General features: G+C 43.0%; 2 long non-coding RNA genes across 2 annotated transcripts; both read left to right on the top strand.

The window, feature by feature from the left end:
* Positions 1–29964: 29964 nt before the first annotated feature.
* LOC119290772 lies at positions 29965–32412 on the top strand. Its single transcript, XR_005142049.1, has 2 exons — positions 29965–30562; positions 30671–32412. It is a non-coding gene; the product is annotated as an uncharacterized LOC119290772 (long non-coding RNA).
* Positions 32413–51010: 18598 nt separating this feature from the next.
* Positions 51011–53178, top strand: LOC119293727. Its single transcript, XR_005143197.1, has 4 exons — positions 51011–51284; positions 51364–51501; positions 52202–52266; positions 52778–53178. It is a non-coding gene; the product is annotated as an uncharacterized LOC119293727 (long non-coding RNA).
* The last annotated feature ends 7341 nt before the right edge of the window (positions 53179–60519 follow it).

Below are 60519 nucleotides of genomic sequence, written 5' to 3'. Positions count from 1 at the left end.
CCCCCCCCCCAAGCCCAATCCGAATTGGGAGGGGGGCCGGCCCCCCCTTTCCTTCTCTCCTCCCCCCTCTTCCTTCCTTCTCCTACTCCGAATAGGAAAGGGGGGCCAAACCTACTTGGAGTAGGTTTGCCCCCCCTAGGGCGCGCCACCCCCTTGGGCCGGCCTCCTCCTCCCTCCCTCCTTTATATACGGGGGCGGGGGGGCACCCTAGACACACAAGTTGATCATTGAGATCGTTCCTTAGCCGTGTGCGGTGCCCCCCTCCACAAGATTACACCTCGATCATATTGTAGCGGTGCTTAGGCGAAGCCCTGCGACAGTAGAACATCAAGATCGTCACCACGCCGTCGTGCTGAGGGAACTCCTCCCCGCGCCTCTGCTGGATCGGAGATCAGGGTGCGTCATCGAGCTGTACGTGTGTCAAGAACTCGGAGGTGCCGGAGTAACGGTGCTTGGATCGGTTGGACCGGGAGGACGTACGACTACTTCCTCTACGTTGCATCAACGCTTCCGCTTCGGTCTACGAGGGTACGTAGACAACACTCTCCCCTCTCGTTGCTATGCATCACCATGATCTTGCGTGTGCGTAGGAAATTTTTTGAAATTACTGCGTTCCCCAACAGTGGCATCCGAGCCTAGGTTTTATGGTTTGATGTTATATGTACGAGTAGAACACAAGTGAGTTGTGGGCGATATAAGTCATACTGCTTACCAGCATCGGCGGTATTGTTGGATGAAGCGGCCCGGACCGACATTACGCGTACGCTTACACGAGACTGGTTTTACCGCCGTGCTTTGCACACAGGTGACTAGCGGGTGTCAGTTTCTCCAACTTTAGTTGAACCAAGTGTGGCTACGCCCAGTCCTTGCGAAGGTTAAAACAGCACCAACTTGACGAACTATCGTTGTGGTTTTGATGCGTTGGTGAGATTGGTTCTTGCTTAAGCCCGTAGCAGCCACGTAAAACTTGCAACAACAAAGTAGAGGACGTCTAACTTGTTTTTGCAGGGCATGTTGTGATGTGATATGGTCAACATGTGATAAGATATAAGTTGTTGTATGAGATGATCATGTTTTGTTGAAGTTATCGGCAACTGGCAGAAGCCCTATGGATGTCTCTTTGCTGCATAAGATGCAAGTGCCAAATAATTGCTTTACTTTATCGCTATACAATAGCAATAGTTGCAAGAGCAATAGTTGGTGAGACAACCATGTGATGACACATTGATGTAGATCAAGATGATGAAGATCATGGTGTTGTGCCGGTGACGATAGAGATCATGACAGTACTTTGGAGATGGAGATCAAAGGCGCAAGATGATCATGGCCATATCATGTCACATATTTTGATTGCATATGATGTCTATCTATTATACATCTTATTCTTGCTTTGATTAACGGTAGCATTTTAAGATGATCTCTCACTAATTATCAAGAAGTGTTCTCCCTGAGTATGCACCGATGCCAAAGTTCGTCGTGCCCAGACACCACGTGATGATCGGGTGTGATAAGCTCTACGTCCATCTACAACGGGTGCAAGCCAGTTTTGCACACGCGGAATACTCAGGTTAAACTTGACGAGCCTAGCATATGCAGATATGTCCTCGGAACACGGAGACCGAAAGGTCGAGCGTGAATCATATAGTAGATATGATCAACATAAGATGTTCACCATTGAAAACTACTCCATCTCACGTGATGATCGGTTATGGTTTAGTTGATTTGGGTCACGTGATCACTTAGATGACTAGAGAGATGTCTGTCTAAGTGGGAGTTCTTAAGTAATATGATTAATTGAACTTAAATTTATCATGAACTTAGTCCTGGTAGTATTTGGCAAATTATGTTGTAAGATCAATAGCTTGCGTTGTTGCTTTCATATGTTTATTTTGATATGTTCCTAGAGAAAATTGTGTTGAAAAATGTTAGTAGCAATGATGCGGATTGGATCCGTGATCTGAGGTTTATCCTCAATGTTGCACAGAAGAATTATGTCCTTAATGCACCGCTAGGTGACAGACCTATTGCAGGAGCAGATGCAGACATTATGAACGTTTGGCTAGCTCAATATGATGACTACTTGATAGTTTAAGTGCACCATGCTTAACGGCTTAGAATCGGGACTTCAAAGACGTTTTGAACGTCATGGACCATATGAGATGTTCTAGGAGTTGAAGCTAATATTTCAAGCAAATACCCGAGTTGAGAGATATGAAGTCTCCAACAAGTTCTATAGCTAAAAGATGGAGGAGAATCGCTCAACTAGTGAGCATGTGCTCAGATTGTCTGGGTACTGCAATCGCTTGAATCAAGTGGGAGTTAATCTTCCAGATAAGATAGTGATTGACAGAATTCTCTAATCACCATCACCAAGTTAGTAGAACTTCGTGATGAACTATAGTATGCAAGGGATGATGAAAATGATTCCCGATTTTTTCATGATGATGAAATCGATGAAGGTAGAAATCAAGAAAGAACATCAAGTGTTGATGGTTAACAAGACCACTAGTTTCAAGAAAAGGGCAAAGGGATAGAAGGGAACTTCAAGAAGAACGGCAAGCAAGTTGCTGCTCAAGTGAAGAAGCCCAAGTCTGGACCTAAGCCTGAGACTAAGTGCTTCTACTGCAAAGGGACTGGTCACTGGAAGCAGAACTACCCCAAGTATTCCGCGAATAAGAAGGATGGCAAAGTGAACAAAGGTATATTTGATATACATGTTATTGATGTGTACTTTACTAGTGTTTATAGCAACCCCTCGGTATTTGTACTGGTTCAGTTGCTAAGAGTAGTAACTCGAAACGGGAGTTGTAGAATAAACAGATGCTAGTTGAGGGTGAAGTGAAATGTGTGTTGAAAGTAGTTCCAAGATTGATATGATCATCATCGCACACTCCCTATACTTTCGGGATTAGTGTTAAACCTAAATAAATGTTATTTGGCATTTGCGTTGAGCATAAATATGATTTGATCATGTTTATTGCAATACGGTTATTCATTTAAAATCAGAGAATAATTGTTGTTCTATTTAAATGAATAAAACCTTCAATGGTCATACACCCAACGAAAATAGTTTGTTGGCTCTCGATCGTAGTGATGCACATATTCATAATATTGATGCCAAAAGATGCAAAGTTAATAATGATAGTGCAACTTATTTGTGGCACTGCCGTTTAGGTCATATCGGTGTAAAGCGCATGAAGAAGCTCCATACTGATGGACTTTTGGAATCACTTGATTATGAATCACTTGGTACTTGCGAACCGTGCCTCATGGGCAAGATGACTAAAACGCCGTTCTCCGCTATAGTGGAGCGAGCAACTGACTTATTGGAAATAATACATACTGATGTATGCGATCTGATGAGTGTTAAGGCTCGCGGCGGGTATCGTTATTTTCTGACCTTCACAGATGATTTGAGCAGATATGGGTATATCTACTTGATGAAAACTAAGTCTGAAACATTTGAAAAGTTCAAAGAATTTCAGAGTGAAGTGGAACATCATCGTGACAAGAAAATAAGGTTTCTACGATCTGATCGCGGAGACAAATATTTGAGTTACGAGTTTGGTCTTCAATTAAAACAATGTGGAATAGTTTCACAAATTCATGCCACCTGGAACACCACATCATAATGGTGTGTCCGAATGTCATAACCGTACTTTATTGGATATAGTACAATCTATGATGTTTCTTACCGATTTACCAATATTGTTTTGGGGTTATGCATTAGAGACAGCTGCATTCACGTTAAAAGGGCACCATCTAAATCCGTTGAGACAACACTATATGAACTGTGGTTTAGCAAGAAACCCAAGTTGTCGTTTCTTAAAGATTTGGGGCTACGATGCTTATGTGAAAAAGTTTTTCATCCTGATAAGCTCAAACCCAAATCGGAGATGTGCGTCTTCATAGAATACCCAAAGCAAACTGTTGGGTACACCTTCTATCACAGATCCAAAGGCAAGATATTCATTGCTAAAAATGGATCCTTTCTAGAGAAGGAGTTTCTCTCGAAAGAAGTGAGTGGGAGGAAAGTAGAACTTGATAAGGTAATTGTACCTTCTCCCTTATTGGAAAGTAGTTCATCACGGAAATCTGTTCCTGTGACTACTACACCAATTAGTGAGGAAGCTAATGATGATGATCATGAAACTTCAGATCAAGTTACTACAGAACCTCGTAGGTCTTCCAGAGTACGGTCCGCACCAGAGTGGTACGGTAATCCTGTTCTGGAAGTCATGTTACTAGACCATGATGAACCTACGAACTATGAGGAAGCGATGATGAGCCCAGATTCCGCAAAATGGTTTGAGGCCATGAAATCTGAGATATGATCCATGTATGAGAACAAAGTATGGACTTTGATGGATTTGCCCGATGATCGGCAAACCATAGAAAATAAATGGATCTTCAAGAGGAAGACGGACGTTGATAGTAGTGTTACTATCTACAAAGCTAGACTTGTCGAAAAAGGTTTTTGACAAAGTTCAAGGTGTTGACTACGATGAAATCTTCTCACTCGTAGTGATGCTTAAGTCTGTTCAAATCATGTTAGCGATTGCCGCATTTTTATGAAATCTGGCAAATGGATAAACAAAACTACATTCCTTAATGGATTTAAAGAAGAGTTGCATATGATGCAACCAGAAGGTTTTGTCAATCCTAAAGGTGCTGACAAAATACGCAAGCTCCAGCGATTCATCTATGGACTGGTGCAAGCATCTCGGAGTTGGAATATACGCTTTGATAAGTTGATCAAAGCATATAGTTTATACAGACTTGCAATGAAGCATGTATTTACTAGAAAGTGAGTGGGAGCACTACAGCATTTCTGATAAGTATATGTGAATGACATATTGTAGATCGGAAATAATGTAGAATTATTCTGCAAAGCGTAAAGGAGTGTTTGAAAGGAGTTTTTCAAAGAAAGACCTCGATGAAGCTACTTACATATTGAGCATCAAGATCTATAGAGATAGATCAAGACGCTTGATAAGTTTTTTCAATGAGTACATACCTTGACAAGATTTTGAAGTAGTTCAAAATGGAACAGTCAAAGAAAGAGTTCTTGCCTGTGTTTAAAGGTGTGAAATTGAGTAAGACTCAAAACCCGACCACGGCAGAAGATAGAAAGAGAATGAAAGTCATTCCCTATGCCTTGGCCATAGGTTCTATAAAGTATGCCATGCTGTGTACCAGATCTATTGTATACCCTGCACTGAGTTTGGCAAGGGAGTACAATAGTGATCTAGGAGTAGATCACTGGACAGCGGTCAAAATTATCCTTAGTGGAATAAGGATATGTTTCTCGATTATGGAAGTGACAAAAGGTTCATCGTAAAGGGTTACGTCGATGCAAGTTTTGACACCGATCTGGATGACTCTAAGTCTCGATCTAGATACATATTGAAAGTGGGAGCAATTAGCTAGAGTAGCTCCGTGCAGAGCATTGTAGACATAGAAAATTGCAAAATACATAACGGATCTGAATGTGAAAGACCCGTTGACTAAGATTCTCTCACAAGCAAAACATGATCACACCTTAGTACTCTTTGGGTGTTAATCACATAGCGATGTGAACTAGATTACTGAATCTAGTAAACCCTTTGGGTGTTGGTCACATGGCGATGTGAACTATGGGTGTTAATCACATGATGATGTGAATTATCGATGTTAATCACATGGTGATGTGATCTAGATTATTGACTCTAGTGCAAGTGGGAGACTGAAGGAAATATGCCCTAGAGGCAATAATAAAGTTATTATTTATTTCCTCATATCATGATAAATGTTTATTATTCATGCTAGAATTGTATTAACCGGAAACATAATACATGTGTGAATACATAGACAAACAGAGTGTCACTAGTATGCCTCTACTTGACTAGCTTGTTAATCAAAGATGGTTATGTTTCCTAACCATGAACAAGGAGTTGTTATTTGATTAACAAGGTCACATCATTAGTTGAATGATCTGATTGACATGACCCATTCCGTTAGCATAGCACCCGATCGCTTTAGTATGTTGCTATTGCTTCCTTCATGACTTATACATGTTCCCGTGACTATAAGATTATGCAACTCCCATTTACCGGAGGAACACTTTGTGTGCTACCAAACGTCACAACATAACTGGGTAATTATAAAGGTGCTCTACAGGTGTCTCCAAAGGTACTTGTTGAGTTGGCGTATTTCGAGATTAGGATTTGTCACTCCGAATGTCGGAGAGGTATCTCTGGGCCCTCTCGGTAATACACATCACTTAAGCCTTGCAAGCATTTCAACTAATGAGTTAGTTGCGAGATGATGTATTACGGAACGAGTAAAGAGACTTGCCGGTAACGAGATTGAACTAGGTATTGGATACCGACGATCGAATCTCGGGCAAGTAACATGCCGATGACAAAGGGAACAACATATGTTGTTGTGCGGTTTGACCGATAAAGATCTTCGTAGAATCTGTAGGAACCAATATGGGCATCCAGGTCCCGCTATTGGTTATTGACCGGAGACATGTCTCGGTCATGTCTACATTGTTCTCGAACCGTAGGGTCCGCACGCTTAAGGTTTCGATGACAGTTTCATTATGAGTTTATGTATTTTGATGTACCGAAGGTTGTTCGGAGTCCCGGATGTGATCACGGACATGACGAGGAGTCTCGAAATGGTCGAGACATAAAGATTGATATATTGGACGGATATATTTGGACACCGGAAACGTTCCGCGTGAGATTGGGAATATACCGGAGTTCCGGGAGGTTACCGGAACCCCCCGGTAAGTATATGGGCCTTATTGGGCCTTAGTGGAAGGGAGGGAGAAGGAGCAAGGGAGGGGACGCCCCCCCCCCAAGCCCAATCCGAATTGGGAGGGGGGCCGGCCCCCCCTTTCCTTCTCTCCTCCCCCCTCTTCCTTCCTTCTCCTACTCCGAATAGGAAAGGGGGGCCAAACCTACTTGGAGTAGGTTTGCCCCCCCTAGGGCGCGCCACCCCCTTGGGCCGGCCTCCTCCTCCCTCCCTCCTTTATATACGGGGGCGGGGGGGCACCCTAGACACACAAGTTGATCATTGAGATCGTTCCTTAGCCGTGTGCGGTGCCCCCCTCCACAAGATTACACCTCGGTCATATTGTAGCGGTGCTTAGGCGAAGCCCTGCGACAGTAGAACATCAAGATCATCAGCACGCCGTCGTGCTGACGGAACTCCTCCCCGCGCCTCTGCTGGATCGGAGATCGGGGTGCGTCATCGAGCTGTACGTGTGTCAAGAACTCGGAGGTGCCGGAGTAACGGTGCTTGGATCGGTTGGACTGGGAGGACATACGACTACTTCCTCTACGTTGCGTCAACGCTTCCGCTTCGGTCTACGAGGGTACATAGACAACACTCTCCCCTCTCGTTGCTATGCATCACCATGATCTTGCGTGTGCGTAGGAAATTTTTTGAAATTACTGCGTTCCCCAACAGGCCGACCTCCCCGAGCTCGCCTCGCCTCGCCGCCCCTGCCATCTCCGGTCCCGCCTCGGCTTCCGTGCCCGACCCCAGATCCAGATCCGGTTCGAAGGTTGACCCCGAGATTTCTTCCAAGTCCCCAGTTCCTTACATTCTGATGCCATGTTTGACCGGTCATAACTCTCTGCATACTGCTCCGTTTCATGCGCATGATATATCAAAATGTTCATCATGATATGCTCTTCATTTCATTCCATTGTGCCATGCTTGTTTGAGTACACTTGATGCCCTTATCATCGTTGCAAGTGCTATATGATGTTAACCTGCTAAAACTGTTATAAGTTGATGATTTGTCTTTTTCGTTGCATATTGTGTGTGGATCCTATGGGATAGATGTCTACATGAGTTTCGAGCTATGTCATGCCATCTTCACAGTGGTGCAATCCATGTATTTTTTTGAGTCTTGTAGTGAGCGCATCGAGCTCGTGAAGTAGGGTACTTGTTGTTACTGTTTTGCTAGGCTGAATCTGCTATACCATGTGCTATGTAAACCTGCTGCTACAAGTCATTCTATGCATAATCTGGAGATGTTCACTAAGGATGTTTTGTTATACATGTCATGCTCTATGCATTCAAGCCCCTGGTTGCATTTATAGCCTTCTATAACTTGTTTCTATCTTGCTCCAAACTTGCTAAATAATGTTGCTGTCAGCCTGTTAACATTAAGTTCAGTTTTTCCATGAGCTTTGCTAGTGATCCATGCATGCTATGAACTTGTTCTTGCCATTTTAGCTTCATAAATATTCCATCTTATTGTTGGTCACCTTTTCATGCCATTTATTTCTCTGTGGTGAGTGGTACAAGCTCACCAACATGCCTACTTATTGGTGTTCCTGCCATGTCTGAATCTGTCATATCTTTTGCCATGTTTGCATAGATGCTACCATCTTTTCTGTTGATCTTTGGAATTAGTTCAGTAAGGTAGTTTTGTTCTTTGTCTTTATTATTAGCATGCCATGCCTTTGTTTTCCATGTTAAGTTCCTATAGCATGTTGTTTGATAGCTCTAAATATTGCAACCTGATGTTATTTCTGCTAAGCCTGAAATTTTTATTATTTGCAATCTTGCCATGTCCTTTTGAGCATGTTATAATGTTTTCTGGAGATAGCTCAGTCTTCATGTTTTGTCATGCTTTACCTATACTTCATGCCCATGCCTTTTGTTCTTATGTTGAGATGTTGTAGCATGTTGTTTTGATGATTGCAAAAAGCCTAGTTGCTATTTTGGACAGCTTGTCCTTTAAACTTGTATAGTGTGTATGTGTTGAACCGTTGCTCCGTTTTGAGTGTGCTCTATATGAAACTTGCTTGATTTTGCATGAAGTTTCATATTATCATGTTGCATCCTTGTTTTGAGAGTGTTTGCTTGATGTTTCAAAGCCTTTTGCATCAATGACATGTTTAACTTGTTTTGCTCATATCTTCTAGGTCGTAGCTTCGAACTAGATGAACTTTATATGTCACTCGACTATGAACTTTCATATTATCCTCTTGATGCTCTTTAACTTTTTGTTTAACAACTTGAACATAAGGTTTATTCAGATCTGGCCCAATTTCGAAATTTGCATATGAGAACTTACAGGAATTGTTATATGTTGTTTCCGGCCTCATTTAAACTTGATTTGATGTGTTGTTCTTGTATGCATCATCTCTCGCCATGAGTAGCTTCATGTAGCATTGTCATGCATCATACTTGGTTGAGCATCATGTCTTGTTCATGTCTGGTGTGTTTACCATGTTGTGTGCTTCTTCTCGATAGTTCCCGTTTCGTTGCGATCGTGAGGATTCGTTCGACTACGCTTGATTCGTCTTCGTGGCTTCATCTCCTTCATGGACTCGTTCTTCTTCTTTGCGAGATTTCAGGCAAGATGACCGTCACCTTGGATCTCATTACTATCATTGCTATGCTAGTTGCTTCATTCTATCCCTATGCTGTGCTACCTATCTCTTGTTCCTCAAGCCTCCCAAATTGCCATGTCAGTCTCTAACCTTTTTCACCCTTCCTAGCAAACCGTTGCTTGGCTATGTTACCGCTTTGCTCAGCCCCTCTTATAGTGTTGTTAGTTGTAGGTGAAGTTGAAGATTGCTCCATGGTGGACATGATTATGTTGGGATATCACAATATCTCTTATATTATTAATGCATCTATATATTTGGTAAAGGGTGGAAGGCTCGGCCTTATGCCTGGTGTTTTGTTCCACTGTTGTCGCCCTAGTTTCCGTCATATCGGTATTATGTTCCCGGATTTTGTGTCCCTAACGCGGTTGGGTGATTTATGGGACCCCCTTGACTGTTCGCGTTGAATAAAACTCCTCCACCAAGGCCCAACGTTGGTTTTACCATTTGCCTACCACCTATACCTTTCCCTTGGGAGTAATTAACACAAGGGTCATCTTTATTTTAGCCCCCCCCCCCCGGGCCAGTGCTTCTCTAAGTGCTGGTCCGAACTAGAGCCCTTTGCAGCGCCCCCTCAGGGAAACTTGAGGTCTGGTTTTAGTTGTACGGATTGCTCATCCGGTGTTTCCCTGAGAACGAGATATGTGCAGCTCCTATCGGGATGTCGGCGCATCGGGTGGTCTTGCTGGTCTTGTTTTACCATTGTCGAAATGTCTTGTAACCGGGATTCCGAGACTGATCGGGTCTTCCTGGGAGAAGGAATATCCTTCGTTGATCGCGAGAGCTTATCATGGGCTAAGTTGGGACACCCCTGCAGGGTATAAACTTTCGAGAGTCATGCCCGCGGTTATGTGGCAGATGGGAATTTGTTAATGTCCAGTTGTAGATAACTTGACACCAAATCCGAATTAAAACGCATCAACCGCGTGTGTAGCCGTGATGGTCTCTTCTCGGCGGAGTCCGGGAAGTGAACACGGTTTTGGGTTATGGTTGACGTAAGAAGGAGTTCAGGATCACTTCTTGATCATTGCTAGCTTCACGACCGTTCCATTTGCTTCTCTTCTCGCTCTTATTTGCATATGTTAGCCACCATATCATGCTTAGTCGCTGCTGCAACCTCACCACTTTACCCCTTCCTTACCCATTAAGCTTTGCTAGGCTTGATACCCATGGTAATGGGATTGCTGAGTCCTCGTGGCTCACAGATTACTACAACCACAGTTGCAGGTACAGGTTATGCGATGATCATGACGCGAGAGCGATGTTTGCTTGTTTTGGAGTTCTTCTTCTGCTTCTTCTTCGATCAGGGGATAGGTTCCATGTCGGCAGCCTAGGCTAGCAGGGTGGATGTCCTTTGAGTTTCTGTTTGTGTTTCATCCGTAGTCAGATGGTGCTCTTAGGTAAGATGATGTTGTATTCGTGTGGCATTGTATGCCTCTTATATGTATCCCCATCTATTATGTAATGTTGATGTAATGATATCCACCTTGCAAAAGCGTATCAATATGCAGTTCTATCCTTGGTGGGACCTTCGGGTCTCTTTGGGATAGTATTGCATATTGGGCGTGACATCAACTCTTGTAATACTCATATCATCAAGATCAATCAAGCAGGAAGTAGGGTATTACCTCCGTCGAGAGGGCCCGAACCTGGGTAAAACATTGTGTCCCCTGCTTCCTGTTACCATTAGCCTTAGACGCACAGTTTGGGCCCCCTACCCGAGATCCGCCGGTTTTGACACCGACAGTTGTCCCAACTACGGAATGGGCCAAGAAAAGGCCGAAAGACATACCGGCGGCATATTTGTCCATATCTATAATGGGCTACTAACAGGCCGAAAGAAGGTCGGGCCGTAATTGAGCCCAAAGACGTAGTGGCCGTTAATGGGCTGGAACTAACGATGGGCTGGAAATTATCAAATCTAAAATGGCCCTTTGATGGGCTGATTATGTGTAACTCGTATGGGACGTGGTTGTGAATGGGCGTGACGCAAGTAGGCCGCTAATGGGCCGGCCCGCTTATTTTGACAGGCCCGGCCTTTTAACCTAAATGGGCCACTGTTGGGCCGAGCCACATGTCAACTTATCATAGGCGCGTCCCATCCATTGGCTGGATGACATCTGTCCCAAGGCTGAGCTGACACGTGGATCCTCCCGCGAATCAGAATTTTACACGTGGAAAATCCCCATTGATCCGGGTTGTTGACGGGTTATCGGATCAAAACCGGAACCCGATAGCTTAACGGTGACCCGTTACGGTGGATGGCACGTGTTGGTTACCCTTGACGAAAACACTTCCATGACGCGCCATTTATCGTCATGGAAGTGGACACTTTAATACGTCCATTTGGCATCATGCTTTTATATCGATATTTATTGCAATACGGGGTGTTACTACACATTATGTCACAATACTTATGCCTTTTCTCTCTTATTTTACAAGGTTTACATGAAGAGGGAGAATGCCGGCAGTTGGATTCTGGGCTGGAAAAGGAGCAAAATATTAGAGACCTATTCTGCACAACTCCAAAAGTCCTGAAACTCTATGAAAGTCAGTTTTGGAATATATTAAAAATATTGGGCAAAGAAAGCACCAGAGGGGGGCCATCCAGTGTCCACGAGGGTGGGGGCGCGCCCTACCCCCCTGGGGGCGCCCCCCTGCCTCGTGGGCCACCTGGAAGCCCCCCGATGCCCATCTTCTGGTATAAGGTGTCTTTTGCCTTGGAAAAAATCATAAGGAAGCTTGCGGGATGAAGCACCGCCGTCTCGAGGCGGAACCTTGGCGGAACCAATCTAGGGCTCCAGCAGAGCTGTTCCGCCGGGGAAACATCCCTCCGGGAGGGGGAAATCGTCACCATCGTCATCACCATCGATCCTCTCATGAGGAGGGGGTCAATCTCCATCAACATCTTCACCAACACCATCTCCTCTCAAACCCTAGTTCATCTCTTGTATCCGATCTTTGTCTCAAAACCTCAGATTGGTACATGTGGGTTGCTAGTAGTGTTGATTACTCCTTATAGTTGATGCTAGTTGGTTTATTCGATGGAAGATCATATGTTCATATCCTTTATGCATATTAATACCCCTCCGATTATTAACATGAACAATTTGTGAGTAGTTACGTGATGGGTAACGTAGTAATTTCAAAAAATTTCCTACGCACACGCAAGATCATGGTGATGATATAGCAACGAGAGGGGAGAGTGTTCATCCACGTACCCTCGTAGACCGTAAGCGGAAGCGTTAGCACAACGCGGTTGATGTATTCGTACGTCTTCATGATCTGACTGATCCAAGCACCGAACGTACGGGGCCTCCGAGTTCAGCACACGTTCAGCTCGATGACGAGCTCCGACCCTCCGATCCAGCAAAGGCTCCGGAGATGAGTTCCATCAGCACGACGGTGTGGTGATGATGATGATGTTCTACCGGCGCAGGGCTTCGCCTAAACTCTGCGACGATATGACCGAGGTGGAATATGGTGGAAGGGGGCACCGCACACGGCTAAGGAACGATCCGTAGATCAACTTGTGTGTCTTTGGGGTGCCCACCCGCCCCCGTATATAAAGGAGCCAGGGGGGAGGAGGCGGCCGGCCTAGAGGGCGCGCCAAGGGGGGGAGTCCTACTCCCACCGGGAGTAGGACTCCCTCTTTCCAAGTAGGAGTAGGAGAAGGGGGGGAAGAGGAGGAAGAGGGGAAGGAAAGGGGGGGCGCCGCCCCCCTTCCCTTGTCCTATTCGGACTAGGAGGGGGAGGGGCGCGCGGCCCCCTCCTGGCTCCTTCCCTCTTCTCCCTCGTGGCCCATGTAGGCCCATTAACCCCCCGGGGGTTCCGGTAACCTCCCGGTACTCCGGTAAAATGTCGATTTCACCCGGAACTATTCCGATGTCCAAACATAGGCTTCCAATATATCAATCTTTATGTCTCGACCATTCCGAGACTCCTCGTCATGTCCGTGATCACATTCGGGACTCCGAACAAACTTCGGTACATCAAAACTTATAAACTCATAATAAAACTGTCATCGAAACGTTAAGCGTGCGGACCCTACGGGTTCGAGAACTATGTAGACATGACCTAAAACCATTCTCGGTCAATAAACAATAGCGGGACCTAGATGCCCATATTGGTTCCTACATATTCTACGAAGATCTTTATCGGTCAAACCGCATAACAACATACGTTGTTCCCTTTGTCATCGGTATGTTACTTGCCCGAGATTTGATCGTCGGTATCCAATACCTAGTTCAATCTCGTTACCGGTAAGTCTCTTTACTCGTTCTGTAATACGTCTTCTCATAACTAACTCATTAGTTATAATGCTTGCAAGGCTTAAGTGATGAGTATTACCGAGAGGGCCCAGAGATACCTCTCCGACAATCGGAGTGACAAAACCTAATCTCGAAATACGCCAACTCAACATGTACCTTCGGAGACACCTGTAGTACTCCTTTATAATCACCCAGTTACGTTGTGACGTTTGGTAGTACCCAAAGTGTTCCTCCAGTAAACGGGAGTTGCATAATTCTCATAGTTACAGGAACATGTATAAGTCATGAAGAAAGCAATAGCAGTATACTAAACGATCAACTGCTAGGCTAACGGAATGGGTCATGTCAATCACATGATTCTTCTAATGATGTGATCCCACTAATCAAATGACAACACATGTCTATGGTTAGGAAACAAAACCATCTTTGATTAATGAGCTAGTCAAGTAGAGGCATACTAGTGACTATATGTTTGTCTATGTATTCACACATGTATCATGTTTTCGGTTAATACAATTCTAGCATGAATAATAAACATTTATCATGATATGAGGAAATAAATAATAACTTTATTATTGCCTCTAGGGCATATTTCCTTCTGTCTCCCACTTGCACTAGAGTAAATAATCTTGATTACATAGTAATGATTCTAACACCCATGGAGTCTTGGTGCTGATCATGTTTTGCTCGTGAGAGAGGCTTAGTCAACGGGTCTGCAACATTCAGATCCGTATGTATCTTTCAAATCTCTTTGTCTCCCACTTGGACTTGGTCCCGAATGGAATTGAAGCGTCTCTTGATGTGCTTGGTCCTCTTGTGAAATCTGGATTCCTTTGCCAAGGCAATTGCACCAGTATTGTCACAGAAGATCTTCATTGGTCCCGATGCACTAGGTATGACACCTAGATCGGAAATGAACTCCTTCATCCAGACTCCTTCATTCGCTGCTTCAGAAGCAGCTATGTACTCCGCTTCACATGTAGATCCTGCCACGACGCTTTGTTTAGAACTGCACCAACTTACAGCTCCACCGTTTAATATAAACACGTATCCGGTTTGCGATTTAGAATCGTCTAGATCAGTGTCAAAGCTTGCATCGACGTAACCTTTTACGACTAGCTCTTTGTCACCTCCATATACGAGAAACATATCCTTAGTCCTTTTCAGGTATTTCAGGATGTTCTTGACCGCTGTCCAGTGATCCACTCCTGGATTACTTTGGTACCTTCCTGCCAAGCTTATTGCTAAGCATACGTCAGGTCTGGTACACAGCATTGCATACATGATAGAGCCTATGGCTGAAGCATAGGGAACATCTTTCATTTTCTCTCTATCTTCTACTGTGGTCGGGCATTGAGTTTGACTCAACTTCACACCTTGTAGCACAGGCAAGAATCCTTTCTTTGCCTGATCCATTTTGAACTTTTTCAAAATTTTGTCAAGGTAAGTGCTTTGTGAAAGTCCTATTAAGCGTCTTGATCTATCTCTATAGATCTTGATGCCTAATATATAAGCAGCTTCACCGAGGTCTTTCATTGAAAAACTTTTATTCAACTATCCCTTTATGCTATCCAGAAATTCTATATCATTTCCAATTAACAATATGTCATCTACATATAAAACTAGAAATGCTACAAAGCTCCCACTCACTTTCTTGTAAATACAGGCTTCTCCAAAAGTCTGTATAAAACCATATGCTTTGATCACACTATCAAAGCGTTTATTCCAACTCCGAGATGCTTGCACTAGTCCATAAATGGAACACTGGAGCTTGCACACTTTGTTAGCACCTTTTGGATCAACAAAACCTTCCGGCTGCATCATATACAACTCTTCTTCTAGAAATCCATTCAAGAATGCAGTCTTGACATCCATTTGCCAAATTTCATAATCATGAAATGCAGCAGTGGCTAACATGATTCGGACAGACTTAAGCATCGCTACGGGTGAGAAAGTCTCATCGTAGTCAACCCCTTGAACTTGTCAAAAACCTTTCGCAACAAGTCGAGCTTTATAGATAGTTACATTACCATCAGCGTCAGTCTTCTTCTTAAAAATCCATTTATTCTCAATAGCTTGCCGATCATCAGGCAAGTCAACCAAAGTCCATACTTTGTTTTCATACATGGATCCCATCTCAGATTTCATGGCCTCTAGCCATTTTGCGGAATCTGGGCTCATCATCGCTTCCTCATAGTTCATAGGTTCATCATGGTCAAGTAACATGACTTCCAGAATAGGATTACCGTACCACTCTGGTGCGGATCTTACTCCGGTAGACCTACGAAGTTCTGTAGAAACTTGATCTGAAGTTTCATGATCAATATCATTAGCTTCCTCACTGATTGGTGTAGTTGTCACAGGAACCGGTTCTTGTGATGAACTACTTTCCAATAAGGGAGTAGACACAGTTATCTCATCAAGTTCTACTTTCCTCCCACTCACTTCTTTCGAGAGAAACTCCTTCTCTAGAAAGGATCCGAATTTAGCAACGAAAATCTTGCCCTCAGATCTGTGATAGAAGGTGTACCCAATAGTCTCCTTTGGGTATCCTATGAAGACACATTTCTCCGATTTGGGTTCGAGCTTATCTGGTTGAAGTTTCTTCACATAAGCATCGCAGCCCCAAACTTTAAGAAACGACAACTTTGGTTTCTTGCCAAACCACAGTTCATAAGGCGTCGTCTCAACGGATTTTGATGGTGCCCTATTTAACGTGAATGCGGCCGTCTCTAAAGCATAACCCCAAAACGATAGCGGTAAATCAGTAAGAGACATCATAGATCATACCATATCAAGTAAAGTACGATTATGACGTTCGGACACACCATTTCGTTGTGGTGTTCCAGGTGGCGTGAGTTGCGAGACTATCCCGCATTGTTTCAAGTGCAGACCAAACTCGTAACTCAAATATTCTCCTCCACGATCAGATTGTAGAAACTTTATTTTCTTGTTACGATGATTTTCCACTTCACTCTGAAATTCTTTGAACTTTTCAAATGTTTCAGACTTGTGTTTCATTAAGTAGATATACCCATATCTGCTTAGATCATCTGTGAAGGTGAGAAAATAACGATATCCGCCACGAGCCTCAACATTCATTGGACCACATACATCTGTATGTATGATTTCCAACAAATCTGTTGCTCTCTCCATAGTACCGGAGAACGGCGTTTTAGTCATTTCGCCCATAAGGCACGGTTCGCAAGTACCAAGTGATTCATAATCAAGTGATTCCAAAAGCCCATCAGTATGGAGTTTCTTCATGCGCTTTACACCGATATGACCTAAACGGCAGTGCCACAAATAAGTTGCACTATCATTATCAACTCTGCATCTTTTGGTTTCAACACTATGAATATGTGTATCACTACTATCGAGATTCAATAAAAATAGACCACTCTTCAAGGGTGCATGACCATAAAAGATATTACTCATATAAATAGAACAACCATTATTCTCTGATTTAAATGAATAACCGTCTCGCATCAAACAAGATCCAGATATAATGTTCATGCTCAACGCTGGCACCAAATAACAATTATTTAGGTCTAATACTAATCCCGATGGTAGATGTAGAGGTAGCGTGCCGACCGCGATCACATCGACTTTGGAACCATTTCCCACGTGCATCGTCACCTCGTCCTTAGCTAATCTTCGCTTAATCCGTTGTCCCTGTTTCGAGTTGCAAATATTAGCAACAGAACCGGTATCAAATACCCAGGTGCTACTGCGAGCATTAGTAAGGTACACATCAATAACATGTATATCACATATACCTTTGTTCACTTTGCCATCCTTCTTATCCGCCAAATACTTGGGGCAGTTCCGCTTCCAGTGTCTAGTCTGCTTGCAGTAGAAGCACTCAGTTTCAGGCTTAGGTCCAGACTTGGGTTTCTTCTCTTGAGCAGCAACTTGCTTGCCGTTCTTTTTGAAGTTCCCCTTCTTCTTCCCTTTGCCCTTTTTCTTGAAACTAGTGGTCTTGTTAACCATCAACACTTGATGCTCCTTCTTGATTTCTACCTCCGCGGCTTTCAGCATTGCGAAGAGCTCGGGAATAGTCTTGTTCATCCCTTGCATATTATAGTTCATCACGAAGCTCTTGTAGCTTGGTGGCAGTGATTGGAGAATTCTGTCAATGACACTATCATCAGGAAGATTAACTCCCGGTTGAATCAAGTGATTATTATACCCAGACATTTTGAGTATGTGTTCACTGACAGAACTATTCTCCTCCATCTTGCAGCTATAGAACTTATTGGAGACTTCATATCTCTCAATCCGGGCATTTGCTTGAAATATTAACTTCAACTCCTGGAACATCTCATATGCTCCATGACGTTCAAAACGTCGTTGAAGGCCCGGTTCTAAGCCGTAAAGCATGGCACACTGAACTATAGAGTAGTCATCAGCTTTGCTCTGCCAGACGTTCTTACGTTGTCAGTTGCATCAGCAGCAGGCCTGGCACCCAGCGGTGCTTCCAGGACGTAACTTTTCTGTGTAGCAATGAGGATAATCCTCAGGTTACAGACCCAGTCCGTGTAATTGCTACCATCATCTTTCAACTTTGCTTTCTCAAGGAACGCATTAAAATTCAACGGAACAACAGCACGAGCCATCTATCTACAAACAAACATAGACAAGCAAGATACTATCAGGTACTAAGTTCATGATAAATTTAAGTTCAATTAATCATATTACTTAAGAACTCCCACTTAGACAGACATCTCTCTAGTCATCTAAGTGATCACGTGATCCAAATCAACCAAACCATGTCCGATCATCACGTGAGATGGAGTAGTTTCAATGGTGAACATCGCTATGTTGATCATATCTACTATATGATTCACGCTCGACCTTTCGGTCTCCGTGTTCCGAGGCCATATCTGTATATGCTAGGCTCGTCAAGTATAACCTGAGTATTCCGCGTGTGCAACTGTTTTGCACCCGTTGTATTTGAACGTAGAGCCTATCACACCCGATCATCACGTGGTGTCACATCACGAAGAACTTTCGCAACGGTGCATACTCGGGGAGAACACTTCTTGATAATTAGTGAGAGATCATCTTAAAATGCTACCGTCAATCAAAGCAAGATAAGATGCATAAAGGATAAACATCACATGCAATCAATATAAGTGATATGATATGGCCATCATCATCTTGTGCTTGTGATCTCCATCTTCGAAGCACCGTCATGATCACCATCGTCACCGGCGCGACACCTTGATTCCATCGTAGCATCGTTGTCGTTACGCCATCTATTGCTTCTACGACTATCGCTACCGCTTAGTGATAAAGTAAAGCAATTATAGGGCGTTTGCATTTCATACAATAAAGCGACAACCATATGGCTCCTGCCAGTTGCCGATAACTTCGGTTAGAAAACATGATCATCTCATACAATAAAATATAGCATCACGTCTTGACCATATCACATCACAACATGCCCTGCAAAAACAAGTTAGACGTCCTCTACTTTGTTGTTGCAAATTTTACGTGGCTGCTACGGGCTTAGCAAGAACTGTTCTTACCTACGCATCAAAAAACCACAACGATAGTTCGTCAAGTTGGTACTGTTTTAACCTTCGCAAGGACCAGGCATAGCCACACTCGATTCAGCTAAAGTGAGAGAGACAGACACCCGCCTGTCACCTTTAAGCACGAGTGCTCGTAACGGTGAAACCAGTCTCGCGTAAGCATACGCGTAATGTCGGTCCGGGCCGCTTCATCTCACAATACCGACGAACCAATGTATGACATGCTGGTAAGCAGTATGACTTGTATCGCCCACAACTCACTTGTGTTCTACTCGTGCATATAACATCAACGCATAAAACCTAGGCTCGGATGCCACTGATGGGTAACGTAGTAATTTCAAAAAAATTCCTACGCACACGCAAGATCATGGTGATGATATAGCAATGAGAGGGGAGAGTGTTCGTCCACGTACCCTCGTAGACCATAAGCGGAAGCGTTAGCACAACGCGGTTGATGTAGTCGTACGTCTTCACGATCCGACCGATCCAAGCACCGAACGTACGGGGACTCCGAGTTCAGCACACGTTCAGCTCGATGACGATCTCCGGCCCTCCGATCCAGCAAAGGCTCCGGAGATGAGTTCCGTCAGCACGACGGCGTGGTGACGATGATGATGTTCTACCGGCGCAGGGCTTCGCCTAAACTCCGCGACGATATGACCGAGGTGGAATATGGTGGAAGGGGGCACCGCACACGCCTAAGGAACGATCCGTAGATCAACTTGTGTGTCTTTGGGGTGCCCACCCGCCCTCGTATATAAAGGAGCCAGGGGGGAGGAGGCGGCCGGCCTAGAGGGCGCGCCAAGGGGGGGAGTCCTACTCCCATCGGGAGTAGGACTCCCTCTTTCCAAGTAGGAGTAGGAGAAGGGGGGAAAGAGGAGGAAGAGGGGAAGGAAAGGGGGGGGCGCCGCCCCCCTTCCCTTGTCCTATTCGGACTAGGAGGGGGAGGGGCACGCGGTCCCCTCCTGGCTCCTTCCCTCTTCTCCCTCGTGGCCCATGTAGGCCCATTAACCCCGCGGGGGGTTCCGGTAACCTCCCGGTACTCCGGTAAAATGCCGATTTCACCCGGAACTATTCCGATGTCCAAACATAGGCTTCCAATATATCAATCTTTATGTCTCGACCATTCCGAGACTCCTCGTCATGTCCGTGATCACATCCGGGACTCCGAACAAACTTCGGTACATCAAAACTTATAAACTCATAATAAAACTGTCATCGAAACGTTAAGTGTGCGGACCCTACGGGTTCGAGAACTATGTAGACATGACCTAAAACCATTCTCGGTCAATAACCAATAGCGGGACTTGGATGCCCATATTGGTTCCTACATATTCTACGAAGATCTTTATCGGTCAAACCGCATAACAACATACGTTGTTCCCTTTGTCATCGGTATGTTACTTGCCCGAGATTTGATCGTCGGTATCCAATACCTAGTTCAATCTCGTTACCGGTAAGTCTCTTTACTCGTTCTGTAATACGTCTTCTCATAACTAACTCATTAGTTATAATGCTTGCAAGGCTTAAGTGATGAGTATTACCGAGAGGGCCCAGAGATACCTCTCCGACAATCGGAGTGACAAAACCTAATCTCGAAATACGCCAACTCAACATGTACCTTCGGAGACACCTGTAGTACTCCTTTATAATCACCCAGTTACGTTGTGACATTTGGTAGTACCCAAAGTGTTCCTCCGGTAAACGGGAGTTGCATAATTCTCATAGTTACAGGAACATGTATAAGTCATGAAGAAAGCAATAGCAGAATACTAAACGATCATGTGCTAAGCTAACGGGATGGGTCATGTCAATCACATCATTATCCTAATGATGTGATCCCATTAATCAAATGACAACACATGTCTATGGTTAGGAAACATAACCATCTTTGATTAATGAGCTAGTCAAGTAGAGGCATACTAGTGACTATATGTTTGTCTATGTATTCACACATGTATCATGTTTCCGGTTAATACAATTCTAGCATGAATAATAAACATTTATCATGATATGAGAAAATAAATAATAACTTTATTATTGCCTCTAGGGCATATTTCCTTCATTACGTTTGTTCCTGAGGACATGGGAGAAGTCTTGTTATAAGCAGTCATGTGAATTTGGTATTCGTTCGATATTTCGATGAGATGTATGTTGTCTTTCCTCTAGTGGTGCTATGTGAACGTCAACTACATGACACTTCACCATTGTTTGTGCCTAGAGGAAGGTATTGGGAAGTAATAAGTAGATGATGGGTTGCTAGAGTGACAGAAGCTTAAACCCTAGTTTATGCATTGCTTCGTAAGGGGCTGATTTGGATCCATATGTTTCATGTTATGGTTAGGTTTACCTTAATTCTTATTTCATAGTTGTGGATGCTTGCAAGAGGGGTTAATCATAAGTGGGATGCTTGTCCAAGGAAGTTCAGTACCCAAGCACCGGTCCACCCACATATCAAATTATCAAAGTAATGAACGTGAATCATATGAGCATGATGAAAACTAGCTTGACGATAATTCCCATGTGTCCTCGGGAGTGCTTTCCTTTATATAAGAGTTTGTCCAGGCTTGTCCTTTGCTACAAAAAGGATTGGGCCACCTTATTGCACCTTTTTTACTTTTGTTACTTGTTACCCGTTACGAATTACCTTATCACAAAACTATCTGTTACCGATAATTTCAGTGCTTGCAGAGAATACCTTACTGAAAACTGCTTGTCATTTCCTTCTACTCCTCATTGGGTTCGACACTTTTACTTATCAAAAGGACTATGATAGATCTCTTATACTTGTGGGTCATCAAGACTCTTTTCTGGCGCTGTTGCCGGGGAGTGAAGCGCCTTTGGTAGGTGGAATTTGGTAAGGAAAAATTTATATAGTGTGTTGAAATTTACTATCACTTGTTACTATGGAAAATAATCCTTTGAGGGGCTTGTTCGGGGTATCTTCACCCCGACCAGTAGAGCAAAGAGTTGCACCTCAACCTAATGAACTTACTGAAAATGTTTACTTTGAAATTCCTTCGGGTATGATAGAGAAACTGCTAGCTAATCCTTTTACCGGAGATGGAACATTACATCTCGATATGCACCTAATCTATGTGGATGAAGTTTGTGGATTATTTAAGCTTGCAGGTATGCCCAAGGATGCTATCAAGAAGAACATCTTACCTTTATCTTTGAAGGGAAAGGCATTGACATGGTTTAGGCTATGTGATGATATTGGATCATGGAACTACAACCGATTGAAATTGGAATTTCATCAGAAGTTTTATCCTATGCATCTGGTTCATCATGATCGCAATTATATATATAATTTTTGGCCTCGCGAAGGAGAAACTATCGCTCAAGCTTGGGGGAGTCTTAAGTCAATGTTATATTCATGCCCCAATCATGAGCTCTCAAGAGAAATTATTATTCAAGATTTTTATGCTCGGCTTTCTCTCAATAATCGCTCCATGCTCGATACTTCTTGTACTGGTTCTTTTATGATGAATACTATTGAATTCAGATGGGATTTATTGGAAAGAATTAAACACAACTCTGAAGATTGGGAACTCGGTGAAGGTAAGGATTCGGGTATAACACCTCAGATTGATTATGTTAAATCTTTTATGGATACCAATGCTTTTCGTGAATTTAGCACTAAATATGGACTTGACTCTAAGATAGTGGCTTCTTTTTTTGAATCATTTTCTACTCACGTTGATCTCCCTAAAGAGAAGTGGTTTAAATATCATCCTTCCATTGAAGTAAAATTAATAGAACCTATTAAAGTTGAAGAAAAGACTATCACTTATAATGTTGATCCTATTGTTCCTACTGCTTATATTGAGAAACCACCTTTCCCTGTTAGAATAAAGGATCATGCTAAAGCTTCAGCTGTGGTTCGTAAGAGTAATGCTAGAACACCCACACCCCCTGAGCAAATTAAAGTTGAACCTAGTATTCCTATGGTTAAGGATCTCTTGGTCGATAATATTGATGGGCATGTTATATACTTCTGTGATGAAGCTGCTAGAATTGCTAGACCCGATACTAAAAATAAATATAGACTTGTTGTTGGCATGCCTGTTGTTTCTGTTAAAATAGGAGATCATTGTTATCATGGCTTATGTGATATGGGTGCTAGTGTTAGTGCAATACCTCATTCCTTATACAAAGAAATTATGCATGTTATTGCACCTGCCGGAATAGAAGGTATTTATGTTACTATTAAACTTGCCAATAGATATACTATTTCAACAATTGGGATTGCTAGAGATGCTGAAGTCTTGTGTGGGAAAGTTAAATATCCTACTGATTTTCTTGTTCTTGGTTCCGCACAAGATGACTTTTGTCCCATTATATTTCGTAGACTCTTCTTGAATATTGTTAATGCCAAGATAGACTGCGAAAAAGATATTGTTATTGTTGGTTTAGGGGATATGTCTCATGGTTTTAATTTTGCTAAATTCCGTAGACAATTCCATGATAAAGAATTGCCTAGTAAAGATGAAATTATTGGTCTTGCTTCTATTGTCGTGCCTCCTAATGATCTTTTAGAACAATATTTGCTAGACCATGAAAATGATATGTTCATGAATGAAAGAAGGGAAATATATGAAGTATTCTTTAAACAGGGACCCATATTGAAACACAACTTGCCTGTTGAAATCCTAGGGGATCCCCCTCCACCCAAGTATGATCCCGTGTTTGAGCTTAAACATTTACCTGATACTCTCAAATATGCTTATCTTGATGAAAAGAAGATATATCCTATTATTATTAGTGCTAACCTTTCAGAGCAGGAAGAAGAGAAATTATTGAAAACTCTGAAGAAGCACAGTGCTGCTATTGGATATACTCTTGATGATCTTAAGGGCGTTAGCCCCACTCTATGCCAGCACAAAATAAAATTGGAGAAAGACGTTAAACCAGTTGTTGATCACCAACGACGGTTAAACCCTAAGATGAAAGAAGTGGTAAGAAATGAAATACTAAAGCTTCTGGAGGCAGGTATAATTTATCTTATTGCTGATAGTCAGTGGGTAAGTCCCGTCCATTGTGTCCCTAAGAAGGGAGGTATTACTGTTGTTCCTAATGATAAAGATGAATTGATCCCACAAAGAATTATTACAGGTTATATAATGGTAAATGATTTCCGCAAATTGAATAAAGCTACTAGAAAAGATCATTACCCTCTGCCTTTTATTGATCAAATGCTAGAAAGATTATCCAAACATACACATTTTTCCTTTCTGGATGGTTATTCTGGTTTCTCTCAAATACCTGTGTCAAAAGGGGATCAGGATAATGCCACTTTTACTTGCCCTTTCGGTACGTTGGCTTATAGATGTATGCCTTTTGGTTTATGTAATGCACCTGCTACCTTTCAAAGATGTATGACTGCTATATTCTCTGACTTTTGCGAAAAGATTGTTGAGGTTTTCATGGATGATTTTTCCGTGTATGGAACTTCTTTTGATGATTGCTTAAGCAACCTTGATCGAGTTTTGCAGAGATGTGAACAAACTAATCTTGTCTTGAATTGGGAGAAGTGCCACTTGATGGTTAATGAAGGTATTTTCTTAGGGCATAAGATTTCTGAAAGAGGTATTGAAGTTGATCAAGCTAAAGTTGATGCTATTGAAAAGATGCCGTGTCCCAAGGACATCAAAGGTATAAGAAGTTTCCTTGGTCATGCCGATTTTTATAGGAGGTTCATTAAAGACTTCTCAAAACTTTCTAGGCCTCAGACTAATCTATTACAAAAAGATGTTCCTTTTGTCTTTGATGATGATTGTGTAGAAGCATTTGAAATACTTAAGAAAGCATTGATTTCTGCGCCTATTGTTCAGCCTCCTGATTGGAATTTACCCTTTGAAATCATGTGTGATGCTGGTGATTATGCTGTAGGTGCTATTCTAGGACAAAGAGTTGACAAGAAATTAAATGTTATCCAATATGCTAGTAAAACTCTAGACAGTGCCCAGAGAAATTATGCTACCACTGAAAAAGAATTTTTAGCAGTTGTGTTTGCTTGTGATAAGTTCAGACCTTATATTGTTGATTCCAAAGTAACTGTCCACACTGATCATGCTGCCATTAAATACCTTATGGAAAAGAAAGATGCTAAACCTAGACTTGTTAGATGGGTTCTCTTGCTACAAGAATTTGATTTGCATATTATTGATAGAAAAGGAGCTGAGAACCCCGTTGCAGACAACTTGTCTAGGTTAGAGAATGTTCTTGATGACCCACTACCTATTGATGATAGCTTTCTTGATGACCGATTAGCTGTCATAAATGCTTCTCATACTGCTCCATGGTATGCTGGTTATGCTAATTACATTGTTGTTAAATTTATACCACCAAGTTTCACATACCAACAAAAGAAAAAGTTTTTCTATGATTTAAGACATTACTTCTGGGATGACCCACACCTTTATAAAGGAGTAGATGGTGTTATTAGACATTGTGTACCTGAGCATGAACAGGAACAGATCCTACGCAAGTGTCACTCCGAGGCATATGGAGGACATCACGCGGGAGATAGAACTGCACATAAGGTATTGCAATCCGGTTTTTATTGGCCTAGTCTCTTCAAAGATGCTCGTAAGTTTGTCTTGTCTTGTGATAAATATCAAAGAATTGGTAATATTAGTAGACGTCAAGAAATGCCTATGAACTATTCACTTGTTATTGAACCATTTGATGTTTGGGGCTTTGATTATATGGGACTGTTTCCTTCCTCTAATGGGTATACACATATCTTAGTTGTTGTTGATTACGTTACTAAGTGGGTAGAAGCTATTCCAACTAGTAGTGTTGATCATAACACCTATATTAAGATGCTTAAAGAAGTTATTTTTCCGAGGTTTGGAGTCCCTAGATATTTAATGACTGATGGTGGTTCACATTTTATTCATGGTGCTTTTCGTAAAATGCTTGCTCTCCATACCATCCACAGTCTAGTGGTCAAGTAGAATTGAGTAATAGAGAGCTTAAATTAATTTTGCAAAAGACTATTAATAGATCTAGAAAGAATTGGTCCAAGAAACTTGATGATGCATTATGGGCTTATAGAACTGCATATAAGAATCCTATGGGTATGTCTCCGTATAAAATGATTTATGGAAAAGCATGTCACTTACCTCTCGAACTAGAACATAAGGCATATTAGGCTATTAAAGAGCTCAATTATGATTCAAACTTGCCGGTGAGAAGTGGCTATTTGACATTAGTTCACTTGATGAATGGAGAACCCAGGCCTATGAGAATACCAAACTATTTAAAGAAAAAGTTAAAAGATGGCATGACAAAAAGATACAAAAGCGTGAGTTTAATGTAGATGATTATGTTTTGTTATACAACTATCGTTTAAGATTTTTTGCAGGAAAACTCCTATCTAAATGGGAAGGTCCTTATGTTATCAAGGAGGTCTATCGCTCCGGTGCCATAAAAATCAACAACTTCGAAGGCACAAATCCGAAGGTGGTTAACGGTCAAAGAATCAAACATTATATCTCAGGTAATCCCATAAATGTTGAAACCAATGTTATTGACATCGCAACCCCAGAGGAGTACATAAGGGACACTTTCCAGAACATTTCAGACTCCAAAAAGGAATAGGTATGTGGTACGGTAAGTAAACCGACTCCAAAATAGTTCTAATAGCATTTTTTCTCTGTTTTGGAATATTTAAGAAAATAGGAAAATAAGAAGTAGTCCGAAAAGGACAACGAGGTGTCCACGAGGGTGGAGGGCGCGCCCTACCCCCCTGGGCGCACCCCCTGCCTCGTGGGCACCTCGTGTGCCATCCGAACTCCGTTTTCTTGCACAATACTTCTTTTGGTCGGTAAAAATTCATTATATAATCTCCCGAAGGTTTTAACCACCGTACCATGATGAAATCCTCTGTTTTGTGTTTTAAGTTGTTTCTGCCGCAGATTAGAGCATTATGTCGTCCCAGGATTCGGAAGGAGAAAGCTACGCGGCTGATTACCTTGCAGACCCCAAGGTCTACGGGGACTTGGAGCATTATGGTTGGACCATGGAGGAAGAAGAAGACTATGATCCTAAAGGAAAGGAGGAGATGAGCTCGGATGAAGATGAAGTCCCACTACCTCAACCTGGGGACATGCATGTGGAGTTTAAAAAGTCAAGTCTCCCTGATAGAGCAAAGAAACCCAAGATCGAGTTTATCCCTTTTCGTCTCTTGCAGGAAACAAACAGTAACTATGCAAAAAAGATATTAAGCCTTGAGCTGGAGATCGATGACCTAAGGGAGAAAAATTCCATCCTCAAGCGCAAATTAAGGAAGAAGCCTACATCATCACCACCTCTGAAGAAAGAGACATAAACACATGGGTATGGGCACTCTCCCTTGGCAACTGCCAAGCTTGGGGAGGTGCCCCAGTATTGTATCACCATCACACTTCTATCTTTACCATTTTTCTTAGTTCAATCCTTTTGATTATATCTTGATCTAGTAGAATAAAGTTTAGTATGATCTATCTTTGAGTTTTTGTGTTGATCCCTATCTATGTAATCGAGTCCATGAGCTATAAATAATAAAGATTAGTTTTGAGTCGAGGGCTTCCCTATCTTGCTATGATCTTGAGGGAATAAAACAAAGAACAAAAACAAATAAAAAGATCATATTGATCTTACGGAGAGTAATGACTTCACATATAAAGAGTATGATGAATAAAAGTTGTTGAGAGTTGACAAACATAGTTTTGGTCATCGTTGCAATTAATAGGAAGTAATAAAGAAAGAGAGGTTTTCACATATAATTATACTATCTTGGACATCTTTTATGATTATGAGCACTCATTAAAGTATGACATGCTAAAAGGTTGATGTCGGACAAGGAAGACAACTTAATGGCTTATGTTTTCTTATATCCGAAATAAAGTATATTGTCATAGATCATCCAATATGTTGAGCTTGCCTTTCCCCCTCATGCTAGCCAAACTCTTTGCACCAAGTAGAGATACTACTTGTGCTTCCAAATATCCTTAAACCCAGTTTTGCCATGAGAGTCCACCATACCTACCTATGGATTGAGTAAGATCTTTCAAGTAAGTTGTCAGTGTTGCAAGCAATAAAAATTGCTCTCTAAATATGTATGATCTATTAGTGTGGAGAAAATAAGCTTCATACGAGCTTGTGATATGGAAGAAATAAAAGCGACGGACTGCATAATAAAGGTCCCTATCACAAGTGACAATATAAAGTGACGTTCTTTTGCATTAAGATTTTGTGCATTTAACCCTAAAAATATATGACAACCTCTGCTTTCCTCTGCGAAGGGCCTCTCTTTTATTATTGTCTTCTACCTTATACAAGAGTCATGGTGATCTTCACCTTTCCTTTTTACACTTTATCCTTTGGCAAGCACTATGTGTTGGAAAGATCATGATATATATACCCAATTGGATGTAGGTTTCCATAAAGTATTATTGTTGACATTACCCTTGAGGTAAAAGGTTGGGAGGAGAAACTATAAGCCCCTATTTTTCTTTGTGTCCGATTAAAACTTCATACCCATAAGTATTGCGTGAGTGTTAGCAATTGTGAAAGACTAAAGGATAGTTGAGTATGTGGACTTGCTGAAAAGCTTTTATATTTGACTCTTTCCGATGTTATGATAAATTGCAATTGCTTCAATGACTGAGATTATAGTTTGTTAGTTTTCAATGAAGTTTCTGATTCATACTTGGCATTGTGAATAGATTGGTACTTTAAGCATAAGAATTCCTATGACAATTAAGTTTCCCCTTCAGTCTGTTATGTGCATGGTCGCTCACAATTGATATATCTCAAGCAAAAAGAATATCATTTTTATCATCAGCACCCTGTTATTTTTATCCCGGTGCAACGCACGAGCATTTGTGCTAGTCTCTCCCTAATAATAAAGCACGGATTGGGTCTCCGGTTTCACCGTCGCGCCGTTTTTGCAAAATAATGCCTGCACTTTTTAGTAATTCGGCCCGCAGTCCTCATATTATATTAACTGAACCTGAAGCGATACGAGCTAGAGAAAAGAAAAACAAACCGAGCCGTCCAAACTCGGCCCCCATCGCCGTCCGCGCCGCCGCCCTTTGCCGCCGCCACCACCACCGTCCAAATCGCCACCCCCATAGCCGTCCAAACTACTCTCCGCAACACCTCTCCATCCCACAGCTGCCGAAGACAGGGAGGAGGACGAGGCTGGCTAGGCAGGGAGGCCGAAGGTGAAGTGCAGTGGGAGGCGCATCGGTTTGTGCAGAGGGAGGTCTATGGTCAGCTCATTGGAATCTCACAGGCCACCATGGGGAGAGCAATCACGCAGGCACATCAACCTCCCCCGCCAGGTATGTTCAATTGAACCTTCACTATTAGTTGAGCTAACCGTCTCCAACAGCAACGTCCCAATCACAAATAATTATTTAGGTTTCTTACTATGTGCGTGGATGTGGCATTGGAAGGATAGATGGCAGTACTCGTGTGGATGCAACAACTGACTGTTAGTTTGTTCATTCAGAGACTACCACGAACCAGTTTGATTTGTGCTATAATGCTCTTGCAAATAATTATAGATGTTGGTGAAAGCTGCAGATGTTGTGGTGTTCAGGAAGGACCGTAGATACAGCAGCGGTCCATCCGCAACCGCGGCCACGGGTGCCTAATCTAAGGTGACCTCCTGTTTTGACATCGTCCTTGGTAGCTGCAAGCGTGGAAACAACCTTGGCAGTGCAGTGGCAGCCACAAGGTTGTTCCTAGACCACTCCACCTCTGAACTGTACAACCTGCTGTGCTTTCTAGCTATTCTATTTATATGTAGCCATACATTGGTACAGTTAATTCATAAACATGATTCAATAGGATTTGATATTTTTTTCATGTCTCAAGTTTTTAGCTCTTCCCTCTTGGTGTGCAAATCTTTTAGAGGGAATTTGGTGTGCCAATTATTTTCCTGATTACTGTAGTTATAGTTTTTCTCACTGTTAGAGCAGAGTAAAATTCAAACTATGATATTAGTGGTGGTTAGCTGATAACTTGATCATAACAGGGGGCACACTAATCTTCTTTCTTTTCTTCTCTAACAAAGTATTAATATTATAAGAATGTTGTTTTCTTCTTTCATAATCTGACAAATAAAATTTCCCCTAATTTCAGTTTGGATAAGTCAAGGTTGCTTTTGGATCTTAGTAGAAGATAGACGTTATGGATTTAGACAAAAATAGATGTGGATTTAGGGGTTCCGTATGATACTCATGTCTTCTCTATTTGGGGTACAAGTTCAAGTGATCTTTTAGGCTACTATTGAAGGGAAATATGTATGCCGTTTTGTTCATTTCATCTCCACCTACCCACCTCGCATGTGCGTTCCCCTTCCCACCGGTTTTATTGATTTTTTATAACAATAATGCCTTAGGTTATAAACCTACAATATATTAACATTCACTAGATACTCATTTTTTGTCTGTAGCTACACAATCCAACTACTCAAAGGAACATACAGTTCTAGAAGTGAGAACTGTTGAGCTATTATAGCGCAGCCTTGGGATGATGGATGTTCAGGCCAGCTATGCAGACCTTAAGGTAAATGTTTTTCCAGCTAATTAACATGAAATGTCTTGTAACTTGAACTAATAATGAACAACTGAGGAATGCTGCCTGAATGAATCCAAAATGTGTTGGAAACACCAACGTCCAGTTGGAGAGGGAGCTATCTGGATCTCCATCCAACTAGGACATGTCTTCTTACAACTTTTTGTTGAACATGATATTACATGATTCTATCAAAGACAACTCTCCTTTCTTCAGTGTACATGCATGATATTACATGATTAAACATACCATTTTTAACTTCATTTAGTTGTCTATATTATGCTCTATGTGCTATCACCAACAAAAATAGTGTTACCTCCGTACCAGGCCTACCAAATATCTTATATTTTGGTACACATGTAGTATTTTTAGCCTGCAAAGCGACTCCTATGCCCAGTGTGCCAATAATGTGTTTGCACCAGTGAAGAGATAACTTATTTTTTACATTGTAAGAAATACAGCCTGTTTCTTCCCCATCATTTAAGTGTGTGGCATGCTATCTTTGTTCATGTTGCTGGCTGTACATTTTCAGTATTGTCAGGATATATCTGATTATGATGATGTTCAATACTACTCCCTCCGTTCCTAAATATTTGTTTTTCTAGACATTTCAAATGACTATCACATACGGATGTATGTAGACATATTTTGAAGTGTAGATTCACTCGTTTTGCTCCGTATGTAGTCACTTGTTGAAATCTCTAGAAAGACAAATATTTAGGAACGGAGGGAGTACTTTGGAGCCGCAACTTTTTGGACTGCTTGATGTTTATAACCAATGAGACTACTTTTTTGGTTGTTGGCTGGAGCTATCACTATGACTGGATTTGTTTTCACCCAAGTAGATTTATATGGTCATCAAAAACCAACGACAGGTCAACACTTGTCAGCAGTTTGCAATTTGTATTACAGTATGCCTAAGCCAATGGTCAGACAATGTTGTTTTAGTTAGGAAATGTAGAAAATGTGGTCATGATTTATGTAGATTCGACAGTCCCTTCAAACTGCAGTCTTCAACCTTGAGTGGACCATCTAACTATATGTTTCCTTGTAGAAAATTGACTATATGTTCCATGAATTGACTGGTTATTTTGGCCCGATCAGATTAAACTAGGTCTTGATTTGAAGGTCCAGCTAAGGCAGCTGGTGCTGGTTTATTTGTTGTAATACTAACTGTGCTATTTAGACAGAGACATGTGGTCTTTCTCATTCCTCGAAATTTTCCTTTGCTACCAAGATTTTCCATTCTAGGTTGTGGAAAAATACATGTAGCATTCCTTCTACAAGTCGTCATGAGCTGGGATATAGAAGAAGAGAGCCGACGAGAAGTCGCACAGCGGTTCGCTCCGGTGTGGCTGCCAATGGCGTTGCGCAAAGTGCAGATTACAGGCTAGATGCGTACGAGTCCGTCCCTACTTCCACGACGTGGAAGCAAAGGAAATCGAGTCAATTAGATAGTATATTTGGTTATGTAAGTTGTCTTTTGTGTATGCAGTTTTACCATTATTTTGTAAAAGCTTTGAGTTTTTGATAATGTAATTGTCTTACTAATCACACTTTTAATCTATTCGTGCCAAGGCTAACAGCCAAGTTATGCACAAGCTGTTGATGTTTCCTTGATGACTGCTATTGTCAGAAGATTCTTTTCAGCATTTTAAGTAATACCGATTTCACTTTCAGTTATGTGTGGTAAGGCCAGTAGCAAAATAATGACTGCTCCTTACTGGTCGGATAATTCCAACTTCCAGGATTATCTGGTTATGCTTTTCGCACCATGCTAATTTGTAAACGAGAACCTACATGATCACGCACCCTGATTTGTGAATTCGTAGTCACATCCAGACACTCAGGTATGCAATATGGTTTCGCTCTTTTTGTGTGATTGTCAGCATTCCCCACTGTTTTTTACGATCAGAGAAAAACAAAAAGAGATTTCACTCTACAATGGATGTCTTTCTACCAGGCATATGTAATTTCACCGCTCTGATTGCCATCTATCTTTGATGGCGACGATGCTCTACCTCAATGCGGTCCAAGTCTACCTCCGCTAGGTATGGTGCCGTGAGGAAACACCCTAGGTACATGTGTGTGTGGGCGCTAATATAGATTAACTACAAATATGTACATTGATCCCATCAATGATCACCTTGTAAATCAGTAGCAGCCAGCACTACACGAACTCTCTTATAAATACTAAAAAAATATCCTATTTATTTTAACTCAAAATTAAGCTACTGGTTGAATTTAGGTGAGCTGCATATACCTAATGCTTTAGTTTAATCTTTCAAAGTGAAAGTTTAAAATACTTATTTTAGATTTTATATGGTGGAGAAATTATTTGATTAGGAATTATTATGGATTTTTAAATAACTTTAACATTAATTTTAAATTCATATTGATAAAAGGCACTCAAAATAAAAAAAATAGCAAAATTTAGATTATAATTATGTATTATTTGGAACAACCATTAGTAGCCGCCGAAACTAGCCGAGGAGGTTTGAGAAAGAGCTCGTGGGGTTAATACGCCGGCGGGGTTGGCCGACAGACGATTTGGACGCCCCGATAAGGTCGAGCGAGCGGCTAAGTTTAGCCGTGCGGAACGCTTCAAAGGCCATAGACGACAAGGGCAATAATAAGTGACAGTACAAATGGACGTGTGTTGAATTAGAGGGTATGGGCTCCTGGAAGTCTTGAGTCATGCTTACTGCGAGAAGGACCATAATTTTTTTTTACACATTGCAACACACAGTTTTTCCAAAAAGCAAAAAATAAAAGTGATTAATTAGACTAATCCATGCACCACTACTATTCCATCAAATGAAGGGCAACATAGTGTTTTCTTCATGCCACAATTCATTCTCCGAAAATCGATAATGAATTTAAACTTATTACACGTTTATCAGAAATGGATATGGGAAATGGTGAGTAATCACATGTGTAGCAGGTTTTGCAAATTTTTTTTGCCCGTTGCAATGCACGGGCATTTGTACTAGCCTTTCCCTAATAATAAAGTACGGATTGGGCCTGGGATTCACCGTCGCGGCGTTTTTACAGAAAAGGCCTTTTGTTTCTGTAGTATTGAACCCGCGGTCCCTCTTTAAGTGGTATTGTGGGAAAACGTTTCAGTTTTGCAGAAATCCCCCCGTCGTTTTGGCTAATAAACCCGCGATGCTGTTTTAAGTCTTGCTATTGGGCTTGATGCACACGGGAGGAAAAGGAACGAGGACGAGCAGAAAAACGCACGGGAGGGGCTCTCCTCGATGCCATGGATACGGCACCGTCGCCGCCGCCGCCACGCGCGGCCGGTCTCCTTCTCCGGCCATCCGCCGCCCACTTCTCCTTCCTCTTGCTGCGGCCATCTTATGTCGCCGCCGCCGGATTAAAACGGTGTTCCGACCGCCGGCTCCTCGGTACCCTACACCTCCATGGAAGTCCGGATCTCGCCGCCATACTGAACTCTCCGGCTCTCTCCCCACCCTGAATTCTCATCTGTCCCAGAGATCCTCTCCAACCTAGAGTTTCTCATGGAGATCACCTCCTGACACCGGCGTGCGGAGACAGGCAGGCCGCCCCTCTCGCGGACAGACCGGAGCAACGTTGGTTGAGGAGACGGCCACCGTCATGGATGCGGAACAGCTGCTGCTGCGGTGGTCCTCATCTAGCCTTTATTCCAAGGTACGACAGTAACAAGCTTGCTGCTTAATTACCTTTGCTCCTAGCTAGCCAAAATTACAATTGATACATGTATATATATAGGTGTATTAGCATCTGCTATGTCGGCTTAAAATTCTGGAGAGATTTTGAACTTTTTTCTTGCACATTATTAGGTGGTATTTTGTTATATTTGAGAAAGGCATATGTCAGTTATTTTTTAGGAGTTGAGAAACTACTTTTCTTGCCATCAAGGTTGATATATGAACTTACAAGTTACAACCGTGAAGGTTGAACAACGTCAGTTATTTTTTTAGGGATTTAACAACATCAGTTTGTTGTACTTGCTTGAAGTTTTTGCCCTGAGCATAACCTAATAGCAACGAACAAAAACTTATGTTTTAATGTATGCCAATAGTCATGTTGTCTGTTTAGTTGAGGTTCGTTTTTCAGTACATGAATTTGCTGCACTATCATGTAAGAGGATTTGCACTGATGCTAATCATGGTTCATTGGAACTCCAGACAACAAGGTATGTAATCCTTGTTGACATGAGTTACAAGTTCTTGATTTAATATCCTGATAATTTAAGTACTTTGTAATTTTGACGTGAAGCTCTGCCTTTGTAAGCGGCCAGGAAGGATCGATCAGAATCAAGGTGGAACTTTTCTGCTCGTGGCAAGGACACCCCTGATGGCGCAAACATACCAACCTCTGTATTGACTTTGTCGGCGTGATTCATTCGCCTGGCAGTGACGGTGGAGAGTCCTTGGCTGCACGACAGCAGCACTTTGTGGAGTCAATGCAGCGGTTGTCGCCTCCATGCTCGACCTCATGCTTACCCGCGCAACAGGAGATGAGCACTAGCAGCGGTACAGGAAGAGGGAGTTGGGCTGCAGTTGATTTGGGAGGCCCAGCCGAGGCGAGATGGGAGGAGAAGCATCGATGATACTCCACCTGTCCGTAGCCAACAGATGCATCGGTGCATCTAGCAGGAGGCACATCTTGCGGCGGTAGCGAGCTCATCTGCCAGGCATCATCAGGCGATACCAGTCGTTGATTGTTGCGTGGTGCTGGGATAGATGCCTCGCCGGTGGACCAGGCGACTGTGTTGCTGGTGAGCCGCAAGGTGTTTGTGCTAATGATTGCGCGGGTTGTCTTATCATTGCGGCGTATCCACTCTGCTACTGATGCTTAGCTCTATTGCCTTGCCGTGTGATTGTGTCATATCGACACTAATACTAATGCTCAATGTTGTTGCCTGAAAGCACACCCTGTTGTGTTTATCATAAAGGAATAAACAACATCTAAAGAGGCCCATTGCCTTTAAGCAGTGTATACTTCTCAACTGACAAACTTGTAGCATTTGTATTTTATAGGTATATCCGAAGGTTGTTTGAACTACTCTGATGCCACTCAGTTTTGCTTCATGCACAGTTTGGTTCAAAAAAGGATTCACACATTACATCCAAAAGGTATATATTCTTTTCAGGTTGTAAATGTCACCCCCATAGTAATTCATACATTTTCTTTTATACAGTTTGGCTTATTTATTTTTTTACTCATGTGTATCATGTAGTATTATATAGGTTAGAGCAGTATCAGTTTGATTGCTGCCCTCAATTCTTAACACACACTGATAGCTTACTTCTTTCTGGCTGTAACTCTGAAGCCTAAATAAGCATCTTTGGCTACTTAAGTGTGCTTGCATTCATTTGTTATTCTCAGTTCATTAATAATATATGTTCTCAAGATATAAATTTAAATTAGTTGGAATGCATGTACTTCAATATTCTTGCATTCTTTTAAATGTTCATTAAAGATGCATCGAGTTAGCGTCTAATTATTTTCATCAGAGCTAATCAACCAATAGCTTCACTCGTTGTGCTCTTGGGAACTTGTCATATCTATCCTACATGCTTGTAACTCATAGTATTTCTTTAAACATTTTAAAGGTTTTTTTGAGCATGCATACTCATGAACTTTCTGCTGGATGTTTATTATCCATCCATACTGCCCAGTTCCAACTGTGTTTGACGCTTTTTTCAGTGGTCTACAGGATCTCTATTGAGCCCATCTTGGATGAGTAGCTAGATACCAGGATGTAGCACCATCATGTATCCCTACCAAAATTGAAGTTTGTTTCTTTGGTAGGACTAGGTAGTTCTCTAGATTATAATCATAATTAGTTGTGAGTTCTCCAGAAATATTTGTTGTACAACCATAAGAATGACGATCCGGACCGACTGAAGGGTATAGATGATAATATGACATCAATTCCTGAATTAGTTGTTTCTCGCAATTTGAAATGTTTACAGAACACATTGTGATTGTATACTTAAATGGCTGCTGTCATTCATGACCATGTCCTAAAATTTATCCACAATTTTGCATATGTAGCTTGCTCAGTTCACCTAAGCAAGAAATTTGTTACTTTTTTCTGAACTTTTTTGCAAGGAAGCAAAAAGTTTGTTATTTTTCTCATAGATGAAATATCTTGATTTATGTGATGTAAGTAGACAATGATGTTTGATGTGTATGAGGATCCTGAGGGAGTATGTTTGACAAGTGATGTTTAACAACTAGAATATTATACCTAGGATGCAACGCACGAATAAAATTATACCGGACATGATGACAATAACATTACTTTCACAATGTCAATACAAATGAGAGTAACTTATTTGTGACATTTGTCACGGTTGGATAGAAGCAGTGGTGAATTATGGCATGCGGAGTAGATTTGCGAACTGAGCGACATCTAATAATTCTCATTAAATTTGAGTATATGCCAATTTTCTTCCGCCTCGCCGCACGGACTACTTTTTCAATGTCACCAGAGACAAGGGTAACCTTATTTGTGACTTCTCCATAGTTGGATATCTCAAGTGGCATGTAATAGCACCTAGAGCAGATTTTGCGAATTGTTTGGCCCGTTGCAACGCACGGGCATATGTACTAGTAATAATAAAGCACAGATTGATTTTGTCGGGTTCACCGTCACAATACGCTTCTTTCTGTGAATTTACGCTTTCAGTTTTTTTCACCTATGTTATTTTCTACATCCGAGGTGGTACTATTTTATCCCTTTTTCTTGGATTATTTTCTTTTCCGTGCGTTTTCGCTGTTTTTTTTTTTGAGACAACCTCGCATGCTTTATTCATTGTTCATAATGTTTACAGAAAGAAAACTCAAATCGCCTGGTTGGCCCAGCCATACATGACGACCAAATCCTAATGACAAAGCAAATTTAGCGAGATTGTGAGCCTCGAAGTTCGAGCTCCTATACTCATGGACTACTTTGCAAGACAAAAAAGATTCCACCCGATGTATAATCTCATGCACTATGGCTCCATATCCAGCACCCACGTTCTTCTGGACATCATCAACCACCCTTTTACAATCCGATGCAATGTGGATCATATTAACATATAGATCCTCAGCCAATGCTTGAGCCTCCCGTACAGCGATCGCTTCCATTGTGCTTGCATCCGTTATGAACTTCACTTTCAGAGCCGAGGCCCCCAAGAATCTACCTTCGTGGTCTCTACACACCACCCCCGCTGCACCATACTCTCCTTCGTTGTTCACTGCCGCATCCACATTCAGCTTCACATATCCATCAGGCGGAGGTAACCAAGCTGTTTGTCTGACAATACGAGGTTGTGTCGATGCTCCCCTATCTCTCCTGTCCGACAACTCCAAGTCCCTCAAGTAGCGATTTATGAACAGGTTAGTTGATGAAGGGCTGTCAAATATTTCTTCATGTATAGCTCGTCTTCTCGCCCGCCATACCGCCCATAATGTCACCACCATCCGTGTGAACTCCTTATGTGATAGCAGATCATGCATAGTGAAGATCCAGTTTTTTGCATCAAGTGACAAGTTGTCAAGCATTATCTCCAATGTTTCTTCTAAACAAAGTGACCACACACTTCTCGCCATCACAAGTCTATTAATGCATGTTTCCAGTCGTCTTGCGCCATACAGAAAGCGCACACACTTGATGTTGCCATATTCCTGTGATGTAACACCCCTGCTGTTGGGATCGATTCATGGCATAACCTCCATAAGAACACTTTCAGTTTTGAGGGAACCTTGATGTGCCACAAAGCAGTCCATGTTGCCTCCTCTACTGCCTCATTTGAGTGTCCTCCCACTGGCTGCAGCAACGCCTCCCCTTGCAATTTCAGTTTGAGCAATAGTTTATAAACTGACCTTACTGAGAAAATTCCACGTATGTCTTCTCCCCACGCCCAAAAATCATCTACTCTTGTAGTACAGAGTGGTATCTTGAGTATTAAGTTGGCATCTACGGGCAAAAAAACTGTGCGCACCTTTTCTTCTATCCAACTTGCCTCGGTGGCATCAATTAACTCTGCAACTCGAACTGGTTTGTCCATGACCAAACTCGCAATTGGTCTCATAAGACCCTAACGTGGAATCCAATTCTGTTCCCATATGTTGGTTTCTTCTCTGGATCCAATTCTCCTTATCAGTCCTCGTTCAAGTGCTTCTCTCCCATCTAAAATAGCTCTCTAGATCTGCGATGGCTTGCCTCCTAGCTCTGCCTCAAGGAACGACACAGATGGGAAGTACTTTGCTTTTAGTATTCTAGCACTTAAAGTGGACGGTGACTGAATTAAGCGCCATGCTTGCCTTGCTAAGAGTGAAAGATTGAAGAGATCAATATCTCTGAAACCCAGACCTCCCAAATACTTGGGTTTTGTGCATATGTCCCACGAAATCCAGCAAGGTTTCCTCCTCCCTCTCTTACTTCCCCACCAAAACTGTCTGATCAACGAGGTAATACTTCCACATATGCCTCGAGGTAACCTGAAACAAGACATAGAATAGACAGGTATAGCCTGAGCCACCGCCTTAATTAGCACCCCCTTACCCGCATATGATAGTAGCTTCTCCATCCACCCCTTGATTTTCTCCCATACCCTGTCTCGTAGATATTTGAAGATGCCATTCTTAGCATGTCCCACATCTGTTGGCATCCCAAGATACCGGTCGCTTAATTGCTCATCATGAACTTGCAAGGTGTTTTTAATCCCATCCCTTGTCGCTTGAGGGCATCCTTTGCTAAAGAAGATCGAAGATTTCTCCTTGTTCACTCTCTGCCCAGATGCTCTGCAGTAAGTCTCCAGCAAATTTGACACCACCTCTGCCCCCTCTGTACTCGCCTTGAACAACAACAGGCTATCATCAGCGAAGAGCAAGTGGTTGACAACCGGAGCTGTCGGGGCCACCTGGACTCCAGAAAATGCTGATGACTGAGGAACTGATTTCAGTAGGCACGAAAGGCCCTCCGCTGCAATCAAGAAAAGATAAGGGGAGATAGGGTCTCCCTGTCGAATCCCTCTGCTGGGTTTAAAATCCTCCAACTTTTCTCCATTAAACAGAACCGAAAAAGAGACTGATTTGATCATGCTCATCACCACCTTTATCCACTGTTGCGCAAAGCCGAGCCTCTCCATCATCGCTTGGAGATAATCCCACTCGAGCCTGTCATACGCTTTCATCATATCCAGCTTAAGAGCACAGTGACTATTACTCTTTGATTTACTTCCCTTCATAAAATGCAGACACTCATATGCCGTTATAATATTGTCTGTTATAAGTCTGCCAGGAACAAAGGCCGACTGTTCATCCGATATTATCTCCGGTAAATTTTGCTTCAATCTGTTTGCAATCACCTTCGAAGCAATTTTATACAAAACATTGCACAAACTGATAGGTCTGAATTGACTAAGTAATGTTGGACTCAATACCTTTGGGATAAGAACCAAGAAGGTTTCATTGATACATTCTGCATCTTCCTCCCCTCGAACTATCCTGAGAACAGCCTTTGTCACCTCATCCCCACACACATCCCAATGGCGTTGGTAAAAGTGAGCCAGAAATCCATCCGGACCCGGGGATTTTGTTGGGAACATCTGGAAAAGAGCAGCCTTGACTTCCTCTTCTGAATAATCTGCACATAGCATGTCATTCATTTCTGCAGTTACCTTCCGCGGCACATGCATGAGGACCGCCTCCATGTCCGACACCCCCTCGGATGTGTATAAATTCTTATAGAAGGCTGTTACCATCTCTTTAAGTTCTTCCGAGTCCTCCACCTGAACCCCCAAGGAATTCATCAAGGCTTTGATCATATTCTTCTTCCTTCTCATGTTAGCTCTCATATGGAAAAATTTCGTGTTCTTGTCTCCCGCAGACAACCACTCTATCCTTGATCGCTGCCTCCACAGCAGCTCTTCTCTGTGATATAATTCCACCAGTTTTTCATTCACCTTTTTCTCTTCGTAACAAGGTCCAAGACGACCTGGGGCATTCCGCAGCTCGTCTAGTTTCCTCTTCAACTCCTGTATTTCACGGCGCACCGACCCAAAGGTCCTCCTATCCCATTTCCTCAAGTTATTTGACAAGTTAGCTAGCTTATTCCTCAGATCTTCCACTCTTCCTTCTTCCATCGGTGCTGCCCACGAGATGCCAATTGTGCCCTTCAGATCCTCATGAGTTTCCCATGCCACCTCATAGCGGAAGATCTTCTCCTTGGGTGGGCGTTGATCCTGCTCCATGTTCAACACAAGCTGAATCGGGCCATGATCGGATGTTGCTGATGTTAGGTGATTAACCCCAGCTAATGGAAAAAGAGAACACCACTCAGTCGAACCGAGAGCCCGGTCCAATCTAACTCTGGTATAAGTGCCCCCCGTCACTTTCTTCTCAAATGTCCAAAATCTCCCTGTGTACCCCAAATCCACAAGCATGCACGAATCAACCATGTCCCTGAAACCTTGAATCTGAGTGTTGCTTCTCTCTCCAACCCCCTCATGTTCTTCCGGACGTAACACTTCATTGAAATCCCCTATACATAGCCAAGGGAGAGGGCTCATACTCGCTATATTCTTCAAAGTCTCCCAGGTCTAGTGTCTCATGTTTGTTTGAGCTTCACCATACACCACTGTCAATCTCCACGGGTCCCAGCCCGGGTTCCTCACCTCACAGTCCACGTGATAATCCGAGTAACCAGAAATACCGACATTTATTGAATTATTCTAGAACAAAACGATTCCTCCACTTCTACCTACACTACTGATAGCATAACCATTATCAAAACCAACTGAGACAGCTAACCTCTCTACTCTACTCTTTTCAATTTGGGTTTCTACTATACATAGAACGATAGGGGCAAAGTTCTTCACGATCTCGCGAAGCTCGCGAACTGTCGAGGCCTTGCCCGCACCCCGACAATTCCAGCATATAATACTCATTGCTCCCGGCGGTACTCCTCACGGGAGCCCGCCGATAAATTCTTGTCTGCCTTATTGCTGTCCACCATGTTGGTTCCTGCTGCTTCACAAACTGCTTCAAGCGAGTTTTCCAGTTTCCTCCCACTACCATCCCCCTTCTTCGGCCTCTTCACTTCTTTTCGAGGAGACACATACACCGGAGGCATAGGAGGCACTCCCGAAGGTTTCTCCCTCACCACCATTGTTGTAGACGTGCCTGGCAACACTCCTTCGCCTGCTCCTGCACCTGTTCCGAGTGGGTTAGCTTTTGGGTTATCAACCGACAGCCTCTTGAGCGAAGTCCCCCCTGATCCATGCTCATCTCCCAATGGCAACTTCCCGCCTCTGCCCCCCAAAGCAATATGCTCTGATTCATTATTCCCCTGCATGGGGGTTTTGCTTCCTCCCACACCAAGATTCTGGGTCTGCGGCTGACTCTGAACGTTTTGCTTCTCATTCGACGCCTTCATGCCTTCATCCTCTTGCGCCTTCTCCTCTGATCCAGCTGTTGCCTCATTGGTATGTGGCGTTCTTGCATTGAATCGCCAGCTCTGGTTCGGATTATACCGTTCCCGTCCTCTGCCTCGTCCTCCCATCGCAAAACCTCCTCTCCCCCTCTGTGATTGAGCATACCCTCTTCCTGCTGATCGAACTGTCACATTATCTGCAAATAAGAAATCGCCCCACTCAAAGGTAGATTCATCATGAACCCCGTTGCCACACTCCTCATGCCAATGACCAAATTCTCCACAGTTGTAACAAAATATGGGCAGCTTCTCATACTTGACTTGATATCTCACCCTCTCATCACCCTTCTTCCCCGTGACAAACCTCTTAATCTTTGCATTCACATCTATTTTCACTCTGACTCTGACGAACTCTTCGAAGAATCCAGCCGGCAGCTTAAGTTGCACCTCCTTCACCTCGCCGATCCGTGAAGCCAATCCTCTCACCGCCGGCTCTATGAGAAAGTTATCTGGCAAGCGATGGATCTGAGCCCACACCTCGATCTTATCCAATTTGAACGAGTCAGGGTTTTTGAACCCATCATATTCCTCCAAGATCACAGCCTGATCCCTGAAAAGCCATGGCCCATCTAGCATAGCTTTCTTCCAATCTACAAGGCACCCAAATTGAGTTGTAAAGAGGTTCTCCCTGATCTTCCTCCAAACTACTGTCTTAGCCGGGTTCCAGGCTGCCCGCATGTCGCCATAGAGTGCATTAGGGCTGAAGGTTTTTGATGTGTGTACCCTGGCGATCGCCAGCCATTGCGCCGGTTCCATCAGATCCGGGAGTTCTTCTTCCCACACAAAATCATCTTCCTCCTCCTCCTGCAGAGTAAGGCGAGCGAGCAGATCCTCTGCTGTCTCTTTTCCCTTCTCCCTCTGCGATCCTACTCCATCCGCCATCTCCACGATTTCGATCTGGAAAAAACCCTAGCCCTGCTCGAAACTCCTCGCAAGGCTATCTTATCCCTCGTCCCGGCTGGGTAAGATCACAGGGATCCCCCTGCGTCAGCCCGAGTCGAGAGGATTCGATCGCGCCCTCGTGGAGCGCCGAAGATATGATTCCGGCGAAAAAGTCGCCGGAAGACTGCGAAACCCTAGTTCTTTCGACTAGGGGAAGACCCGACCTTATATTGGGCTGCCGACGTTCTAACTTGGGCTGGGCCTTCTTTTTCCTTAAGACAACACGATGCGTTGCCGAGACCGGGTCTCCTTCCTCTTCTTTCCTCAATCGATCTCCTTCTTCCTCTCGATGTCCCCCACAGAAGCTCGATCGGCTGCGGCAGGAGACCCAGTATCCTTCCTCTTCTTTGATCCAACAAGATCTCTTTCCTCTTCTTTAATCCAATTATTTCCTGCGACGTAACTATCTCTGACTTAAACTACATCGAACCCGCCGCCAGCACCGCCCGTCTTGCACAGCACGTGCTCGCCGGAGCTCCTGCTCTTCCTGGATATAGGCCCCGGCCCTCGGGATCGACCAGCCAGGCTCGATCGGGCCTGCTTCGCAATCACAGCAGCGGCTACCTGGTGTTCTTCGGCAGTGGGCAATAGGCCAAGGAAAAGCCAAGGGGGGCCTAGATCCGATTAAAGTCGATCGGGAAAGATCACGTGGTAGAGCCAAAGACACATACATGTGCAAGCAGAAGTGGATTAGGAGCCTCAATCACGAACACAGTTGACACGTCTCAGCTTTTTCGAGAGGTTACATGCAGCACTCCATATCGACTCCCGTGCGGCGTTATTATGGACTTATAGTGATTGGTGCAGCTTCATGAAAAGGCCGCTCTCATCATGGCACGCCAGCTCCGGCAGGCCAGCTTCATTAACCTGAGATCATGCCCTGACTGCGCAAGCGACGTATGATTATGTGGTACGGAGGCACCGGCGAGGTAGTGTGATGAAGCCAACCCGTTCTGCCCCGGGTCATCAGCCTATAGAGCCCCAAGGCCCGGACCATGATGATGCCACCACGCCCGGCCTCTACTGCCGGAGTCCGACAACGATTCTGCTCTGTACCAGTTGCCGGCGACGGCGGCAAGGCTGCTCCCCACAGGCCACCGGAGCCCTCACATGGTGCCTCAAGCTCGCGCAAATTGCCTCTTGCTATCATACCTTCGCTGAAGCCGATTCGATATGGCCACCGAGCTCCACCCATACTGCCATGGTTTCTTGACTCGCTCCTCAGCAGGGTGGCATCACGACCAGCACCATCATTGGGGATGTTAAGTGAGAACATTGTTGCAATTCTGCATATTTCATCATGTCGTTTCTTTAAATATAAGTGACGTTTTTATACCTGATATGTACTTGAATACTTGAACTGAGAATTACTTTGTCATGTGTCATGTCCATCTTTTTCCATCCATAGGATTCATGGGCACATATATATTTATCAATCCAGATCTGTCTTTTGGCTGGGGAGAGTTCCACAACTAAGTCGAGCCTTCAACAAGTTGTTGTCACTGTGGTCTTCGGTGCTGTAGTGACTACTACATGCGCAAAAGCCTCCCCCTGATTGTTGAAGAAGATCTAGAAAAGCATAAAGCTCCTGGTTTTGGGTGAACATGGAAGCAAATTTACAGGACCTTGCTATCCTTACTTGGGAGAAGTAACTTTGTAAGTTGCCACATATTTTGATGTTTTTGTCCGAGATTCAGATATGTTGTGAAAATTGTCATCTCTCATTATTGAGGTCATAACTGAAAAGTTTGAGAAAAACTTTCAGAACTTTGACCTGGATGTTGGATACATACAAAAGGTATGATCACTAGAAGAATGGGCTTTTGTTTTTGCGACATTTTCATGTTCTGTCCTCACAAGCTTTAGCATATTATCACATATCAGTTTTTTCCTGTTACAATGCACGGCATGTGCTTGCCGTTCATCATGGGGAAGGGAATACAAGGAAAAAAGTTGTTGTGTATGCTAGGCGGAAGCACGCCACAGAAACCGCAGGTCATGTACACGACGGCCGACGTCTTGCTGGAGTGGTGGCGGAAAGAAGCTGTTGTAAGCTAGGGGGAATCACGCTGGAGAAATTGCAGGCCATCTACTCAACGGTCGTCGTCTCGCCGGCGCGGTGGCCTTCTCAAGGAATAGCCGTGGCATGTCATCTTGCTGTAACTTCAGTTCTTTGTCTCTTTTAATTTGATTTTCATGTAGTTTTTTTTTACTTCTGGACATCAACGATTCCATCAAAACTCCTCTAAAAACCAACCCCTTCATTTAAATTGTCTCTCTATTTTTCTTCAGCTTAGCAATGGTTCCACCGATCCTTCTATGAAAGCAGTCCACTTAATTTCACTCTATTTTTTATTTCTTTTTTAGGTTAGCAAGGATTCCACGCAAAACTCAATCAGAAAACTGAGTAAATTTCCTTTAGTTAGTTTAGTTTGTTATGTACTTCTATTATCTCTACTACCTAAAAGAAACATAAGGTTCCCTCTCCCCTCTTACGTTTCGTCTGACACCTTCGTTTAACTCCCTCGTACGTTCCCACCTCCCACCGTTTTCTAACCCCCACCCATATGGTTTTTCTATCCATCTGGTTTTCATTTAAACCGGTTTTCATCTAGAGTGCCAAATCAGATCAATAAAATCTTTCGTAATTAGTAACGCAATAAAGGTCACACGGAAAGGACTCAATTCACGGTGGGCAATCAAAGTCAATCCATCTAACCAATCACATTCAAAAGGAAAGGAAGGAATCAATAAAAAGGAGCGTAGCAACTGCATTCGTAACAAGTATTTGGTAACAGAATAAAGTGGTCGAGAAGTAATCAATCACAGTTGAGGCATCTAATCATCTTTCCTTGTTGTTACAGATCTCCCTTTTCTAAGCAATCCATCGGGCCTTCCCAAAAACGTACACCAACCTGATCCGAACTCAAAAAGACCTGCTCCTCATTCACCAATCCATGGGCCTTTCTTTTTTTGTAGTAGCTAGAGAAAACATTTTTTTCGGAACTTGTGGCGGCGGACGAACGAGGGCAGCTGCGGTGGGTGAACTATAATGGAGCAGTGGCGGCATATGTGAGCCCTCATCTCCTTTCAGTTCCAGATCCATGGCAGTGGTGACGGTCCTCCTCGTCTTCATTCACCCTACTAGGAGGCCGTTGCCCCTCCTCACGGACGTCCCTCCTCACATGCGGCATCAATGGAGGAGACGTCCACAGTCTCGCGCTCAGCGGCAGGAACAACAGATGTGGTGGTCCTCGTTTGGCCTTTAATTCCAAGGTACTTGGGAGACACACCACCGCAGTGAAAATCTTCTTCTTCTTTTTGTTTTGATTTTGGTAGATCCCAATAAATATGCAAGTTCTCTACCTCTACTACATCATATCAACGTCAGTTCTATATGTAAATTCTCTACTAAGAACGAGAGTTCATTGGTGACAAAATGAAGCTGATTTTAAGATTTTAATATGTCCAATTAAGCTGAACTAATGTTGTGTGCCGACCTAAAAACACATACACAACCTAAACTTTACATATTATGTGGGACAGTAGTGTGGCATCATCTTTTTCTGTTATCGACATTTTTTGTTAAATAGTTGTCCTACTTAATTCCTAACTCATCATATTACTCTTGATTTTTAGTCATGCTTGGAGCTTTGGTCTGCAGCTACATGAGATCAGAAAGCATGTCTTAGGCTAAAGGTAAAATTGTAGCTTGGAGGTGATTACATCATATGCTTTGGCGTGTAAGAGTGTTATGCTTTCTGTGACGTGGCTTGAAGTTCAGATATTTTGCAGTAAATATATATCTTCTATAGAGTCTTCTTTTTCATTTGGGTGTGGGACAGGGAGGGTTATGTTTTTTTCAAAAAATATAAGATTTCATTATTTTGTTTCACCATAGTTCATGTTTTATATAGATTTGAGAGGCACTTGACTTAATTTTCCTTTTAAATTGACTGATTGTCAACAACAGAGATGAAAGAATACTTCAAAATGATCAAAAAAATGTCGAAACATAGAGAGCTCACGCACAATGTCAATAATGAAAGCGGAGGGTAATGAAGGGTAAAGAGAAATATGTCGCGTTAGTAGATGGCGTCTAAGGAGGCATGAGGATTGCATGTTAGGGAACGAGAACTGGAGATTACCACAAAAAAAGGAGAACCAGACATGATCAGTTTGCTACTATATGAATGGAGACCACATGTCATGATGTTGACACACAATTCTTACTTAGATCAATTGTTTCATTACTTTATTTAATTTTTGTTCTATGGCAACGCAAGGGCATTGAGAGGACGGAGGATCTCAAGGGAGCAAGAAAATATGAGAGGAATGATAGGTTTACTTATAATTCACAAATAATTTTTCTTCTTATCGAAATCTTGTAATTGCTCCATGTGTGAATCTGTCTCATGTTAACAACTATGTGATTTTGTGCTTAAAATTCAAAGCGTGGGTGCGAGCCGGATGAGGTATAAACGAAGTTGGCGAACATTGTTTGGGGAGATGAAGATATGGGCTTGTGGAATAGGGCGAGTGTTCAACTTAATGGCAAAAACAAATCAACTACATTTCGTTAAAAATGATTATGTATATATGCATGTAAATGCTAAGGCACACATCTATTGTCAGTCAATTTTTGTGTCCCTGTTGAAAGCACGGGGAGTTAACTATTCTCCTAATGATCATTCCTTGAAAATCATGTTAACTATCAAATAAACCATATTTTGTTTGGTAAGTCAATAAATGATTACAATATAAAAACACGGACTGGATTTACATTTATTTACACAATCATGTAATATGGACAGGTAAATTGTGGGCTAATGTACAAAAATATTTATATCCCGTAGCAACGCACGGGCAAATTCCTAGTTTATGGCAAACAAATGTAGATAGACATGTCAGGTAATTGTTTCCAGTAATATTCTTCTCTATTATTAAATGAGGGAGTGCTTCTTCTTTTATTAATTTTTAGTACTTGAAACTGCGTTCCAAAAAAAAATTTACCCACCATACCATCGGTAAATAGAAAAAAAAATCGCTTTGATCCCCGTCGTAATTTTTCCACCACTTGAATCTTCCTGCCCCGATCCTGCCTGGCCTTATTCCTCCTGTGTGCTGCTCGGCGTGCCATTGTTATTGTTTTTTTTATTTGCAAAGTTGTTTGAGAGGTAAATTGATTTTGTACCCGTTGCAACGCGCGGGCCCTTTTACTAGTCTCTCCCTATATATATATGTAGTGTTATTATTTATCACCCAGGGTGCACAATAAGTTATTCTTTTCCCGAGGTAATCTTACGATTGCTTCCTAAATAAATTACATTTAGAATATAAATAGTTACATGCATATTAATTCAATATGTAAAATTTGGTATAAAAAACAAAAAAATAGGTTATAAGACCAGAAAAATCACATTTTATGTATGTTTTACACTATGTTTTTACATTCTTAATTTTACGTAACATAAAATATTTTTTATGGCGAGTACATATTTTCTTACGTTCTCTTTTTATGTATGAAATAAGACAAAATTTACGAACGTAAAAATATAGTGCATTGGTGTCAAAATAGAGAGGAGGTGAAGAATAATCATTCCTCACCCTGGGTGACGAATATATATATATATATTGTTACTATTCATCACACAGGGTGCAGAAAAAGTTATTCTTCACCCGAGCTAATCTTACGATCATTTCATAAATAAATTATGTTTCAAATATAAATAGTTACAGTCATATTGATTCATTGTGTAAAATTTGGCATAAAAAAAAGGGCAGAATACCAGAAAAAATACATTTATATACATTTTACACTATGTTTTTACATTTGTAATTTACGTAATATAAAATATTTTTTACGGCAGTTATATATTTTCTTACGTTCTCTTTTTACGTCTAAAATAAGACAAAATTTACGAAACGTAAAATTACGATGCATTGATGTTAAAATAGAAGGGGGTGAAGAATAACTATTCCTCACCCAGGGTGGCGAATAGCGCGACCCTATATATATAGGAAAATGGGTTAGTACTCCTAAGAGTACATACTCCCTGGCCACGTGTCATTGTTTTTGCAACTAACAAGCCCGTGCAACATCTACTAATTAATTATGGTATAAATCCCACGGAAGGGATAAGTGGACTCTCAAACCGACTCCGGATTATTTGGGATAAACATGCATATTGTTTTCTTGATAACCCGCGTACATACATACTAGTTTGTTTCGACTTTTGGAAAACCAGTCGATCCGGCAACGACCTGCTTCTTAATTTTCTTGTGGATATCACATCCTCACACATGTATTTTCTTCTTCTAATTTTCCCTGGAATGGCTACATGCGACCTTACCTAGATGGAGCTTGGTTGCCATGAATGAAACACAAATATGCACACCGACCAAAGTACTCACTTAGCCGGAAAAAAAGTACTCACTGAAAAAAATGCAGTATATACATCTTAGAAAATGCAGTATGGACCCATTGAAAAGATTGTTGTATATACCTCTTAAAAATGCAGTATGTGCCCACTGAAAAAAATGATGTATATATACTCCTTCAGAAATGCAGTATGTATCCATTGAAAGCAGAGTTGTATACACTCCTTTAAAACTGCAGCATATACCCATAAGAAATGGTTTGATCAATACGCTACCACAATATCATCGGTGAAGCATCAACTAAAGTTTGGATCATATGGATGATCAAAGAGAATTACTTTTCTCTGGAAAAAAAATGCCACACTATTTTTACTCCAGAGTTTTGTACTGTGTATATTTTCGTCTGAAACATGTGTAGTCAAACTTAATGTGTTGCTATTGTCTAGATATGCAATACGTGTGTGTTGGCTCGTTCTTTTTGAATGTTTTATATCCATGTTAATTTTTGATAGTTCAACATACCACTTACGTTGTGGTATATATTATTTTTGGCCGAAAAGGTATATATTAACCATTCAGTTATATTGGTCATCTAAATAAAGTGTGTCTCAAAGTAGTATATACTCCTTTTAATATAGGCAGTATGTACCCACTCGGCAAAGGTAATACATACCCCCTTAAAGATAAACCTAAAAAATGCAAAATATGGTATATACTCTTTATTTCATTTAAGTATATACTGCTCCTATGATATTCTAAAAAGTAGCTAGTTAGTAGCCTGACTTTTATTTAAAATAAAAAGCTGTACAGTATGTACTCGGCTGTTAGTAGGACATAGTCTAAATTTCAGCATAGTAGTATATACTCCAAAGGTGCATACTAGTTTTTCCTACCGAAGATGCGTACTACTTTAAGTTTTTTATTAGGGGTATGCATACCCCTTTAGTGATTAGCCATATACTCCATGCATAAAAAAATGGCCTAGTAGTTGAACATTGGGTGACGCACTCCTAATTCTAGGGAGTAGGTAACGCATGCAAACAAATTAATTATCAATTAGTTTCTTTCTACTGATTAGCACGGCTGTTGTTATCGAATATACCCATCTCACATGCAAAAACTTATTCATTGGGGTGGGAGTATGTACTCGTGGGAGTACAAAAGAGGAGTCATATATATATATATATATATATATATACATATATATATATATATATATATATATATATATAATAATCTCTCCTTAATAATAAAGTACGGATTGGGTCTTCGGGTTCAACCTCGCAGACTTTTTACACAAAGGTCTTTGATGTTTTGGGTATTCAACCCGCGGTACGTTTTTAAGTATTACATATTAGATATTACAAACAGGAAAACGTTTTGCTTTTGCAGGGAGCCCCCTATGGTACTTGCTATTGACCCTGATGCACAGGAAAAAACGCATCTGGACAGACAGAAAACGCACGGGAGGGCTCTCCTCGATGCGCACGGACTCCGCCGCGGCCGCTCTTCCTCTCCGACTCCGGCCATCCGCAACCCTCTTCTCCTTCGCCTTGCTGCGTCCAGCGTAGGTCCCCGCCGCCGGCCCAAAACGGTGTCCTGGCCGCCGGCTCCCCGGTGCTCTCCACCTCCATGGAAGTCCGGATCTCGCCGCCGCCCCGAACTCTCCGGCTCGTCCCACCCTGAGGTCTCATCTCTTCCTGAGATCCACTACAGCCTATAGTTTCTCGTGGAGAGCACCTGCTGACACCTGTGTGCGGAGACAGGCAAGCCGCCCCTCCTCTCGGACACATTGGAGCGACGTCTCACGCGCGATGTCAGTGGACAAGACGGCCACCATCAGCGTGGGGAGCAATGGATGTGGAATATCTGCTGTGGTGGTTCTCATCTGGCCTTAGTTCCAGGTACAACAATAACAAGCTTTGCTTCCTAATTACCTCTGCTCCTAGCTAGCTAAAATTACAACTGATACATGTATTGGTATATTAGCATATGTTGTGTCAGGTTTAAAGTCCCGAGAGATTTTGAACTACTTGTGGAGTGGAGATGGTGATTTGTAGTTCCACATTTTGTGCTAATACTTCGATGGATTGTGTGGTGATAAGCCAAGTGTGTCTGAAAATCTTTTTCCTCTACAATTATCTGTCTCCACTCCTTACGGATCCGAGGTGAAAACAAAGCTGCAGGTAGAGAAAGCAAAGCACAATGATAGGTAGCTTCATGGTGTTTGTCTTATATTCAAACTGCATTTAGCTTCTAAGAATATGATATAATACATCAGAAAATAGTACAACGTGCAGGCATCTCAAAATTCCAATCCAAATGAAACACGTATTCCGCTGAAAAAACACTCGCTCCAAATAACTTTACCATGGAATTGTTTGATCTATCCTGTGATGCGTCGGTTCTGATCATGTGCAATTGAATTTATGCTGAGATCGCGGAAGAATATTGTTCTACTTATGGTGATTAGATTATGCAAGTATAATGTTCTTTGCAGGTCAGATTTTCCATGTTGTGATGATAACAAAGTAAATTATCAGGTGGGCAGTCTTTCTCTGCCCCCCCGGTGACGTTTCAAAAAAAAAACAAAGTAAATTATAGGTGCCTTGCACGATGGTTGGTCTACATTGATGGAGATGACTATTTGAGCAGGGTGCTGTGCTGAGGTAAATGTGATTTCTCTGAATGCAATTCTTTTGCCATTACGAGATGGTTTAGGAAAAGATCAGAGTGTGCATTTGAATTGTTTACGTGAAAACAATCTTTTTATTAGCAGAAGCAAGGTAAAAACCAGATAAAGGGGAATGGGGCTAAGAACTTGGTTTCCAATTTTTTAAGACACCGTTCCTTTTTACCTCTCATCAGTTTGTTCACACATTTACAAGGATCTGTTTACATAAGGACACGGACTTTGATTGGTGACAACCTTTGCTCACATATTTACCTGCAATTTGTACAATACACACAACTTGAATCGATTGAATTAGTCAATAGCTGGAGATCTTAATTAGAATCCGAGCACTTCTGTCAAGGTCTCTAGATCATAGTTCAGTCCGGCGAGGTAAGCTGTAGTGGTATTTCACATGCTACACTTGCATGTGTTAATGTGTATCGACTACATGCTTCTGCCTTTTCCTCATTTCTGCAGTAATTGTAACCGTATTTCTGATGGAGCAGGAAACCAACAAGACATGGAAAACGCTTATAATCACCTGACAGATTACAGTTCCCGCGTCCGCCACTTCCCCTGCACTCCAGGTGCCCCATGGGCTGGGGCTGCATTTTAGTTTTGATCATATATGAACTTACAAGTTACAACCGTAAAGGTTGAACAACATCGGTTCTTTTTTGATGGATTGAACAACATCAACAAGAAGTTTCTTCCTCAGTTCCTCTTGTTTGGGATGATACAGATGAGATAGCCCATCAGTTGGTCACAGGAGGAAACGACCACAATGAGAATCCTCTTATATTCAGGCAAGTACTATTCCTACTTGACTGACGAACATCATATCTGTAGTATATCTCTTTGCACACTGTTGGTTATGTCGTATTACTTCTGTGTGTGTTTTTTTGCATACCGCTGGATGTTTGTGTTAGGAACTGAGATTCGCTAGCTTTCATATTCTGCTTTAGTTTTTTAATACTGAAAGTGCGAGGAAGAATCTAACATATTGAGAGATAGAGCTCAGTATTTCACCATGATAGTTAAACTCTCGAAGGAACTTATTTCATACCGTTGCAACTCACAGGCTCTTTTGCTAAAACGTTAACTTTTATTAAAAATAAGAAAATTCGCACATTTAACCATATTATCAACATTTATTAAAAATAGATATAAAAATGATGCACAATGGCACATGAAGCAGGTTATCCCATTTTTCAGCCCGGTGCAACGCACGGGCATTTGTGCTAGTAATAATAAAACACGGATTGACTTTGTCGGGTTCACCGTCAAAATACACTTTTTTCCGTGATTTTACGCTTTCAGTTTGAATTTAAAACATATAAGCGAGGTGGTACTAATCTATAGAAAAATAAACAAACGGCTGAAGAAAAATAGGGTACAACCCTCTCTACAAGCACACAAACCAAACCGTACACGCACACGAAACTGGTACTGAAAGAGAAAAGCCCAATAGAAGCCCACAGGTAACTAGCCAGAGTCCAAACCGCCAAGTCAATCCGGACGCCTCACGATTCCTTCCCCTACATACCCACACGCATCGTCCCCAATTATATTTCCTTTTTTGTTCGGGTGTTGGTGGAGTCGAGCGCTGGGACGGCGAGCAGCAGCCAGAGCTGGAAGAAGGGCCAGAAGCCACCCGCGATTGCCTGCACCTGCGGACCGGGCGTTGGGGTAGACGCGGTCTGCATGGCGGGCACCCTGAACCGCGCGGCCCGGGGCCGAGGCTGAAGCCCGCGAACGGAGCCTGCATGGTTGTTGCCGAGGACGATAGCGGCATGATGCAGCTCAGGTCGGGAGGATCCGGTTGCGGTCGGAGTGGAAAGAGGACCATCAAGGCCAGCAGCGGCGAGCAGCGTGCTGCGCTGGTGAAGGAGCGCACTAGCTAGGTGGGACGAACGGACGAGGCCGAGATCGGCGAGGCCCTGTGATTAGGGTTGCCGCCCAGATCAGTCCCTCAACGGTGGTTTCTGGAGGCCTCCAAGTCGCCCTCTACGTTGACTAAGCGACGCCGCCGGTGGCTATCTCCACGACGAGACCGCTCCGCCTCGAATCCCATATTCCCATCTCTTTGGAAGTTCCATGCCACGACAGTGCAATCACGCCTACACAAGGACTCTCATGACTCATGCAGCCGAACGTCCGCACGGTGTCATCTTCCTTGTGCTGATTGTCGTGTTGCCGCTGCCGTGCTCCCGGTCCATGCCTGGACACATCGATGCCTATCTGTTTCCACCGCCTCGCCCCCAGCGGCCCAGCCTCCTGTGCGCCGCCCTGGAGCTGGGTCCCATGCTGCTTGGCTGACCTATCGCCGACTAACCTGGGAAATATGTTGCCCCGCCCATGAACCCTGCGCAGCCCTGGCTGGATAGGCTTCGGTCAAAATCTCCGTAGATGTTTGGTGTTCAACTTATTTCAACCATGCACTGCTGGTGCAGCGGACGCTTCAAATTCCTGGTGCATCGGAAAGGATCATGAGTACAGTGATGAGAGGAGGATGCAAAAGAGTTACAGAGTAGTTCTTAGACTTTTCTCATCTTGCCGTTGTAATGTTATATTCTGTTTGGTTAAATATACTCCCTCCGTCCGGAAATACTTGTCGGATAAATGCATAAAAATAGATGTATCTAAAATTAAAATATGTCTAGATACATCCATTCCTTCGACAAGTATTTTCGGACGGAGGGAGTACTAACATTGCCTTGGTTTTGTCACGTATCCATCCAGGAACTGGGGCTTAGTACTGTGACGATGAGGCTGCTCCCATAGGCACATGTGATGTCTGTGTTCTTGGTGGCGTAAGGTCTCCATCTATGAGGGCGAGGCTGCTCCTACAGGCTCTTACCAGCTATTGTGTTAACTTCTACTGCTTTTTGGCTTTATAATTTGTATATGAAATCATCTTAACCATTTATATTATTTGTAAAGTTTATTTGCTTGGTACTTCGCTTGATTAAACCCACCGCATTACCAGAGAACTTACAATATATATATATATATATATATATATATATATATATATATATATATATATATATATATATATATAGGGAAAAGCAAAGCTATTGTGTTTCTCTCTAGAGGTGGCAATCTGAGCCACATGCTCGTGTTGGGATCTGGTCCACTTCCTTTCCCTCTAAACATTTTCATCATTTTGGCTGTGTGAAGTTTATTTCCTCTTTTAGCTGAATCTGGACCACTTCCTGACGTGCATAGGCATTAGGCCCAGCCCATAGCCTGGCATGCCTGCACTGTGTCAGTGCTCCGGCCGAGCAAAGAGTCCCAGCCCACAAAAGGTTCTCAATGTGCGATCGGTTCCATGCGCAGGTAAGGTTCGTGCATTTTTTTTTGATGGTTTGTATTCTAAGGTTGTGGGCTGGGCTATTTCCATCCCGTTTCTCTCTTCCTCGTTCAGTCCTCCATCACCCGTCCCTCTCTCTCTCTCGTCTTCATCTCGATCTAGATCCCACCGCCCCAACCCTTCCCCAGCGAGGACCTCCACTCGACTCCCACCCCTTCTCCGGAGGTCATGGGCGTCACCTGTGGAGCTCATCCATCACGGGCCGTGCGACAATTATGCAGGTGCTAATATGTAATTCATGGATGAGGAATCGCTCATTTGTCTCCCACCATGCAACCTTCGCCTCCCAGGCACACACGGCAACAACCCTCCTGCGCCATGTCGCCAAACTGAAGTGGATTTGTGGGAATTGTAGTAGTTTTTATTTCGTTTCCCCCATCCTCTTCCACAAGGCCAGATTTGTCTGGAGAGCTACCTGCAGATTGGGATAACCACATGCGTTGAAGTTGATTTTATGGTTGCTCGAAGGTGAGATTGCTGTTACATTTTTTTTTGATTTGCTGCGAGTTCTTCACCCTGCTACCCAACTTTCTCTTTAGCTCATGTGCATTGTTGGTGTTCTGGCTAGTGCCGTTGTCGGTCGTTTCATATTTTTAAATTTTGATGTTAACATGTCCATCGTTGTATGCAGTTCTAGAGCGAGCTGGATGGATTTTGAACTGGTTACTTTCCATCATACATGGCTCGTGGTTCCAGTTTTAAGGTGTATGTGCTACATGGGTTAGCTGCCTCACCCTCTGAACTTTTTAGCTCCGGTGGCGGGGAAGACACCCGCGCCAATGGTTGTGCAGAACTCGCTGCCTGCGGCGGCGCATTCGCTTGCAACCGGGGCGTGGGGAGCATGCTATCACATAGGTGCGTGAATTGGGGTGGCTGGCTTATTGGTTATCCATTCGCTTCAAGATTTTCTATCATGTTTTCATATATTTCATTTATGCTATTCTGACAATGATAAAACCTGCTAGATCTGTCAGTTTGACTCTTCTCTGAAATTTTGGGAGTTACCCTTAAGAGAAAGTTGCAGTGTAGCTGGAGCTCCACGGTACCCGTTATCCTGGCCGTCAGTTTCTGCGTGGTGATTTGTGCATCATGTGACCGCCTCCTGCCTGCGCCAGTGTCATTAGCCAGATTTGACCGGGCTTGGATGTCAGGTGCTACTGTTCCAGCAACTGTAGTCACGTGAGTTGGTTTTCTATGCAGACACAGGTGAAGAATTGGGAGGAAAGAGAGAGAACCTGCACATCTTTTCATTGTGTGTCAGTGAAAGAGGGGAGGTGAGAGAGCGTGTTTTTCTGAGAAAAGAGGTGACGTGAAAGAAGAGAGAGGTGCTATGACCGAGAGAAAGAAGAGAGAGAGAGTGTGTTTTCTGAGAAAGAGAGCACACAGGAAACATTTTTTAGTGAGAGGTGATCTGAGAGATTTTTTTTCTGAGAAAGAGGTGATGTGATAGAGGAGAGGGGTGCTATGAGAGAGAGAGCAGACAGAAAGAGCAGAGGTGTTGTGTAAGAGAAATGAGAAGAGAGGGCTGACGTGCGTGATTGGAAAAAGCTGTCACTTAAAGGTGACAAAGTGCACGGACAAACATATGACCACTGTAGCAAGGAGCGCACTGCTCCTCCTCTGTTAATTACTGGCAAACTCTGACGGACCATGGACATATGAGACAACTCGTCCACATGAACCTGCCGATTTTCAAATCTAGACACACATCCAAATACACTATAGCCCAGATTGGACGGCTATGATAGAGGGTACCGTGTAGCTCATCCTATAAAAAACCGCTCTCTACCCTTAATCTGATGGCAGATTATCCAGTTTGTTTTAAATGACCATGAAGTGTCAATCTCTATATCTTTTTAACCTGTGTTGTCTGATAAATGTTTGACCCCTGCGTGTGCGTGTGCACTATGTTCTCTGAATAAATGAAATGTGCACCCTACTCTTAGAATTGCGTGGCTATTTTGTTATGTGAGGATGGTGAGATTGTGAAGTGCAGATAGTGATGGACTTTTTTGTTGAGGCTGTGACTTGTGCCTGCTTGATTTTGCATCTAGTAGATACATGTGCACGGGTGAGCACACTTATGCTTGCTTTTTATAGTTCAACTTTCCTTTCCTTTTGTAATTAATTACTGTTTTGGCTTAATTAGGATTTTTTTTTTGCCTTGCTGACAAGGTCTCTAGTTTTTTTAATAAAATAGATGTTCATGGATCATCACCACCCTCCTTCTGGCTCCCTCCTCGCCCCTCCTCTGTAGCAATGAGGCTGATTTCTCCACTGATTTTTCGGCTTAAATTTTTTGCTTCCATGCATGCAGTTTGTGCTTTTTATGTGAAATATCGTAAGATGTAGTTAGTTAAAGTTGTTGAAGATATTGTGTGCATGCCGCCAGCTGCTGGTGTTGATGAAATTTTGATGCCCATGTGCGTGCTTGTGGACGCAATTGATATAATTTTTATTTAGATCATGGCTGAACTTGTAGTTCTTATTCGAATCATGGCTAAACTTGTAGTGCAGAACTTTTTTCGTGTCACATACTACTGCGTTGACCTGGAGTTTTTGAGCTCTTCCTGATTGTCGTGGTTTCAGCTATATTGACTCGTCTTGTACCCTAATGCAATGTTTCCCCCCTGAAAGTGGCAGTTTGTTGCCCAGCTTGTGCTAACCGAATGATAGTTTTGTATCAAAATGAGATGAATAAGAATCCTTTTGTTTTTTTGCTAAGATATTGGTTCTGATTTCTAAAAAAACTGAAAATACTAAGTTGTCTTCAGGGTTCTTACTACCACCGGCTTCTGTAACAGGACATTGCAATCAGGAATTACTTAAAGGAAAAACAAGTCTAACCGAGCTAAGCTAGACGCAGGTCATTGCAATCAGGAAACCTTCTATGTAAACTTTGAACAGATTACATGTTAAAGGACGTATCTGGTATAGCAAGAATAGGAGGTGCAATAATCTGAACATTCTGACAAGCTCGTTGCACTCTTCTTAGACATTGTATGCGTAGCAGGGAATCATGGCACGACAAGCAGTCCGGTCCTGGCCGCACTGGTCCCTGCCTCTGCACCCGCTGGCCGCGGCCTAGTCGCCATCGTCCAAGCCCACCATCCTATACCGCATCATGTCACTAGACACGAGGCAGGCTAGACAGAGGCAACCTAATCGTCCTCTTGCAATGGCTTAGATACAAAAGCTCCGGAATCAATTTAACAGTCTGACTTGGGAGACAATCAAGGACATGGAATCGCCACGAAGTATCACACATTTGCGGTGATGTCTTGCCTGGAGGAGCACTATGGAGGTCAGATGCACAAAAGCAGCTCCATCAATGCATGGTACGATGGCAAAGACGGCCATGCAAGGAATCATTTTGGTGTCAATTTCTAGCATCAATTGTGTCATAAATCAGCAATGGTTTAGCTCCTAAATATGCTATGGCACACACGCACCATCTAGATGACTGTAGGTGGAAAAAAATGCATTTAGCATTCAGCAATGCATTTTAGGCGCGACAAAACAATGCGTTGATCCTCAGTTTACCATGTTGTTTTGTGCAGAGCTAACCGTGCATTACTTTTGGCAAGCAGATCAAGACCGGCCATACTACTCAGGGTGGACGTAGCGAGCGAGCTTTTCGGCCCGCTCGTGGCCTGCTAAGGACCGGACCGATCGGTCCTGGCCCGCTGAAGAAAAGGGGCGGTCCGGTCCCTGAATAACGGCCCGAAAATCTTTCGGTCCGGTCCGGATTTTGACCGAGCCGACCGAGCGGACCGAGAAGAAAACGCAGTCTCCGCCGCCGCGTTAGTCGTTGTCGCAGCCACCGGCGACCCTCAGGTGAATCACCATGTCTCTGAGAACCACGGCATCGTCATCGTCCTCCCTGCGCAATGAATTAGTCAAGATCGCAACAAAGACGACCCACACATCAAATTCGTCGACCACGGCCGTTGTCTGCCGCCATCAAATTTGTCGCCGTTGTCGTGTCCCCAGCCACCTGCACCAGTAAAAGAGGGTGCGGCCTTCCTCCTGCGTGCGCATGCTATGGTCTCCTTGTGCCTCTCCCCATGATGTTCGGTTGCGTCGGTGACCACAGAAGCACGGTGGCCATGGCGAGCTGCAGAAGGACACACGCTGCACATGCATCTTCAGCACAAGAGTAATAAAGGGCACCAGCAGACGATCTAGTTGCAAACGCACGCGCGCTAAGAAGCAGTACATGAGCATGACAGTAAGTGTTAAACTCGTCGTGGTTCAGTTTCGTCAGAATCTTCAGTTTCGTCAGTATTTTCAGAATCTGTAGTATTTTCAGTTTTGTCAGTATTTTTAGCAGCGGCACAAGCCCACGACAACACTGGTTGCACGCGGGGGTGATCGTGGCTGCCCCGCCCGCACACAGAAAATCGTGGGCCGTTTTCCTTTCCTTTCTTTCCGTCGAACAGAAAATAGAAATAACTAGACAAACGAGGTTCGATCCGTTAATTACGGCGTCATCCCACGACTGAATCCATGTAAAAACTGATCCTCTAATTACGGCAGTCCCCTACGCACAAAATCGTGGGCTCATGCATGCATTAAATTGCATGCATGTAACGGAAAAACTGCGAAAGAATAAACATGTGTGCCCCGGCCGGCACCACCGCGTCCTGTTTGTTCCCATGTGTGAACCGTCGCCGTTCTCGATCATGCACTTGTCTCCATCGTGTCTAGAAGCTCGCCGGAGTCGTCTCTCGACGCCGCCGTAGTCACAACCTCGCCGCCGCGGCCGGTCCTGTCGGTCCGGCCCGAGCTTTACCACTGCCGGTCCGGTCCAGGAAAAGAGGACCGCTGTGCTGCTCGGTCCGGTCCGGTCCCTGACCGAGCCGCCGTTTG

The sequence above is a fragment of the Triticum dicoccoides genome, chromosome 4B, assembly GCF_002162155.2.
Source record: "Triticum dicoccoides isolate Atlit2015 ecotype Zavitan chromosome 4B, WEW_v2.0, whole genome shotgun sequence".
Taxonomy (NCBI): domain Eukaryota; kingdom Viridiplantae; phylum Streptophyta; class Magnoliopsida; order Poales; family Poaceae; genus Triticum; species Triticum dicoccoides.
This window is presented reverse-complemented; position numbering and strand designations above follow the sequence as displayed.